The sequence below is a fragment of the Mustelus asterias genome, chromosome 5, assembly GCF_964213995.1.
Source record: "Mustelus asterias chromosome 5, sMusAst1.hap1.1, whole genome shotgun sequence".
NCBI classification, from domain to species: Eukaryota; Metazoa; Chordata; class Chondrichthyes; order Carcharhiniformes; family Triakidae; genus Mustelus; species Mustelus asterias.
In genome coordinates, this window is record NC_135805.1 from 59,435,421 (window position 1) to 59,507,509 (window position 72,089).

Consider the following 72,089-nt stretch of genomic DNA (forward strand, 5'->3'; position numbering starts at 1 on the left):
TCCCCTTAATAAATCCATGCTTATTCGGTCTGATCCTGCCACTACTTTCTAAATGCTCTGCTATAAAGTCCTTTATAATGGATTCGAGAATTTTCTCCACTACCAATGTTAAGCTTACTGGTCTATAATTCCCTGTTTCTCATGGAAGTCTGGAGCCCCATGTCATCCCTTTAAGTAACTCTCCCCAATCTATCAAGGCCAACTCATGCCTCATATCCTCAGTTTCCTTTAAGATTCATCACCCTAGTCTCCAAATCAACTACTTCGGTCTCCATTCTAATAAAAAAATTCTATGTTAAGGTGACTCATTCCCAAGGGGTCTCGTACAGCTAGATTGGCAATAATTCCCTTCACATTACACAGTACCCAGTCTAAGATGGCCTGCTCTCTAGTTGGTTCCACCACATATTGGTCAAGAAAACCATCCCGTATACACTCCAGGAATTCCTCCTCTGTGGCATTGTGGCTAATTTGATTTGCCCAATCTATGTGCAGATTAAAATCACTGATGATCACCGATATTCCCTTATCACATGCATCTCTAATTTCATGTTTAATGCCATTCCCAACATCACCACTGCAATTTGGGGGGTCTATATATGATACCCACTAATGTTTTTTTGCCCTTGGTATTTCTCAACTCCACCCATACAGACTCCACGTTGTCAGAGCTAATATCCTTTCTCACTATTGTGTTAATTTCCTCTTTAACCAGCAGTGCCACTCCACCACCTTTTCCTTTATGTCCTTCCTAAATATTGAATACCCTGGGACATTCAATTCCCACCCTTGGTCACCCTGCAGCCATGTCTCCGTAATCCCAATTATATTGTACCCGTTTAAATCTATTAGCGCGATTCGATCATCCACTTTATTGCAAATGCTCCGTGCATTAAGGCATAGAGCCTTTAAATGTGTCTTTTTAACATTGTTTGCCTTGCTCCCAATATTTTGCTCTAAAGCCCTGTTTGAACTTTGTCCTTGGTTTCTCTGCCTATCACTATTTTTATTGCCTTTTCTACCTTGCTCCCTCCTTCTGATTCCTTACATAGGTTCCCCTCCCCCTGGCATATTAGTTTAAACCCTCCCCAACTGCTCTAGCAAACGTTCCCCCTAGGACATCAGTCCCAGTCCTGCCCAGGTGTAACCCGTCCAATTTGTACAGGTCCCACCTCCCCCAGAACAGGTCCCAATGTCCCAGGAATCTGAAACCCTCCCCCTGACACCATCTCTTCAGCCACATATTTATCTGATATATCCTGTCATTTCTACTCTGACTAGCATGTGGCACCGGCAGTAATCCTGAGATCACTACCTTTGAGGTCCAATTTCTTAGCAGCTCCCTGTATTCGGTTTTTAGGACCCCACCCCTTTGTTTTTACCTATGTCGTTTGTACCAATGTGTACCACAACCACTGGCTGTTTACCCTCCCCCTCCAGAATGTCCTGTACTTGCTCCGAGACATCCTTGATCCTAGCACCAGGGAGGCAACATACTATCCTGGAGTCTCATTTGTGGCCACAGAAATGCCTGTTTATTCTCCTTAAAATTGCATCCTCTACAACTATTGCACTGGTACACTTTTTACCCCTCCCCTCTGCAGCAGAACCAACTGCGGTGCAATGAGTTTGGCTGCTGCTGCTTTCCCTGGAGAGGACATTCCCCTCACCAGAATCCAAAGCGGTATTCCTCTGTTTTGCAGGGGAATGGCCACAGGAGATTCCTGCACTACCTGCCTATCTCTTTTTCTCTGTCTGGTGGTCACCCATTCCCTTCCTGCGTGCAGAGTCTGAGCCTGCGGTGTGACCACTTCTCTATACGTGCTATCCACGATACACTCTGACTCGCGGGTGCTCCATAGTGTCTCCAGCCGCCGCTCCAGCTCTGAAACTCAAGCTTCCAGGAGCTGTAGCTGGAGACACTTCCTGCACACATGCTGATCCAGGGGACTGGAACTGTCCCCAGCCTGCCACATGGAGCAAGAGGAGCAAACCACGGCTTGGAGCTCTCCTGTCATGTCTTACCCCTTTAAATTAAACTTTTGCAAGATGTTTTGTTTCAGATTATATCCAATTTTCTGGAGCCATTCTTTCCTGCTCCTTGTTACGACCGAATACAAGCTTCACAAACTATAAACCACAGAAATATTATTGTAGTGTACAACAACAACTATAATGCCAAGAAAAAGAAAAGAAACTAAATACCAGTCACCAACCAATCATTCACTTGCTGGCTGTGATGGCACGGTTCTATTTCCATGCTACCTCTCACTTGCCCACGGGTCTCCTTCACAGGTCCACCTTTCCCAAAGATGAGCACCTCTTTCTCCTCAGCTCCAAATTCCCGATACCCTCACTCTGGCTGCACTCTCTCGCTGCACTCTCTCTCTCTCTCTCCTCCCCCCCCTCCCCCCCCTCCCCCCCTCCCCCCCCTCCCCCCCCTCCCCTCCCCACCTCCCTCCCCCCCTCCCCCCCTCCCACCCCCCCCTCCCCCCCCCCACCTCCCTCCCCCCCTCCCCCCCTCCCACCCCCCCCTCCCTCCCCTCCCCTCCCCCCTCCCACCCCCCCTCCCTCCCCTCCCCCTCCCCCCCTCCCCCTCCCCTCCCCCCCCTCCCCCCTCCCCCCTCCCCCCCTCCCCCCCTTCCCCCTCCCCCCCTCCCCTCCCCTCCCCCCTCCCCCCCTCCCCCTCCCCTCCCCCCCCTCCCCCCTCCCCCCCTTCCCCCTCCCCCCCTCCCCCCCTCCTTCCCCCCTCCCCCCCTCCCCCCTCCCCCCCTCCCCCCCTTCCACCTCCCCCTTCCCCTCCCCCCCTCCCCCCCTCCCCCCCTCCCCCCCTTCCCCCCTCCCCCCTCCCCCCCTCCCCCCCTCCTTCCCCCCTCCCCCCCTCCCCCCCTCCCCCCCCTTCCACCTCCCCCTCCCCTCCCCCCTTCCCCTCCCCCCCTCCCCCTCCCCCCCCTCCCCCCCCTCCCCCCCCTCCCCCCCCCCTTACTCTTAAGAGCTGAGTAAGAGGTAAGAAACACTTACCTCTTACTCAGCTCCAAACTCCTGATGCCCTCACTCTGGCTGAAACTCACTCCGGCTGCAGTCTCTCTCCCACTGGCGTGCGCAGGCCCACAGCAAGAAACAGATAGTTTCTACAAAAAGTTTAATTCCAGATAGAAGTGCTAATCAGTTAGTTGTGATCCTACCTTTCTTTCATCTTCGAACTAAAGGAACAGTTTACAAAACCACTCTTTACAATTTAAGAGCTACAGCATTGTCCTTGACTGCAGAAGAATTAAGGTCTATTCACATTGTACTCAGTATTTGCTGACTTTGTCTAGAAGCAGAAATGAAACTACATCTATAAAAAAAACTTTGAATATCCTTCTGATCTCTCGTGATTATACTCTCCAGGCTTAGTGTTTGGCAGACTCCAACACATGTTACATAACCTCATTCATCTCTACATTTCAAGCTACAGTCCAAAAATACAGGCCAAAATTTTCTGGCCATTCCTGCCAGTGGGATTTTCTGGTTCCGCTGATGGCGACTTCCTGCAGCGGATAGTGTGAACAATGGGATCCCGCCGCTGGCTGATGGAAGGCCACCTTTGCTGCCGCTACCACAGGGGGAAGGGGGAATGGTGCAGGGGGCCAAGTTCCCACTGAAAGTAATTTTGTAAACTAAAAGATATCAGCATAAAACATAATCTTATAGCTCTCACAATCGTAACAAAGCTTTGTGGCATGAAGGCCACAAAATTATTTAAGTAAGGGAAAGTGTCTAATTGAATCCTTTCTACCTTGAATTGTTTCCAGGATAAGTGTAGTACTTTTGCATTATTCAGTTGTGAACCAACAGCACTAGGTTTGGCCCCAATGTGGTTATTCATTAGCTCCAACCTCAGGGCCACACTACCAAGATCAGTTCCACGATACTAACATAGCGCTATCCTTTAAAACATGATTTCCATTTACAGCTTGATAAATGTGTCTGTGCGGTAGAGATGCCAGAGATAGATATCTTCTGCTATCCTGATAGATTTAGTCTGAAAATTCAGGTTCTGGATTATTGATGTGAGAAGTGTATATAAGGTAAGCAGCTCTGTTGGAATGTATAAAATGACTCATGTTACCTCCTCCTCCTTGTTTAACTTTCTTTACTGCAACACTAATTTACAAGTCTGCATTTGTGGTATTTTGGTTTTGTGCAAGCAATTGATGATGTTAAAATATCACAAAAAACGATCAAAATTAGAGTCCTCTACAAGACTTCATTGTCTCAAAATTGAATTTGAGCGTGAGATGGGGCACGTAAAGCTATGTAAGGAATCCATTACATGAGGCTGCAGATTCAAAGATCATAAACATATCAGAAATATCCATGGCATTGGTGGTTAGGATTCATTCCACCAAAACGCATTTCTCGTGGACAGCAACAAAAAGTTTAACAAGCGCGGGGTCTCGAGGGTATTCCATGGCTACAATATCTATCTGGGCATACACGGTATTATTAGAACTGAACTCGACTATGCGAATTGCTCAATTTGTAAGTTCAGTGAATACAGACTCAGAAAATGAAGTCGCGTCTACATTGATGTGGCATCAATGTCAATGGATTCTTTCTGCGGCAGCTTTGTAAATGAGTTCACAATGTCAAACGAGCACAGAGCTTTGCTGTCAATGTGTAGGTCGCATGTAGACCTTGCCAAAGTGATGGCAGGTGAAGGTGAAGAGATATGCGAGTGATATTTTCCACTACCAGGTCAGCGGAAAATATTACTGTTAGTCTAAAAAGATATTCTGCCTACCACACAATTGAACAATGTTGTGTCTGAATTTCCATGCTGTTGTCATGCCAGGTAGATGAATCGTTCGGAAATTTGTTGCACCTCGGGCACAGGGTCAACTGACGTTATGGACAGAGACACTCAAACTCTCAAATTATTGTGCAACAATCTCCTTTAATGTACCTGACCAAGTTGCCACTAAAGTATCAAAATTCCACTGCAAAAGGTATCCAAAGTTTGTTACACACAAAGTATCTAACCTCTGACGTACTTCGTTATACACCAAGTATTCAAAAGCTGTCAAAAGCTTCACAAAAATATCCAAACTCTCGACTTGGACTTAGGCACTACCCTTGGTGAGGTGAGATGATCAGTTTCCCTCCCTTGTAGGCATTGCACACTGTTCCTAATGTGTGTTAGTGGTGGAGGGAGTGAATGTCTGTTGACAGGGTTCCAATCAAGTGGGCTGCTTCATCCTGGATGGTGTCAAGCTACTTGAGTGTTGTTGGAACTGCATTCATCCAGGCGAGGGGGGAGTATTCATTCACACTGCTGACTTGTGCCTTGTAAGATGTGGAAAGGATTTGGGGGAATCAGGAGTTAAGTTATTTACCACAAATTTCTAACCTCTGACCTGCTCTTGTAGCTGCTATACTTATATTACAAATTCAGTTCAGGTTCTGATCAATGGTAGTCCCCAGGATGTTGATAGTTGGGGACTTGGTGATGTTAATGCCACTGAATGTCAAGGGGTGATGGTTAGAGTCTGTCTTGTTGGAAATGGTCATTGCTTGGCACTTCTGTGAAGTGAATGTTACTTTCCAATTGTCAGCTCAAGGTTCAGGTCTTGCTGCATTTGGGCATCGACTGCTTTAGTATCTGAGGAGTTGGGAGTGGTGCTGAACATTGTTTGATTGTTTGAAATGTGGAATTCTTGTCCCGATGAGTGCAAGATGAAAAGCTTCAGCAACATGTCTCTCTTTCCAGCAATATTCAGGTTCAGCACTACCAAGTGACTGTTTCTATCTTTCTACAAAAACTCACCTATACTGAGTTTGAGCCCAAGGAGCAGTTTTAGAAGTGTTGGCTTTGAGCTAAGTTTATGATGAGCTACCATGTGACAAATGCCCCTAACACCAGGATTGCTGCCCTTCTTATAATTTCTAGGTTTAGTTCAGATCACTTTATGCCAGCTGGTTTTGAGGTGTGAACTACAAGTACAGATCTGACTGAAGCTTCCTGTTCCAAATTGTCACCTTCACACAATTCTTGAGTCTAAACCTGAAAGACGTGCTGGCTAGGTGCATTGACCCGAACTCCGGCGCCGGAGTGTGTTGACTAGGGGAATTTCACAGTAACTTCATTGCAGTGGTAATGTAATAAATAAACTTTACTTTACTTAAACCTGAGTCCTCAGAGATAAAGAGAGATATGCAATCAGAATTGCAGGCATCAAATACATGGTCAGCCATCCTCTGGTCAAAACCTCACACCAATAAACCTCCAGGAATACTTTCCAACCAGCGTTGGCAACCTGAGGATCAGTGAAGCAGCCAGAAGCCTGGTCCTACCACCATTATAAATAATCCAATGCTTTAAATCACAATGCTCAGTTGTCAGAGCTGAAAGTGCCTTTGACCAGGATTGTTTCCATAAACAGGCTTGAAATTAGAGCACAGCTAAACCATATATCATTGTCGCGCAATTGGTTGCCGATCAAGATTGCTGACGCTGTATCATTATGGCCCTTGGGCAGTCTGGAAGGAAAATCAAACTGTTTCACTTACTGAGTGTGCCCAGGTTATCATTATTACTCGAGCCCGTACAACCCAGCATTCAATAAGATTGTAATTCTCCCCTAAAGGTGAAAGGTTAACAGTTCATTAACAGTGGTGATTATTTTAACTGGGAAAGTTTGAGATTTTGCTTTGAACCCAACGTCGCAGTATTTCAAATTAATTTCTTTCATTTTCACTAGACACAAAGTGAAGCTTTTTGAAAAGTGTGATTTGAGAAGAGCAACGATTTCAGAGATCGAAACATACTGTGAGAAGATCAGTGAATCTTCATGCTTTCTCTAATCTCCCCTCAGAGAGCCCTTTATTCTCATTGACTGAGTTTACCCTTATTGCTTTCACAAAATTTATGTCCATCTGTCTAATAATACTTGCCATTTTACTATTTCTACTTTATAAGGTGCTTGACAAGTGTGCCTGTGTTATATTAATTAGCAACAAAGAGAAAATATATTGATGAACTGAACAATTTTAGTTGTAACTGATGTGATATAGGTTATTTTTGAATTAACTCAAACACAAAGCTCTCCAGAATATAGCCTTTGGGAGTTTACCAGAATGTGGCATGATTCTCCCAGGCACTGCTGCTTACAACTTCTAGGCACCTTGCTCTTTAGATTGCCTACTGCAACAGCACTAGGACCCCCTGACTGCTCCTAACTACATGACCACACCCTGACCCCCTGACTACAGTCTGACTCCCTGATTTCATCTCAACCAGCTGACGACACCCCACCACCCCAGCTACCCTCCTGATCCCTCTGACACACCCGACCCACTCATCCACCCACCTGTCACCTACCCCCTCACCCATCCACTCGCCACTCTGCCTCTTCACCCACTTACCTTACACAATTAGCTTCTCAAAAGTGGTTTTGGGACATTTAAACTTATTGGAACGTGCCAGCTTGTTCCAGAAAAAGGAAACAAGGCTTTGTTTCCCCTGACAATCCTGTCCTACAAAAGAGGATTCCATGCTCTGAATTTCTGAGAAGGCCTAGCTCCGAAGTTCGGGTAAGAAATATGTGCTCTGGTTGAAGCTAAGTAAAGATGAGTGGTGTAGCATTCTGATGGTGGCTGCCACTCCTTGGAAGAGGTGGTCCTTTGTTTAAAGGGTAACTGAATCTTCTGATCACAGCACAACTGATGCGCGTTATCACACACGAGGCTTGAGATGCTCAAGGAAATAAAGGCTTTTATTTACTATTACAACGAAGCTACCATGTATAGTACACGATCCCAGACTGAGGGGTCCCAGACAGAGCAGTGACCTTTATACCTCTCCCAGGAGGCGGAGCCCGACTGGGATGTACCATAATAACTATAATACAGGTGTAACAGCCCAACCCTAACCCCAACAGCAACAAGTAGAACAACCCATCCCTAACCCCAACAGCAACATATATACATACTCGTAGTACTGGCCAGACCCTGGCTCAGTACTACCTAGTGGGAACAAACGATGGTTCACCACATTCACCCCTCCTTTGAAGACAAAGGCCGGCGGGGTACAAAAAAACAGAATAATTTGTCATCAGTCTATAAGTTCAGACGGTCAGGGGGACCGCACCATCGTTGTGACCTCCTCAACACCGGTGATGACACCGGAGTAGGCATTCGCGGTGGCGTTCTCCCCAAGGCGATGTCCAACGGTTCCTCCACAGTCTCACGGGCCGGCTGACCCCGAGGTGATGATAATCCGTTGAGTTCCGACACGCCCTGAAGTGGTGACCATCTCCTGGACTCAGGCAAGCTGTACACGGGAGTAAAAGGGTTAAGTAATGGTCCCGATGCTGCCCGCGCCGTGTCAGGAGGGGAAACAATAGTTGGGGGGTCTCTAACAGGAGATATGGGAGCGACAGGGGTTTCTACGTCCCCTGTTGGCGCCAGGTCTCGAATCGAGACCGTGTCCTCTCGCCCGTCAGGGTATGCCACATAGGCATACTGAGGGTTGGCGTGGAGGAGATGGACCTGTTCGACCAATGGGTCGGACTTGCGGGCCCTTACATGTGGCCGCAGGAGGACAGGTCCTGAGTACGTCAACCAAGACGGTAATGAGGTCCCAGAGGAAGACTTCCGAGGGAATGAAAACAGCTTCTCATGAGGAGTAGCGTTGGTTGCCGTACACAGGAGTGAGCGTATGGAATGGAGCGCATCAGGGAGCACCTCTTGCCAACGGGAGACTGGAAGGCTTTTTGACTTCAACGCCAGTAAGACAGCCTTCCAGACTGTAGTATTCTCACGTTCCACCTGTCCGTTACCCCTAGGGTTGTAGCTCGTGGTTCTACTAGAGGCAATCCCGTATGCGAGCAGGTATTGCCTCAAGTCATCGCTCATTACGCAGAGAGTGGTTTGGGTGTGGAATGGACTGCCTGCAGTGATAGTGGAGTCAGACACTTTAGGAACATTTAAGCGGTTATTGGATAGGCACATGGAGCACACCAGGATGATAGGGAGTGGGATAGCTTGATCTTGGTTTCAGATAAAGATTGGCACAACATCGTGGGCCGAAGGGCCTGTTCTGTTCTATGTTCTATGTTCATGAACGACGAGCCCCTATCGCTGTGAATGTAGCTGGGGTACCCGAACAGGGTAAAAAGATCACGGAATGCCTTGATAACCGTGGCAGCGGATGTATCAGAGCAGGGAATAACAAAAGGGAATCTCGAGTACTCATCAATGATGTTGAGGAAGTACACATTCCGATCTGTCGAGGGAAGGGGGCCCTTAAAGTCGACACTCAGTCTTTCGAAGGGACGAGTGGCCTTGACTAGTTGTGCCCGGTCAGGTCGGTAAAAGTGCGGTTTGCATTCCGCGCATACCCGACAACTTCTCGTTATGGACCTGACATCCTCCACCGAGTAGGGCAGATTGCGGGCTTTTACGAAGTGGTAGAGCCGAGTGACCCCAGGATGGCATAGGTCATTATTGAGAGCCTGCAAATGGTCCTCCTGTATACTGGCGCATGTTCCACGTGACAGGGCATCCGAGGGCTCGTTGAGTTTCCCTGGACGATACATAATGTCATAATTATAGGTGGAGAGTTCGATTCTCCACCTCAAGATCTTGTCGTTCTTGATCTTGCCCCGCAGCGTGTTATTGAACATGAACGCCACGGACCGCTGGTTCGTGATCAGGGTGAACCGTTTTCCCGCCAAGTAATGGCGCCAATGCCTGACGGCTTCCACAATGGCCTGGGCCTCCTTTTCCACCGCTGAATGTCGAATTTCGGGGCCTTGGAGGGTGCGGGAAAAAAAGACGACGGGCCTGCCCGCCTGGTTAAGTGTGGCGGCCAGGGCGAAATCAGATGCATCGCTCTCCACCTGAAAGGGGGTGGACTCATCAACAGCGTGCATCGTGGCTTTCGCGATATCGGCTTTTAGTTTATCAAAGGCCAATCGAGCCTCTGGTGTTAGGGGAAAAGAGGTGGACTTGATGAGCGGATGGGCTTTGTCCGCGTAATTGGGAACCCACTGTGCATAATAAGAGAAGAAGCCTAAGCATCTTCTCAGTGCTTTTGCGCTAGTGGGCAGGGGAAGTTCAAGGAGGGGACGCATACGGTCTGGATCAGGGCCAATGACCCCGTTTTCCACCACGTATCCGAGGATGGCTAAACGGCGCGTACGAAATACACACTTCTCCCTGTTGTAGGTCAGATTCAGGCGAGATGCAGTGCGTAGGAACTTAAGGAGATTTGTGTCATGGTCCTGCTGGTCATGGCCGCAGATCGTGACGTTATCCAGGTACGGGAAGGTAGCCCGCAGTCCGTTATGGTCCACCATTCGGTCCATAGTACGCTGGAAGACCGAGACCCCATTGGTGACACCAAAAGGAACCCTGAGAAAGTGATACAAGCGACCATCCGCCTCAAAAGCCGTGTAGTGTCGGTCCTCTGGGCGAATGGGGAGTTGGTGGTAGGCAGACTTGAGGTCTATGGTGGAGAACACCCGGTACTGCGCAATCTGGTTGACCATGTCAGATATGCGCGGGAGGGGATACGCATCCAGCTGCGTGTATCTATTAATGGTGTGACTATAGTCAATGACCATCTGGGGTTTGTTCCCACTCTTGACCACCACGACCTGCGCTCTCCATGGACTAGCGCTAGATTGTATGATCCCTTCCTTGAGGAGCCGCTGAACTTCAGATCGAATGAAGATCCGATCCTCAGCGCTGTAATGCCTACTCTTAGTCGCGATGGGCTTGCAGCCTGGCACAAGATTCTGGAACAGGGAGGGTGTGGTAATCTTCAGCGTTGAGAGGCTACAGGCGGGGCGCGTTGGGCAATTTGGAAGCTGCTGTTCTCCCACTGAAAGCGGAGGGAGTGGCCCACCGTACTGTAGGGTTACACTCTTCAAGTGGACCATCAAATTTAGTCCGAGGATTATTGGCGCGCAAAGGTGCGGTAACACCAGGAGCTTGAAGCGCTCGTAAACCGTGCCCTGCACCGTTAAATTTACCACGCAACTCCCTAGCACGGTGATAGACCGGGACCTTGATGCCATCGAAATCGTCTGTTTGACAGGTTAGATCTGGAGGCCACACCGCTTCACAGCGTCTGGGTGAATAAAACTCTCAGTGCTCCCGCTGTCAAACAGACAATAAATCAAGTGTTTGTTTACCTGAATGTCCATCATAGACTTTTCGAGTCTGTGAGGCTTGGCCTGGTCCAGGATGATCGACACCACCATTGGTTCGTGAGCGCCACTGCAGGCAGCTGAGATAGATGAAGATGACCCCTGCTGGTCGTTCGCGGTCGGTGCCGACCAATATGGCTACTCCCATAGGTCGCACGTGGGTGATGGCGCCAAAATCAGCGACCCCTGGTGGTCGCGCATCTCTTACGACTCTGTCGACTGTAATGGCGGCGTCCTGGCCTCGCACGTGGACGAAACCCTCGACGAAGCCGACGACGAAGAACCGGGCTCCGGGGAGTCGCAGGCCGCATTGCTGTTCCTGGAAGTAAGTTTGGATCGGCATACCTTCAAATAGTGCCCCTTCTTACCGCAGGCGGAGCACAACACAGCTTTAGCGGGACATCGCTGCCGAGTGTGCTTCACTGCCGTCGTCAGGCCCGAGTGTGGGCACGCCATCACGCAGCTTTTCGAACCCGTGGGACGAGGAGGGATCAGCGACTGCTCCTGCCACGTTGTCTCCACGTGGTCTTCGGGATACAATACTAAGCTTTTGGAGGCCGTCTCCAACGTATCCGCTAGTTCTATCGACTTAGTGAGGTCAAGTTTACCTTGCTCCAACAGTCTGAGTCAGATATAAGATGATCCGATTCCCGCCACAAACGCATCTCGAGTGAGGTCGTTCATGTTCTGGTCTGCCGACACTGCTTTGCAGTTACAGCCCCTGGCTAGCTGTAGGAGCTCGTTCGCGTACTCTTCCGTCGTTTCGCCGAGCTGCCGTCGTCGAGTGGCTAAGAGGTATCGAGCATGCATCTTGTTTGGCGGTTTAATGTAACGCTTCTTAAGAAGCTCGAGGGCCCTTGTGTAGTCGGTGGCCGCACGGATCGCGAGATATATGGTGTCGCTTACCCTCGCGTGGAGGACCCGGAGTCTGTCGTCGTCTGTGGTGACCGCTGCGGAGGCTGCAAGGTAGTCCTCAAAACATTTCAACCAGTGGTCGAAGGTGTTAGAGGCGCCCGCCGCACATGGATCCAGTGTAAGACGTTCGGGTTTTAACATTTGCTCCATACTCTCTGTATCGTTTTCTTTTTTTTTAACGACGAGAGTTTAATTAATAGTAAATAAAATTGATGCGCGTTATCACACACGAGGCTTGAGATGCTCAAGGAAATAAAGGCTTTTATTTACTATTACAACGAAGCTACCATGTATAGAACACGATCCCAGACTGAGGGGTCCCAGACAGAGCAGTGACCTTTATACCTCTCCCAGGAGGCGGAGCCCGACTGGGATGTACCATAATAACTATAATACAGGTGCAACAGCCCAACCCTAATCCCAACAGCAACAAGTAGAACAACCCATCCCTAACCCCAACAGCAACATATATACATACTCGTAGTACTGGCCAGACCCTGGCTCAGTACTACCCAGTGGGAACCAACGATGGTTCACCACAACAACATTAACTCACATTACTAAACACAGAAACAACTCACATACAGCATTTATTGATGAACTGTGAAGGCGGCAAAGATATTTTATTTATCTTTTAAACTCTTTCCTTTTCTAATGCATGTTTTACTCCTCCATGTAGATAGTATAAAGCCTGATAGCTACTAAAGTCCAGGTTCCACCATGAAAATTAAAAATACTTACCTGGGATGGAGTCCCAGTGAAAACATAATGCTGTAAGTTGCTCTTTCACGGGAAGGGACTGGTTCTGGGGCCTGCTCCTTCCCCCACTCTCATTAATATGCTCAAGGGCGGAATTCATAGAATCCCCACAGTGCAAAAGGAGGCCATTTGGCCCATCTGCATCTTACCCAGCAGATATAGCATCTTATCCAGGCAAACCCTCACCCTATCCATGTAAGCACATGCATTTAACCTGTTAATCCCCCTAACCTACAAATTGTGGGATACAAAGGGGCAATTTAGCATGGCCAATCCACCTAACTGCATATCTTTGGAGTGTGGGAGGAAACCGGAGCACCCGGAGGAAACCCACGCAGACACGGAGAGAACGTGCAAACTCCACAGGCAGTCACCCAAGGCTGGAATTGAATCCCGATCCCTGGCGCTGTGAGACAGCAGTGCTAATTACTGTGCCACCGTGTTACCTGGAAGCAGGAATTCTGGCTGCCCTACGCGGTGGCCTTTTCCCCCCCCTCCCTAATTTTGGTCCCAATAGGGGCCATGAAAATCCAGCCCTAGGTCTTTGAAACTTTGCTTTATATTGGTTTCTCTCACCATCAGTGCACTCCACATCTTAAGTGGCACTGGGTGAATGTGGGCTGCGAATACCCATTGTTACAGACAGGAGGGAGTTTTAATTTATACAACTCTGATTTCTTCTCTTCCCACCTCTCCATTAACAGAAAGGGGTTTTGATTTTGATTTCCCCCTTTATAAGCAGTGGGTTATTTCTCAACCTCTCTGTTTTGGTGCGAATCAATTTCTATTAACAACTCGGCACGGTAGTACAGTGGTTAGCACTGCTGTGGCACGGTAGTACAGTGGTTAGCACTGCTGCTTCACAGCTCCAGGGTCCCGGGTTCGATTCCCGGCTCGGGTCACTGTCTGTGTGGAGTTTGCACATTCTCCTCGTGTCTGCGTGGGTTTCCTCCGGGTGCTCCGGTTTCCTCCCACAGTCCAAAGATGTGCGGGTTAGGTTGATTGGCCAGGTTAAAAATTGCCCCTTAGAGTCCTGAGATGCGTAGGTTAGAGGGATTAGCGGGTAAATATGGGGGGGTAGGGCCTGGGTGGGATTGTGGTCGGTGCAGACTCGATGGGCCGAATGGCCTCATTCTGCACTGTAGGGTTTCTATGATTTCTATGAACTCCACAGCAAACTCGAGATAGGATAATCCCAACAAGGTAGTTTATCCACAAACACTCACACTCAAGAGGAGTGGTTGCAACACAATCAAGTAAGGGAATAATAGAGAAAGAAAGGGATCTACAGGGCAAAATTCATAGGACAAAGAATTATTGTTCGCATGAGTCCAGAATCAAGTTCTCCTGGTGTATTCTTTCACACAATTGGTAAGTTGAAGACTGATTGAATTTTCCAGTAGAAATGGGATGAGGAAGTTGAAGTAGATTAGTTTTGTCAGCACTGGTACAGAAATCCAGAGGTTCCAGTAGAAACAGTGTAGATGGGGCAAGGCAGTAAAACATGGACAGAGCTCAGGTTCTGAGCTGTTGCTTGCTGAATGGAAGATGGCACACTACTTTGCAGCTCCACAAGGCAATACTGCATTCAAAATACTATCTTGAGTTTCACGAGCTTTGGCAGTTGAAGGGGACTGGGGGTGTTGGTGGGGAGCTTATGTGCCTCCCACTTCTCCACTTTGACCTGGATGTAATATTTAAATTCCTTAGTCTGGAATCTTGAGATTGAGTGGGTGGGATTTTCCGTGCCCCCTGCGGCATGTTTCATGGCGGTGGATCGCCATTGACCAGTGGCAGGATCATCTGATCCCATCACCGTCAATGGGATTTCCCATTCTATGCACCCCCTGCTGCCAGAAATCCCACTGCGAGGGGTTTTCTGTCAGCGGGACCAGAAGATTCCATCGGTGAGAATGGCCGGAAAATTCCGGCAATAATGTTCCAAATGCTAAGGATTTCTACATGCTGTTGTCCCTAGCAGGCTGGTTATCTCCACTGACTGAGTCTGGCATAAGAAGTGTAAATGGTTGTTGTACAATTCCTTTGGATTTGATCTCTCCAATCACGTGGTTCATGATCAAACTCTTTAGAGATAATGAGGTGTCAGCTTCTCTGAATGCCAGAATGTTCCTTTAATTTGAGGCATAGCCAGCCATGGCCTCTGTAATGTTAGTGTACCTTTAAGAGATTTTTAAAAAAAATCATGCTCACAGGCTTATCTGATGTTGTGGTTGCCGGCTTGTCTGGAGATGCTTTATTGCTGCTTTAACAGGGGTTTGTTTATTTTTACTGAGATGTTTATGACTCTGCCTTGTGAGAAGGAAAACTGGTTGGCAGGTCAGATGAGAGGAGCTCTTTCATCTTCAGTTCTGAGCTGTAGGTTTTAGTTTAGAATGGAGAAGGGACATCAGACTGAAAGCAGTGTCTCTCACTCTCTCCCTGGTTTTGGGAAATTCTGCTGTTTAGCCAAAGATCTTCCTGGAGTAGAAAATCTGCTGTTGGTGGCTTAACCAGAGTCTCTCCCTGCTGTTCTGGGAAGCTGCTCTGACTTCAAATTGTCCCGTGTCTATCAAAAGAACTGTAGAATTCATCCAAAGGTCTCAAGTCCAGTATCACGTGAGCATTAGTCTTTGCTGTGTTAAACATGTGAAAAGCATCTTTTGTCTCTGGGATTGGTTTGATTGGAACACATTATATATATATATATTTATTAAGGTTTATACATTATAGTGGTTGTTTTGCTTCTTGTTTGTAATTGATAAAAGCTTTTACTAATTTTCTTACCATACATGTTAACTATATTCTTAAATAAACTTTGTTTGATAAAAGCTTCATAGTGGGTCATTTGAATCATACCTGAGGTGAATTCAAGCCAAATTCAAGGTGCAAAACTTATGATCCAGGTGGGCTTCATAAAACACTTTGGAGTTTCTTAACTGAACCATAACACTTCTGTTTTTTCAAATCCTTTGTTCATATTTTTAAAAATATTTTATAAATTAGCCGTGATGTATATATATATATAAATGAAAACGTAGAGTGCGGTCTTAGCCCCTGACACTATCTAGGAAAACTGTCTGTAATGCTTGAATGCTAAACTTTCAGTGGTTGCTTTCAAAGTCTGCAGGCACATTTACATCATGCTAAGTATTAATTAGACTGTAAATTGAGCGCTAAATCTTAACTTTCAAAAAGGCATTTTTATTATTAGTGCAACACCCATTTGGCATCTCTTTCATCCTTTGACCAGAATTACATTCAGAAAATCTTCCAGATGTTGTCTTGGTAACGTTTTTCATGTTTGTCAGCATTAGAAAACAGTTTATGATTCAGCTCAGTAGCTCTTTTGTCTTCTTTGTTTCATTTATCTATGTCCTCCAGTGTGTAAACTTGAGAATATCTGGGTGTACCCCTTTGGATTGGGTGAAGAACATGAACATAATTAAATTTGTCTTTTGTAAGAATCAGGTGAGGTGAGAAGGGGCCAAATGGCTGCTGTCTCCTTGTTTGACTGCACTAGTTCTTCTTTGTTTGAAAAGGATGCGCTTGCCAGTTCAGTGAGTACTTAACTGTTTATGTGCTATGATCATAAAAGAACGAATAGCACCAGTTTTCTGCAGTTTAGCAAAGTTCGAGGTTACCTTTATTGTACTTAAAGCAACCTAAGTAAACTAATAAAACATGCTCTGACTTTCATGTAGACATTTGAAGTCCACATACAAAAACAGATTTCAGAATGGGGAAGGATAGGTAGGTCAAACTAGAGTCCATAAAAGTTAAAATAAATTCACAGTCTGTAGTATGGTGATCTTGCTGGCTTCAGGCTGAATCCACTGGTCTTGCTGCTTTCAGTCAATGGTTTTCTGCTTTCTATGTTGAGGTGGTTTAAAACTACAGATGGATGATCTACCTGTTCTCCTGGAGACACAGCTGCGAAGTTAAGTTCTTACTTTAAATTCTCTGTTTACTGCACATGCAGAGTCAAACAGTAGCAGATAGGGCAGAAAAGCTTGCAAGTTGGGTGGAGTGTGAGAGAGAGAGTGGGAGTTGAATATCCAGAGGTACCCAGTGTTTCGGATGATAGCCAGAAAGGAAAAGGAGGTGGCAGAGCTTTGTTAGTAATGGGATCAGCGCTGTATTGTGAAATTATATTGGCACTGGAGATCAAGATGTGGAAGTAGTTAAGGTAGAAATAAGAAATAACAAGGGAAAGAAGTCCCTGGTGGGAGTAATCCATAGGTCTCTTAATATTAGTTCCAAAGGAGGATATGGTATAAACCAGTAAATATTGAAGGCTTGTAAGAAAGGTACAATAATAATCATGGGTGATTTTGATATGCATATAGACTGGATTAATCAAATTGGCAAGTGCAGCCTCAAAGGAGAGTTCATAGAATGTATTAGAGGTTGTTTCTTGGAACAATATGCTGTTGATCCAACCAGGGAGCAGGCTGTTTTGGATTTAATATTGTGTAATGAGATGGGATTAATTAATGATCTGGTAGTAAATGATTCTCTATGGAAGAGTGATCAATTCATCCTGGGATTTCAAGTTCCGTTTGAGGGCAATTAATTTGAGTCCAAACCAGTGTTCTGGTGTTAAACCAAGGTAATTACGTAGGCATGAGGACAGATTTGGCCCTAATGGACCGGGCAGAAAGACTGAAAGTTAACGAACAGTGGCAAATATTTTAGGAGATATTCAATAATCAAGAGGTCAGTGAGAACATACCCTCCACACCGGAAGCCTCGGATGAACCTGTATCCGAGGTCACCATTGCAGATGTCAGAGCAGCCTTCTTGAAGGTCAACCCACGGGAAGCGACTTTCCTTTTTACAATCCTCATCTAACAGTTTATTTAGTCCTAAATTCTAATTATACACTATATGCATGGATCCGATATTTATAAATCGAGTCTTTGAGGGGGCTTTCTGTTTCTTGTGGAGTCGTATAACTCTGTAATCTGAGATGCATTCACAGGATCAACTTTAACAGAAGCTGCAATAAAAGGTAACGCTTCTTCAGCTCTTGGGACTAAAGGTATGAAGGGATATGGGCAGAAGGGGGGAATCAGGATATTGATTTAGATGATCAGCCATGATCACAATGAATGGCGGAGCAGGTTTGAAGGGCCAACAGACCTACTCCTGCTTGTAGTTTCTATGTTTCTATGTAATTGATGTTTCTAACTGGTGGAGTGGATTAAAAATCATCATTAGGCAAAAGGCACAAGTCCATGACACTTCTTACAGAACCATTTGGTGATAAATAATTGAGGTGTTAAGGCTCCTGGTTAGACTGGCCACATGATCTTTAATGCAGTTTGAGTTGATGGAGTGAATTTTGTTATATATAACATGCAAAGCAATCTGTAGATTAAAGGGTTAAAACTAATAAGGACATACTGAACATTTGCAAAAGAGGCTATATCAGCGTGAAGTCGCACAGTGAGAGAGGATGTCTGAGTAGCATCTCAGAGGGCAGCTCTAGCTATATGCTAGCCTTAATTAACCTTTTTAATTAGTTAGCGTTTAAATGAATATTTTTGAAGAAAGAATGCAGCAAGATCTCTTCCAAGCACAAAGCTAATGAATCCAGAGACAAAGCCATCAGAGTAATCTAAATTTAGTTTCTTTTAGGTTTCTGGGATTGTATTTGCCCTTTCAAGAGTTGAGTTTCAGCATGTTCCAAATTAATTTTGTTCTGTGCAGGTGGAGAAAGGACAAACTTTTTCTGCTATCTTCACCCACCAGATATATTGATGCTAATCTGATATCGACTTATTTTCGGATCTAAACTTGAACTAGTCCAAATCACATTATCTTCATCATGCTGCTGAGTTACTGAAATTGAACGTATTTAGTGATTTGTCTGAAGCTATTTCTATCTGCTTCTAGATATTATGGGGAGATTTGAATATTGTCATGTTTTGTTAGAGTTAAATCAAAGTTGGTGGTGCTGGTGGCGGGGGTGTAGTGTTTGGGGGGATTGGAGGGTGCGATGGTGCGGTGGCAAAGTTTGGGTCAGAGTGTCTCATTCCTCCTCCTCCCTGGGCATGCTTCCAAGTGTGCTGAGTGACTATTTGGTACACTGCATATGTAAATCAGTGCCCCAATGCACATTTTAGGACTGGGAACAATGCTGAGAAATGTATTTGCGATTCTTTAGATAGTGGGTGGAATTTTACAATCTCATCGCACCTGTTTTGCGGCGGGAAAGTATCATAAAATTGGGCATGATGCAATTAGAGGGAATGATGCCCCTTTTCGCGCCCATTCCCATTTTACCAAAAAAAATAATTTTGGCGCGACCGGGACCCTGCCCAAAACGGGCGAAACGTCAATTTGCATTTTTTTGTATTCATCACAATGTAATTAGTGAGCTTCACTCCCAATCGTCCCAGCTCACCTGCCTTTGGGACCTCGTTCACTGCAGCTGGATCAGTCAGGAAAATACCACATATAAAAGTCGCATTCACGTGCTTGATCAGTGAGGGTGAGCGAGGAAGTAAGCCTCTGAGTTCAAACTGCTCCATGCTGCTTGGTGGGGGGGGAGGGGGGGTGGTGTGGGGGTGGGGGGGATAAGCAGGGTAAAGTCCAACCTTACCACAAATTAAAGGGCTGTGACCTGCAAAACTCAAGCAGTGGAAGCCAACTAAGTGGAGGTAGGCTTGTCACCAACACATAAACACCTGTCTTGAGTACTCATGAAATCTTTGGCACTTAACTTGCCCTGGATGCACTGAATTATACTTTGTTTTTTCAGCAGCTATCCATCTTGTGAGTTGATGGTTTGTGCCTTGATGGTTATCGTATTAAGAATCACCTGGTGTGCTTCTGAAACCCGAAAACAGCACGGCAGCCTCTGTCGCATTCTCCCCAGAAGATGACTGTGGGCTGAGGATGTGCATGATTTACTGGCCTCGGTTTCCTCCAGAAACTCCACTTGGCCAAATGAGCTTTCTGTTTCTCCTCACCTCTTCCAAAGCCCTTTTAAACAGTCAGCCTTCAGAGGTCACAGCCATTAATGTCTGTCTGCCAATTCTCTATTACAATATCCCAGAGAGGATTTACATGGTGGCACAGTGGTTAGTACTGCTAAGTCGTAGCGCCAGGGACCTGGGTTCGATTCCTGGCTTGGAGTGCGGAGTCTGCACGTTCTCCCCGTGTCTGCGTGGGTTTCCTCCTGGTGCCCTAATTTCCTCCCACAGTCCAAAGACGTGCTGGTTAGGTGAATTGGCTGTGCTAAATTCTCCCTCAGTGTACCCAAACAGGTGCTGGAATGTGGCGACTAGAGGATTTTCACAGTAACTTCATTGCAGTGTTCATGTAAGTCTACTTGTGACACTAATAAATAAACTTTAAAACCATCTTCATTTCTCCTTTCCCAGTGTTTGTCATGCAGAAGACTTGTGTTGAGGTACCAAAGTGAATCCTTTGAAGTCTGGATTTAAAAAAAGATCTGGCCAACTTGTGCAGGTATTGGACACTGCATCCATTCTGTTTAAAATACAAACAGAAAATGCTGAAAATCCTCAGCAGGCCTCGCAGCGTCTATAGAGAGAGAAACAGAATTAATACATTTTGAGTGCATATGAAATGTTAACTCTATTTCTTTCTCCACAGATGCAGCCATAGCTCCTGAGTTTTCTGTTTTTATTTCAGGTTTTCAGCATCTGCAACATTTTGCTTCTATCCTTTCTGCCGCTTCTTCTGCTTCTGCTTTAGTTGTGTCAGGATCACTGACTAATATCTGTATTCTGCCAATAGTCTCCTCCATTCCCTGTGATACCATGCTCTTCTGGGGGAACGAAGGATTGGTCATCAGTTCTGTTAAGAATGTTTCGCATCTTCATAACTCTTCACATTGGGCTTTCACAGACAAATGTAAATTTGATTAATAACAACACAACAATCTTATTTCTGAAACTCTGTCAGGAGAAACTAATATGATCCTCAAATGATGACATATTTTCCCAAAATATGTTTTTTGCACTGTGTCGATTCTGCAGTATTTGGGGGCAATAATATGTCCCAGATAGCTGTAACTGTAGCACTATATTCTGCACCCTCTCCTTTCCTTCTCCCCATGTACTTTATGAATGGTATGTTTTGTCTGTATGGCCACAAGAAACAATACTTTTCACTGTATCGCAATACATGTGACAATAATAAATCAAATCAGTAATTTATCATTATAAATATTATATAAAATGACAGTCTGGATTCTTTCCCAGTGATTAGTTTTATTATTTCAGATTATGATCTAAATCTCAACCACAAAATGCACTTGCACCAAGCAATGTGCTGCAGAGTGGGTCATGTGACTGTGTGATTGAGTTATGAATACTCCAGCAGTTTCAGTAACATAGCATTGTGGACACAAAGGTAGTCTGGACAGAATAGACTCAATAGCTGGAACTCTACCATCTCACCCACCATGGAATCGGAGCGGGTGAAGATCCAACAACGGAACTCTCCATTGACCTCGGGCAGGATTTTCCGGTCTCGCCCCAGCGAGGCTGTAAAATCCCACCCAATGTCTATCACCAAGAGGGGCTTGATAACAGCTAGAGCCAGAAAGAGAAATCATGGTGGGGCGATGGGGAGAAATCGGGGCGGCACGGTGACACAGTGGTTAGCACTGCTGCCTCACAGCACCAGGAATCCAGGCTCAATTCCAGCCTCAGGTCACTGTCTGTGTGGAGTTTGCACATTCTCCCCGTGTCTGCATGGGTTTCGTTCGGGTGCTCTGGTTTCCTCCCACTCTCCAAAGATGGGCAGGTTAGGTTGATTGGCCTTGCCAAATTGCCCCTTAGTGTCAGGAGTCTAGCTGGGTAAATACATGAGGTTACGGAGATAAGGCCTGGGTGGGATTGTTGTTGGTGAAGTCTCGATGGGCTGAGTGGCCTTCTTCTGTACTGTAGGGATTCTACGATTCTATGGTCCCTGGTGCTTTGTCTAATTTTTGGGCCCCTGTCAACCCACCACCCTCTCACCACAAACACACTGTTAAACCTCCCACTCAATCATGCACGTTCCTTTTTCCCCTCCGAACATCCTTCAATCAAATCACCAAACAGTCACAGGAAAGTCCTCAGAAAATGATAACATCCATTACTGGCATCTGGTTACAAATATTATCTAATATATTTGCAACATGGGCTGTTAATATTAGGAGCAGGAATGATATCATGTAGTGGTGGTTTGTGTGCACCCTATAGGAATCCCACAGCACCTACTAAACCAGCCAGAAGAAACGTTATTTTAACAGCATTGTGCAATGTTGTTAATTTGCCTGAAACTATCACATTATTATTTATAGCAGGTAAAGGGAAGGCAGTGGTGCAGTGGTGCTGTCACTGGGCTAGCAATCCAGAGGCCCAAGGTAATGCTCTGGGGATCGAGGTTTGAATCCCACCATGGCAGATGGTGAAATTTGAATTGGATGATGAGAACCCAGTTTACATAATTGAGCCAGGGCTCCCCTAGTGTTCAGGCCCTGGAAATTTGCACCATTGGCACCTACTCTCCCGGGCCCTGATAACATAACTACTGACCAAGCTGGTCGAATTCTGAAGGCCGTATCTGCCAGAGTGGGCCTGCAGAAGTGGAATCCAGAGAGGGAAAACCTGACTTTGCCTCATACTCACCAGGCAGGCAACTTTCCATAATCCCGCTGAGGATACCCTCCATCGTGTTGTGTGGCACTCCCACCAGCCTAAAATGGGATAGATTTCGAATAGATCTAGCTTAAACCGGGGTCTCCAGGTGTTGCCTTGGCCATCAGCAGCAGCAGAATTGTATTCAAACACAAGCTGCAACTTCATGTACCAGCATATCCATCACTCGACCATTAAGATCAAGCCAGGGGTTCAATGAACAGTGCAGGAGGGCATGCCAGGAGCAGCACCAGGCATATCTAAAAATGAGGTGTCAACCTGGTGAAGCTACAACGTAGAACAACTTGCATGCCAAACATCAGAAGCAGCATGAGAACTAAATGATTCCACAACCAACAGATCAGATTAGAGCTGCTCATTTGTGTCACATTCAGTTGTGAATGATGTGGACAATTAAATAACGAACTGGTTTAGGAGCCTGCACAAGCATCCCCTTGGTCTTGGTTCAGCAGAAAGATCCAGTTTAAAAATAAGAAATAACAATGAGTATACATTTTCATAAAAACACACAGAATTAGGTTCTGCTCCATCTCACTATATATACAATGACTCAACCTCCAATGCTCTTGGGGGAAAAGAAATCCAAACACTAATAACCCTCTGAGGAAGAAATTCCTCCTCGTCTCCAAAATGGAAGACCCCTTATTTTGAAAATATCTAGGGGGGCACAGGTTTAAGGCTTTGGACAAGTGATGCAGCTGAAATACGAGCAACTTTTTTATACAGCAAGTGGCAATGACCTGAAACCCACAGTTTATGGTGTTGGGGAAAGCAGAGACGTTTCTCACGGTGGAATTTTCCATTTTGCGCACTATGTGCTATGGGAATGCAAAAGGCATCTTCCCTCTGGCTGCAATGGTGCGTTTTCATGCCTTATCATCTGCTGCAGAGCTGTGTCGCTGGTGGGTGGCCTCCGATTCGCCGTGACCTCACCACTGCCTCGCCCCAGGCACTATATTTAAAGTGAACTTGCACACACCAGGACTGCTGCTTCACAGCAAGCTGGTGGCCCCAAACGCAAAGAAGAGTGCTGGCCTCAAGTTCCACAATGCTCCCAGGACCCACTGCTGGACATGGTTGATGTCTTCTACCTCCATTCCAACCACGGGTCCAATATCCTCCCAACTCACTGCAGAAGAGGTCTGTCACCCACTGCAGAAAGAAGATAAATGATCTGACCCATGCCAGCAAGGTAAGTCCATCATGTCATTACCCTTACCTCACAGGCTCACCAGGTCTTCACACATTCACTCTGATAGTGTCATAGAGCAGTACAGTACAGAAACAGGCCCTTCAGCCTAACTGGTCCATGCCGACCATGGTGCCCTCCCAGCTAATCCCAGTTGCCTGCATTTGGCCCATATTCCTCTAATCCATTCCCATCCATGTACTTATACAAATGCTTTTTAAATGTTGCTATTGTACCTGCCTCAACCACTTTCTCTGGCAGCTCATGCCATATACACACCACCTTCTTTGTGAAGCAGTTGCCCCTCATGTTCCTTTTAAACCGTTCCCCTCTCACCTTAAACCTATGCTGTCTAGTTTTCAACTCCCTTTCCCTGAGAAAAAGACTATAGCTGGAATTCTACCACCCCACCCGCCATGGGAATCAGAACAGGCAAGGGGCGGACAATGGGAAGGTCCTTTGACCTTGGGTGGGATCTTCCAGTCTCGGGTTGAGCGTGGCCGTAAAATCCCACCCCATGTGTGTTCATCCTATCTATGCCCCTCATGATTTTATACACCTCAATAAGATCACCCCTCATTCTCCCATGTTCCAAGGAATAAAGCCCTAGCCTGGCCAACCTCTCCCTGTAACTCAGGCCCACTAGTCCTGGCAACATCCTCATAAATATTCTTTGCACTCTTTCCAGTTTATCAATGTCTTTCCAATAACAGGGTGACCAAAACTACACAATACTCCAAGTGTGGTCTCACCAACAACTTGTACAACGGTAACATAACGTCCCAACTCAATGCCCTGACTGATGAAGGCCACTGTGCTAAATGCCTTCTTCATCACCCTGTCTACCTGTGATGCCACTTTCAATGTACTGTGTACTTATACTCCTAGGTTCCTCTGTTCCTGGACACTCCCCGGGCCCTACCATTCACTGTATAGGTCCTCCCTTGGTTTGCCTTTCCAAAATGCAATACACTTATGTGTATTGAAATCCATTTGCCAATCCTGGCCCACTTCCCCAACTGGCCAAGGTCCCGCTGTATTTTTTGAGACCTTCTTCGCTATCAACGATACCTCCTAATTTAATATCATCTGCAAACTTACTAACCATGTCTTGTACATTCACATACAAATCATTTATATAAATAACAAATAACAAGGTCCCAACACCTACCCCTGAGGCACACCACAAGTCACAGACCTCCAGTCCGAGAAACAAACTTCATTCATCATCATCTGCTTCCTACCATCGGCCAATTTTGAATCCAATTAGCTAGCTCTCCATGGATCCCATGCAACCTAACCTTCCAGGCTAGCCTGCCATGCGGGACCTTGTCAAAGGCCTTGCTAAAGTCCATATAGACCAGCTACTGCCCTACCCTCATCCATCCTCTTGGTTACCTCTTTGAAAAACTCTAAAAGATTCATCAGACATGACTTCCCATGCACAAATCTGTGCTGACTATCCATAATCAGACCTTGGCTATTCAAATGTTGGTAGACCCTGTCCCTCAGAATCCCCTCCAGTAACTTACCCACCACTGATGTCAGGCTCACCATCCTCTAATTCTCTGGCTTGCCTTTGCTATCCTTCTTAAACAACGGAACAACATTAGCCACCCTCCAGTCTTCCAGAACTTCACCAGTGGAAAGTGATAAAGCAAATAGCTCTGCAAGGGCCTCTGCAATTTCTTCCCTAGCCTCCCACAAGATCCGAGGATGCACTTAATCAGGCGCAGGGGATTTATCCACCTTAATGCGTTTGATAAGGTTCACCATGGTAGGCTTCTGCAGAAAATGCTGATGTATGGGATTGGGGGTGATCTAGGAAATTGGATCAGGAATTGGCTAGCGGATAGGAAACAGAGGGTGGTGGTTGATAGTAAATATTCATCATGGAGTGCGGTTACAAGTGGTGTACCTCAGGGATCTGTTTTGGGGCCACTGCTGTTTGTAATATTTATTAATGATCTGGATGAGGGTATAGTTGGGTGGATTAGCAAATTTGCTGATGACACCAAAGTCGGTGGTGTGGTAGACAGTGAGGAAGGGTGTCGTAGTTTGCAGGAAGACTTAGACAGGTTGCAAAGTTGGGCCGAGAGGTGGCGGATGGAGTTTAATGCGGAGAAGTGTGAGGTAATTCACTTTGGTAGGAATAACAGATGTGTTGAGTATAGGGCTAACGGGAGGACGTTGAATAGTGTGGAGGAGCAGAGGGATCTAGGTGTATGTGTGCATAGATCCCTGAAAGTTGGGAATCAAGTAGATAAGGTTGTTAAGAAGGCATATGGTGTCTTGGCGTTTATTGGTAGGGGGATTGAATTTAGGAGTCGTAGCGTTATGTTGCAACTGTACACAACTCTGGTGCGGCCGCACTTGGAGTACTGTGTGCAGTTCTGGTCCCCACATTACAGGAAGGATGTGGAGGCTTTGGAGAGGGTGCAGAGGAGGTTTACCAGGATGTTGCCTGGTATGGAGGGGAGATCCTATGAGGAGAGGCTGAGGGATTTGGGATTGTTTTCGCTGGAAAGGCGGCGGCTAAGAGGGGATCTTATTGAAACATATAAGATGATTAGAGGTTTAGATAGGGTGGATAGTGATAGCCTTTTTCCTCTGATGGAGAAATCCAGCACGAGGGGGCATGGCTTTAAATTGAGGGGGGGTAGTTATAGAACCGATGTCAGGGGTAGGTTCTTTACCCAGAGGGTGGTGAGGGATTGGAATGCCCTGCCAGCATCAGTAGTAAATGCGCCTAGTTTGGGGGCGTTTAAGAGATCCGTAGATAGGTTCATGGACGAAAAGAAATTGGTTTAGGTTGGAGGGTCACAGTTTTTTTTTTAACTGGTCGGTGCAACATCGTGGGCCGAAGGGCCTGTTCTGCGCTGTAATGTTCTATGTTCTATGTTCTATGTTTAAGCTGCAAATACCTCCTCCCTAGTAATATACACATGGCCCAAGACATCACCACTTGTTTCACGATTTATTTAGCACCCACGATTTTCTCCTCAGTAAACACCGAGGAGAAATATTCATTAAAAATCTTACCCACCTCCTGTGGCTCCACACACAGACCATCATGCTGCTCTTTAAGGGGGCCTATTCTCCTCGCCACCCCTTTACACTTAATATAGCTCTTGGGATTTTCTTTAACCTTACCTGCCAGATCCATCTCTCAAACATTGCTCAGCTCAAGGGACATTACCGCTCAGTCTCACGTTCACCTTCATATCTCCATCAGTCTGATACCCTCTCGAGCGCATATCCTCATCTTGTCCCTGACTCGAGCCACCACCCACCCACACGCACGCACACACACACACATGTGTCAGGTATCCTTATCATGTGTATTGGTATGCGTCCTGCTCACTCTCTCCATCTGTGTATATGTAGGAGAAATTGACACACAACAGACTGGGAGAGGAACAGTCGACATCAAGATCCTCACTCCCTTTGAGAAGTGTGCCAGCGCACTGGCTGGTGATGTGGTGTGTGCTTGTGGTGATGGGGACTGGGTGGCGCACACCCAGGCGAGGATGCTGCACCACCTCCTCCCATGGACAGCGATACTGCGAGTGCATTGCCCTCTTCTCAAGTCCTCCTCCGCCATGCACTCATTTTCTCCACTCTCATAGGTACATCTGGAAAACGCCTGAGGACACCCACAAACTAGGCCATCAGATTCAGGTCTGGGGATGCCAAGGATGAGGAAATTAAAATAAACAGCCTTGAAGACCAATCGCAACACTCACCCATACCCTCCACAGTGCAGAAACATACACATTTTGGGACCTAGATCTAGAACAAGTTTGGGGTCACAGTCTGGCGAGTAACATGCACAATCTGGTCCACAGTAGGCAGAAGCCGGGACATCAGAGGTCACTGGCAATTGGAGGATTGCTGAAAACCATGATTCTGCTAAGTCTGAGTCAAATGAACCTGCAGATGAACCTGGTTCATAGAATCATAGAATCCCTACAGTATAGAAGGAGGCCATTCAGCCCACCGAGTCTATATTAACCACAATCCCACCCAGGCCCTATTCCCGTAACCCCACATATTTGCCCTGCTAGTACCCTTGACATTGAGGGTCAATTTAGCATGGCCAATCAACCTAACCTGCACATCTTTGGACTGTGAGAGGAAACCAGAGCACCCAGAGGAAACCCACGCAGACATGGGGAGAACATGGAAACTCCATAGACAATTACCCGAGGCCGGAATTGAACCCGGGTCCCCGGCGCTGTGAGGCAACAATGCTAACCACTGTGCCACCGTGCCACTGTCCAAAGCCAGTTGCTGGAACAGCAGTGACAGTCAAGGGAATATCAGAAATCGATGTCAGCTGCACTCATTAGATTACAGTGAACAATGGAGGAAGACGTCTGTGTCCAATCTGCGATGATAACACTGGCAGGCCATTGGTACTGCACAATTACAGGAGCATTACTGTCTTGCTATAGCCTTTGGTGGCTACTTGGGGTGGAGTGGGCCAGGTCAATCTCACTCCGGGGGTAGTCGAGCACCCATAGGGAGGAGGATCAGCAGGTGCACAACCCTGGGGACGTCCATGTGACTCCTGAAGTATCCATCCAATCCTAATTCCTTCTTCCTGTGCCCCCATCAGCTCCAGTTCTGCAAGCCAATGTGGGTGCACCTGCTCCACAAATCAAGGCACCTAATACAGGCCAGGGCTCCCCAGCCCATTGAAATCATCACAGACAACAGGGTGTAGCAGTCAGCAGGCTGCCTGCACCTCCACAGTGGATGTTGGGGAAGCACCCAGACGTAACAGTATGGTTAGGAAATTTAAGCAATATTAGGAGCACTACGGTGGTATGGGTGTTAACCACATGCTTATAATGTTCACCAATGTAAACACAATACGACATATTTCACATCTACGTTTGTGTGTGTCTCCACCTTATGATGAGCTGTGTCGCTGTCAAACAGGTGCATCAACATGGTCGCTCCCTCCGCTTATTGCAGATGCCGCTTTCTGGTGCCTCCCATCTCTGTGTCTGCATCACACAACAGTGAGTTTTGTTCACACATCATTCCTGACATCAGTGATGTATCATCCTTCATACAAGATCTTATCATGGGACAACCTGGCTCACTTGCTCTGCAAGCTCATACATTGCTAATTCTTTTCTGTATAAGATTGAGGCTGGTGTGTACTCGTAACTCGTCTGCTTTCAGTATAGGTCAAGGTCGAGTGTCGAAGGAGAGATGTTGAAACAGATGGAGAAGGGTCGTATGTACTGGAACATCTCTCTGTAATGTACAAGTATGAGTCCCTCCTCAGAGATTCACCATAATTGTGAGAACCTTCTCACCTCAATGTGCTGTGGCTATGTCTCTTTCAGCCACCTTATGGTTGTGCTGCTAATGCCTACATCCTCGAGAATATATTACCTTTCAGTTGTCTGTCCAGCGACTGCAAGAGTCTATTCACAATGCGGGATACAGGCTGTGTGGAGCCTGACTTCAACATTTACCGAGGTCAGTGATGATGATTGTAAATGGTGATATATTCTGCTCGTGGAGCCCCAGAGCAAGCTCCAGAGGTGCAAATGGTGGATTGAACCTATGCTTAGGGAAACTTTTGGATTGGAGTGAGTCTGTAGTGAGTCTGACCTGTGCTCTTTATAATCAAATGAAGGCAACCTTGAGGGCTTCATAGTGACTGAGTCTTCTGCAGCTACCCAGGAACAGCCATGATGGCGGACTGTCTTTGATCAAGAGGAGGTATTGTAATGTGTGGCAGGCAACTTTTACAAACTCGCCATCCTCAGGTGGTTCACATTCATCGAAACGTGAGGGTAAATACAGGTCAGCATCCCTAATTGTGAGGACTTTGACAAGGTACCGCATGGTAGGTTGTTGCATAAGGTTAAATCTCATGGGATCCAGGGTGAGGTAGCCAAATGGATACAAAATTGGCTTGATGACCTGGTGATTGTAGAAGGTTGTTTTTCAAACTGGAGGCCTGTGACCAGCGGTGTGCCTCAGGGATCGGTGCTGGGTCCACTCTTATTTGACATTTATATTAATGATTTGGATGAGAATTTAGGAGACATGGTTAGTAAATTTGCAGATGACACCAAGATTGGTGGCATAGTGGACAGTGAAGAAGGTTATCTAGGATTGCAATGGGATCTTGATAAATTGGGCCAGTGGGCTGACAAATGGCAGATGGAGTTTAATTTAGATAAATGTAAGGTGATGCATTTTGGTCAATCGAACCAGGGCAGCACTTACACAGTTAATGGTAGGGTGTTGGGGAGAACAAAAGGGTCTAGGGGTACAGGTTCATACCTCCTTGAAAGTGGAGTTACAGGTGAATAGAGTGGTGAAGAAGGCATTTGGCATGCCTGGTTTCTTTGGTCAGAACATTGAATTGAGAAGTTGTAGAGGACATTAATAAGGCCACACTTGGAATACTGTGTATAGTTCTGGTCATTATATTATAGAAAATATATTATTAAACTAGAAAGAGTGCTGAAGAGATTGACTTGGATGCTACCAGGACTTGATGGTTTAAGTTATAAGGAGAGGCTGGATAAACTGGGACTTTTTTCTCTGGAACGTAGAAGGCTTTGGGGTGATCTTGCAGAGGTCTATAAAATAATGTAGGGCATAGATCAGCTAGATAGTTAATATCTTTTCCCAAAAGTAGGAGAGTCTAAAACTAGAGGGCATAGGTTTAAGGTGAGAAGGGTGCGATACAAAAGGGTCCAGAGGGGCAATTTTTTCACACAAAGGATGGTGAGTGTCTGGAACAAGCTGTCAGAGGTAGTAGTAGAGACGGGTACAATTTTGTCTTTTAAAAAGCATTTAGACTGTTACTTGGGTAGGATGGATATAGAGGGATATGGGCCAAACGTGGGCAGTTGGGACTAGCTTAGGGGTTAAAAAAAGGGCACCATGGACAAGTTGGGCTGAAGGGCCTGTTTCCATGCTGTAAACCTCTATGACTCTAAGACTCTATGTCAATGTAATTGAGAAAAAGGAGACACAGAGAATGTAAACATGTCTAAATGGTTCTCTGGAAACTTGTATTCCATCCTTGGCACCTGGGCTGGAGTCGTGCCTCTTAGTAGGATCCTCGATGTGATGTAGAGACCGTTCCACAGTTGCTGCTGTCGGATCTCAAGTGACGAGTCCAGCGATGATAATAGAGCAGCTTCTGCCTCTTGTAGGCTGCTGTTGTGACTGGGATGTCTGAGAGATGCTGGAAAAGGCAACACTTTCAGACATCTATCTCTGGAACAACCTAGTCCAGCTGGCACCCCATTTCTCCCAAGGTGTCACCATTCTTCAAAGGATCAAGACAATGTGAGCCTCATGTGTAAGTATTCACACTCAGAGTGAAATGGATGGCTGAAGTGAGAGGAAAGCCACACTGGTGTTCATGTGGGCCCTTGATGGGGGATAATCATTACTACTCATCATCCTCTTCTTGGATTCTGGTGGCTATGAGGGACTTATGAGCATACCTGCCTCGTCTGGCCTATGCTGTGGCTTCTTTGCCTCTAGCCTCATCTTCCTCGACATCCCTGCCCTCATGCCCTTCAATGTCTTCCTCATTATTCCAGTAGCGGCATGAGCATCATTATACTTTCTCTCCTATATAGGTCATGGTCTGCAGACAGGTGACATCAACATTGTCCTTTGTGGGTGTAACTCGTATCTCTGAAGTGCTGATTCTGGATGCTGTGAAGGTGTCAGGGATCTGTGATCTGCTTAAGATAGAGGAATTGTGGATGCTTCAGGGAAACCTTGGCCAAAGCTGCAGGACTTGCTTGTTGTGGTTGTATACCAGCTGCACATTTAGTGAGTGGAAGCCTTTCCTATTGATGAATTGGTGTTTGCCGCCAATTGTTGCTTCCAATGCATTTGTACCCTTCCTTAACTAAGGTGACCAAAACCATGCACAATACTCCAGATGTGGTCTCACCAATGCCCTGCAGAATTGCAGCGTAACATCCCAACTTTTGTATTTTATTCCCCTCACAATAAGAGATAACATTTTATTTGGATCTCTAATCACTTGCTTTACCTGCATACTTTTTGTGATTCATGCTATAACACAGGACTACTTACATGCTATTTAAATTATTTTGTGCTTTTCTATTCTTTCTGCCAAAGTGGACAAGTTCACATTTTTCCACATTATTTGCCAAACTTTTGCCCACTCTCTTTACCTATATATGTCCCTTTGCAAATTTCCTGTGTCCTCTTCACAACTTGCTCTTCTACCTATCTTAAGTTAAAGTTACAGCTTATTTATTAGTGTCACAAGTAGACCTACATTAACATCGCAATGAAGTTACTGTGAAAATCCCCTAGTTGTCACACTCTGGTGCCTGTTCGGGTACACTGAGGGAGTGTTTGGCATGGCCAATGCATCTAACCTTTGTGACATCAGCAAATTTTACAACAATTTGGCCCTTTCACCCAAGTCTTCGATAGCGATTGTAAATAACCTATGGCACAACAATGGTAATGTCTTGCCATCCCAAAAATGACCTTAAAAATATTCAGTAATCCTCCTCTGCTCTCTCTATTCTCTACTATTTATCCCTACTCTCTGTTTCCTGTCAGCTAATCAATCCTTTATCCACGTTAATATTTATCCCCTCCATCTTGAGATCTTATTTTGTACAGTAACCATTGATCTGGCACCTTGTCAAATGCCTCCAGAAATCCATGTACATTATATCCATAGGTTCTCCTATAAACACGTTGCTTGTTACTTCCTCAAAGAACCGGAATAAATCAGTCAACCACGATTTCCCTTTCACAAAACCACGTTGACTTTTCTTGATTGCACTAAGATTTTCTAATTGACCTGTGATAATTTAAAGATGCACTTTTCACAGACTTCATTCGTGAACACAGAAGGTATTTATAAATAAAAATTGTACAGCAACCTCATGGCTGTAGCGAGCTCCCAAAATGTCTCCTTGCATCAGAGCCTCTCTCACCATGGTGTTGATTCCACATTCTGAATCCTGATTGGTCACCCAGGCCATGTGACCCTTACTCTGCAGTATTGCCCTAAAGGGACAATCACCACGGATAAACTCCTGACTAACAGATTCTGGCATTTTCCCTCTGGCAGATGTTAAACTAATTGACCTGCAATTTCCTGTTTCTGTCTCCTTCCTTTTTGAATAACGGATTTACATTGCTAACCTCCAAGATGATGGGAGAATTTTACAATCTGGGGAATTTTGGAAAATTAAAAAACAATGCAATTACTATCTCAGCAGCGACTTATTTTAAGACCCTAGGATGAAATCCATCAGGACCAGGGGACCTGTCAGCTTTTAGTTTAAATAATTTTCTCAGTATCCTTTCTCTGGTGACTGCAAATATTTTAAGTTTCTCCCTTTCTTTGATTTACAATTATTTCTGGGATTTTATTCGTTTCTTCTACAAAGAAGACAGAAACAAAACATCTGTTCAATGCTTCCGCCATTGCCATATTTCCCACTGGCAGTGTCCAGGCTCACTCTTTAGAGGACAAACACTCTCCTGAGTGACCTTTATTCTTTTCAAATACCTGTAGAAACTCTTACTAACTGTTTTTATCACCACAATATTGCTGCCATTCTTGCTGGTGGGATCTTATGATCCCGCCAATGGCACACTCCCACCACAGGTTTCCCGGTGGTGAGGGGTGCATTCGACAGGAAACAGCATTGATGACGGCGGAATCATAAGATCCCTCCACCAGTGAGTGGCGCACTGCCTCTCGTCTTCCTACGAGCGGGGTTTTTCTCCCGCTCACTAGTGGTGAGACCTTATGGTTCTGCCGTTGTCAACAGGATTTTCAATTAAATGCATTCCTCACCATTGGGAAACCCACGCTATCGGTAGGACCGTAAGATCTCACCAACGCAAATGGCGGAAAGATTTTGACGTATATTTCTAGCTAGCTTTCTCTCTCACTCAAAATGCTGTACATTCTTTATTTATACTCTGTCCAATCCTCTGACCCGCCACTAATTTTTGTGAAATTGTGCGCTTTTTCTTTCAATTCCCTGCTATCTTTAATTTGCTCAGTTAACCATGGATGTGCATCCTTCCCCTAGAATCTTCCTTTCTAACTTTCTTTTCTGAGTGTTACGGAATATCGCCTTAAATGTCTGCCACTGCCTATCTACTTATCTATCCCTCAACCAAAATTCCCAGTTCACATCGGCTAGCTCTGTCTTCATACATTTGTAGTTACATTTATTCAAGTTCAAAATACTAATCTTAGATCTGCACTTTCCTCATTCCAACTGAGTGTGAAATTCAATCATGTTGTGCTCACTGTGACCCATCAGGTCATTAATTAATCCTGCCTCATTGAACATTAACAGGTAGCAGAATTTCCACCCCAGGGAGCCTTGGTCACAGGGGAAGCTGCTGTTGTCCAGTTGACCGGCAAGAACCCCATTGCCTACATTAAATTCTGTCCTGTAGTTCTGTATGAAATACTTTATAAAACAAAGTCTTTCTTTCCTTCTATTCCTTAGTATGCTTTAATTTTAACAATATTATCATACTCTATGTTGTCTGTATTTGATTAAATCCTTCCACTGTTTGTTTTCTTCATTCTGTTTGTTCACTTCTTTCCTACATTTAACTCTTATTTTCAGCTCGTTCCTCTTCCACTATCTTTACCTTCTCTCTTATATCTCCAACACAAATCTTCCTCATTCCATTTAGGAATCTGTGTTCAAATCTTCTGAGTCTGGATACAGTTTAAATTGAAGAGGAGCTGCGCTCTCAGTATCCTAATAATCTTCATTTTTTTCTTCACAGGAGACATTATGGCATCAGCAGGTAATATTGGGATTTTCCGCATCCCTTTATTTTCCATCATCATTTTGGGCTGTTTTTTAGCCAGCTTGTTGCTGTATGTCAAACCATCTAACTCTTGGATTTATGCTCCATTGGAATCTGCCACATCAGCATTCAATGTGAAAAATCCCTTGGTGAAAGGTGTTGAAGAGAATGAAATTATTGTACTCATTTGGCTTTGGCCTTTTGGTCAGAGGTTTGAGCTCAGTTCTTGTGAATCTGAGTTTAACATCCATAACTGTCGCTTGACTGCAGACAGGAGCCTCTATAACAAATCCCACGCTGTCCTTTTCCATCACCGAGATATAAGAGGGGACTTGTCCAATTTGCCCAAACTGCCTCGGCCAATTTTTCAGAAATGGGTTTGGATGAATATGGAGTCACCTACCAACTCTCCAAAAAACGCTAGACTCGACCAACTTTTCAACCTGACCTTGACATATCGGCAGGATTCAGATATTGAAGCACCTTATGGCTCTCTGAGAATAAACAAAGTTCCGTTAGATTTTAAACTGCCTAGTAAAAGCACCCTTGTGTGTTGGGTTGTGAGTCACTGGAACACTAATCATACCAGAGTGAAGTACTACAATGAATTCCGCAAATACATTAAAATCAACACTTACGGCCAAGCCTTTGGATCCTGCCTGAGCGATAACAAATTGATACCTATCATATCTAGTTGTAAGTTCTACCTTTCCTTTGAGAATTCAATACATAAGGATTACATAACTGAAAAGCTCTACAATGCTTTACGTCTGGGCACTGTGCCTGTGGTCTTGGGGCCACCTAGAAAAAACTATGAAAATTACATCCCGGGCGATTCTTTCATTCATGTGGATGATTTCCACTCAGCTAAAGAGCTTGCGGATTACCTGCACAAGCTGGATGGTAATGAAGATTTGTACATGCACTACTTCAAATGGAGGAAATATTACACAGTGAGGAATCCTCCTTCCTGGACTGAATACGCATGTAACGTGTGTGAGAATGTAAAACGGTTTCAGAAATATAGATCATGTTCCAGTTTGGAGAAATGGTTCTGGGACTGAACTCTAAAACATTTCTCTGGTAAATATCATGGATCATCAGCAATATCTGTCAAATTCAATTGAATTCTTTCTCCAAATGAAATTATTTTTCATTCAAAAAATTAATTTTCTTCAACCAAAAAGAACCCCACAGCCTTACATCTTCCCCGGTGATGTGAGAATTCATCATGTTTCTGAAACTGCAACAGTTGAAATCCGAGCATCAAATTCTCATCTTAAATTGACTTGTGCTGGAAAATGTAATTGTTTCCAAGATGAATGATTTTATTTAGAGAAAAAAAAATCATGTTGTCTTTCTCTTGTAATTGTCATTTGTAGAAAGGATTCAGAAAAGATAATCTTGCTTATAAATGATAGAGCCCTGAAACAGATAGTCAAGCCAATTTTAAAAAAAAACATTCTTGGGATGTGGGCGTCACAGGCTGGGCCAGCATTTATTGCCCATCTCTAAGGCATTATAAGAATCAACCACATTGCTGTGGATCTGGAGTCACACGTAGGTCAAACTGGGTTAGGATGGCAAATTTCCTTCCCTAAAAGACATTAGTGAGCCAGATAGGTTTTTACAACAATCAACAATGATTTCATGGTCATCATTAGACTTTTAATTCCAGATTGAATTCAAATTTTACCATCTGCTGTGGTGGGATTCGAACCCCGGTCCCCAGAGCATAACAGTGGGTCTCCAGATTATTAGTCCAGCGACAATATCACTATGTCACCACCTCTCCAGTCTGATATTTTAACTGGAGAAACATGATTTGACTTCTTTTACAGTTCAAAGAAAATAAATTTAAATAAATTTGAATCACTGTAAATTTTCATCTACTTGTTTCGGGGCGGCACGGTAGCACAGTGGTTAGCACTGCTGCTTCACAGCTCTAGGGACCTGGGTTCGATTCCCAGCTTAGGTCACTGTCTGTGTGGAGTTTGCACATTCTCCTCGTGTCTGCGTGGGTTTCCTCCGGGTACTCCGGTTTCCTCCCACATTCCAAAGATGTGCGGGTTAGGTTGATCGGCCATGCTTAAATTGCCCCTTAGTGTCCTGAGATGTGTAGGTTAGAGGGATTAGTGGGTAAAATATGTAGGGATATGGGGATAGGGCCTGGGTGGGGTTGTGGTCGGTGCAGACTCGATGGGCCGAATGGCCTCTTTCTGTACTGTAGGGTTTCTATGATTTTATGTTTAGAATTTATAACCTTTCTTGATCCTTGACTTCCAACTTTGCTGTTGTGATGACCTTTTGTACATAGTGTATCAGCTGACTTGTGATCCAGTTGCACAGCCTCTAACAACACTGTCATTCTGTGCTGTGATTGGTAGTAAGATTCAAACACCAGCTGAAAATGAACTTTTTTTTCACCATTTTAAATCTATACTCTTTCTTTCTCGATCCTTTCATGATTCAGAACTGTTTCTCCCAGTGTACTCTGTTCACACGCCTCATAATTTTGAATATTTTCATCAAATGTCCTTTCAGCTTTCTTCTCTCCAAGGAAAAGAGTCCCAACTTCTCCAATCTATCCTCATTACTGAAGTTTCTCATCGCTGGGACCATTCCTGCAAACCTCTTCTGTGCTCTCTCCAAGGTTTAAATAGTTGTACCCTGAACTGTATGCAATATTCCAGCTGAGGTCTAACTAGGGTCTTATACAATTCAAAATAACCACCATGCTCTTGCACTCAGCGCCTCTACTAATAAAGTGCAGAATTCTATGCTTTATTAACTACTCTCTCTACCTGTCCAGCTACCTTTGATGATTTATTTATTGCATATTCTCTAGATGGTCTGGTTTCCTCCTCCTACAGTCCAAAAATGTGCAGATTAGGTTGATTGGCCATGCTAAATTGCCCCTTAGTGGCAGGAGGATTAGTGGCGTAAATATGTGGGGTTACAGGAATGTGGCCTGGGGTGGGATTGTTGTCAGTGAGGCTCAATGGGCCGAATGGTCTCCTTCTACACTGTAGGGATTCTATGGTTCTATGATTCTATCATTCACAGGTCCCTCTGCTCCTGCACCCCAGTTAGGATAGTGCCCTTTGTTTTGTACTGACTCTCCATGTTCATCCTACCAAAATGTATTGCCTCACATTTCTCTGGATTGAACTTCATCTGCTACCTACCCACCCATTCCACCTATTTGTCTCCATCCTTTTGAAGTTCTACACTGTCCTCCTCATAGTTTACAATGTTTCTAAGTTTTGTATCTTCCGCAATTTTTGAAATTGTTCCCTGTACTCCAAGGTCTATGTCATTAATGTGTATCAGGAAAAATAAGGGTCCCAATGTCAAACACTGGAGAACTGGAGAACGAAAGCTAACGGCATTTGCTACCAAATAAACCTGTTGGACTTTAACCTGGTGTTGTTAAAACTCTTACTGTGTTTACCCCAGTCCAACGCCGGCATCTCCACATCAACACTGGAGAAAGCAGGCAATTATAGACATCTGTAATTGGGAAAATGCTGAAGTCTATTATAAATGATGTGATAACAAGACACGTAGAAAATATCACCAGGATAAGACAAAATTAACATGGATTTATGAAAGGGAAATCATCTTTGACAAACCTACTGGTGTTTTTAAAGATGTAACTAGATAGAATAAATAAAGGTGAACCAGTGAATGTGGTGTATTTGTATTTTCAAAAAGCTTTTGATCTGGGTGATGGGGGGGGGGCAGAGATCAGTCTGTCGGGGGGGCGAGGAACGTCAAGGCTGGTCAGCGGGATGGGGTCGGGATTGTCCATGGGGAAGGTGGCCAGGACTGTCAGTGGGGTGGGGTTGGGACTGTCGGGGGGGAGGGTCAGGGAGATCGGGACTCGCCGGGGCGGTGGGGGGAGAGGGAGGTTGGGAAGGTTGGGGCAGGGCAGAGGGGGGAGACATAGGGGCTGGCCCGGGGATGTCCGGGAGATCAGCAATCCGGGGGTGGAGGGGGTCAGCAGGCCAGTGATGGGGGGGTTGGGAGGCTGGCCAGCGATTGGGAGGCTGGCAATCTGGGGCCACTTTCATGCTCCGACCTCTGCTCTGATAGATCAACGCATGCGCAGTGGCCCACTCAGCACTATGCTGCCGGCCTCTCAGACGGGAATAGGCTCTGCCCAATGATTTTCAGAGTGAATCACGCTAGGGCACTCTGCGATGCAGAGAGTCAGCGATTCATTTTGGAAATCACACTAAAAATACCAGCAGGATTTACTCCCATTTTCCCGCACGTTGGGAACTTAGAGATTTTTGGGAGAATCCCTGCCTTAACCTTACACATAGAATTATCATCAACTTCAAATGGTAAAATCGAAAGAAATATTTACACTTTGGAAGAGAGGGTGCGCATAGCTCTCACGGTCAATATTGTGCGCAATCAGCATGTGTCTCACTTCACTTGCCATTGCTTTACATATGTATCACTTCAATCATACCAGCAGGAAAGAAAACTAATGAGGCTGGAAATCGGCAGGATGTGGCAAACCTGCATGTGGGCAATGATCAACAAAATGTCTTGTGGGCCACACTCAGAACCCAGATGGATCGCATGTGTACTCACCACTTCTGTCGACCCTGAACCTAGGGAAGCGCCCCCACAACAGCGCGCCAGGGTTCATCCTCTGCGTGCAGAGCAGGCCCAGCCTCCCCTTGTCACGGTCCTGTTCATGCATCTTCTTAATCTCCCCTGTTTATGAGCAAAAAGGATGACAGTAAGTTCACCAGGCTCCATGTTTCATTTATTCTCCTCACTGCAGTATCAAAGAGAGAGACTTGACAGTCAGCATTTGTCTTGTAAGGAGAACTTTTTGTTCATTCATTGTCTGAGGCTGCCTCTCAAAGTCCACTAACTCATGTCCTAGCCCACCACATTGATGCCCAATCCTTACCTCACATTTTGCTTTGGCAAGAATTCACACCACCCTTGCCCACATCACATGGCCAAGTGGCCACAGCTTTGCTCACTCTACTGCATCCTGAGCTTACATCTCAGATACAGCATTGTCCAAAGTTTCGCTCCAAGGCTTTGCACTTAACCTGGTCTATAGGGGACACTTGTCAATATACAACTCAGCACACAGCCAAGGATTAGGAGTGCTCTCCTTGGGCAGTGTGCTATTGCCAACTCTCTGAGGAGATATAGTTGCTTGCCCAGTCGACCAGTGATACAGGCGCATCATGGCAGTCTTCGATATTGGAAGTCAGTGCGTCAAAGGTTAAATGTGGAGCATCAATCAGTGACACGCATACACATAAGTGGTGTTTGTATGGGCATAATTGTGTGACTTGTTTGACTCCGGTCATGTCAATTGAGTTGTTGCTGAATTGTCCCAGTTGCAATGGGGTATTGATCACTAACACGTTTTCCCATTCGCCTTGTGCTTGTCAACATCCTGTCTCCAAAAGCATCCAGATTTGACTTGAACCTTCAGTCTGTGATGAACCCCCCCCCCCCCACCCCAAACTGCCCCAGACTTCTCCTTCCTCTGCAAGGCCCTTCCAAGAGGTCTGCGGCCAAGCAGCAGAAAGCATGATGCTTATCTCACTTGACAGTCAAATTCCCGGTATCCCACGAGTCATCCCTCAGGTACCCTGGTGTCAAACCCCTGGTCTCCTCCAACTAGGCCCCTGGTACCCTGGAGACTTCCCCCAGTACCTGGCAGTTAAACCCCGGTACTCTTCTTGGGTTACCCCAGTATCCTTCAAGGCTCACACCATCCACCCTCGAGCATTAACCCGGTCTCCCTCGAATCTTATCCCGATCTCCCTTCGAGTTAACTCTGGTACCACTGAGTCAAGCCTGTTGTTCCTTGAGTTATACCCAGTACCCCTGATTCAAACCACTGAATAAGCGGAGCTGCTCCATCGGTTCCGTGCTCATGATCACAGCAAGCTTTCATGCTGATGTAAATCATGACTTTGGACTTCTCACGATAATTTCCGCTCCAGTCACTGAACCCATCCAATGAGAACAGGAGCGGAAAATACCTGCCAGAGAGTAGAAATAAATGTGTCATTTTTGAACTGTAACTCGTGAGGCTCTGTGTTTCAGCTCCAGTTATTCACAATATACATCAATGATTTGGGTGAGGGGACAAAATGTAATATTTCCAAGTTGGATGACAACATAAAATCTGGTGGGAACGTAAGTAATGAGGAGGATGTTAAGAAGCTTAGACAGGTTGAGCGAATGGGTAAATACACAGCAGATGCAATATAACATGGATAAGTACGAAGTTATCTACTTTGGTAGGAAAAATGGAATGGCAGAATAGTATTTTAATGGTGATAGATTGGGAAATGTTGAAATACAAAGAGGCCTAGTTGTCCTTGTACACTAAGCATTGAAAGTAAGCATACAGGCACAACATTCAGTTAAGAAGGCAATGATATGTTGGATTTCATTTGCAATAGGAGTGAGTACAGAAGTAAGCACGTCTTCCTGCAGCTGTGCAGGGCCTGAGGGAGACTACACCTGAAGTATTGTCTGCAGTTTTGGTCTCCTTACCTGAGAAAGGTTATACTTGCCATAAAGGGAGTGCGGTGAATGTTCACTGGATTGATACCTTGGATGGCAGGATTGTCATGTGAGCAGAGATTGGATTGAGTAGGCCTATATTTATTGGAGTTTAGAAGAACGAGAGGAGATCTCTTTGAAATGCACAGAAGTCTGACAGGGCTGGACAGGCTGGTTGATGTTTCCTCTGGCAAGGGTGGTCACACAGACTCAGGATACAGGTTCTAGGACTGAGATGAGGAGAAACTTCCTCACTCAGAGTGTGGTGAACCTGTGGAATTCTCTATTGCAGCAGGTGGAGGTCATGTCTTAAATATATTTAAGGAGGAAATCGATTTCTAGACTCTGAAGGCATCAAGGGGTATGGGGAGAGCACAGGAGTATGACGTTGAGATAGAGGATCAGCCATGATCTTATTGAATGGCAGAACAGACTCAACTGGCCAAATGACCTACTGTTATTCCTATTTTCTAAGTTTCTAACTCGCTACAAACTTACTTCTTGTCTGAAAAATAGCCATTAATCATTATCTCTGTTTCCTATCTCCAATTTTGTATCCATTAAATACAGAATGTAAAATTAGCCATCAATTTATAATAGATAATTGTGATGTATGGATAGGTTTAAACAACAAAAAACAAAGGAAATTACAGCACAGAAACAGGCCCTTCGGCCCTCCAAGCCTGCACCGACCATGCTACCCGACTGAACTAAAACCCCTACCCTTCCATGGATCGTATCCCTCTATTCCCATCCTATTTATGTATTTGTCAAGACGCCCCTTAAAACTCACTATCGTATCTGCTTCCATTACCTCCCCCAGTAGTGAATTCCAGGCTTTGTGTAAAAAAATTGCCTCGTGCATCTTCTTTAAACCTTGCTCTTCGCACCTTAAACCTATGCCCCCAGTAATTGACTCTTCCACCCTGGGAAAAAGCTTCTGACGATCCTCTCTGTCCATGCCCCTCATAATCTTGTAGACTTCTATCAGGTCGCCCCTCAACCTCCGTCGTTCCAGTGAGAACAAACCAAATTTCTCCAACCTCTCCTCATAGCTAATGCCCTCCATACCAGGCAACATCCTGGTAAATCTTTTCTGTACCCTCTCCAAAGCCTCCACATCCTTCTGGTAGTGTGGCGACCAGAATTGAACACTATATTCCAAGTGCGGCCTAACTAATGTTCTATAAAGCTGCAACATGACTTGTCAATTCTTAAACTCAATGCCCCGGCTAATGAAGGCAAGCATGCCATATGCCTTCTTGACTATCTTCTCCACCTGCGTTGCCACTTTCAGTGACCTGTGTACCTGTACACCCAGATCCCTTTGCCTATCAATACTCTGAAGGATTCTGCCATGTACTGTATATTTCCTATCTGTATTAGACCTTACAAAATGCATTACCTCACATTTGTCTGGATTAAACTCCATCTGCAATCTCTTTGCCCAAGTCTCCAACTGATCTATATCTTGCTGTATCCTCTGATGGTCCTCATCGCTATCCACAAATCCACCAATCTTTGTATCGTCCGCAAACTTACTAATCAATCCAGTTACACTTTCCTCCAAATCATTTATATATATTACAAACAGCAAAGGTCCCAGCACTGATCCCTAGGGAACGCCTCTTGTCACAGTCCTCCATTCAGAAACTCACCCTTCCACTGCTACCCTCTGTCTTCTATGACCGAGCCAGTTTTGTATCCACCTTGCCAGCTCACCTCTGATCCCATGCGACTTCACCTTCTGCACCAGTCTGCCATGAGGGACCTTGTCCAAGACCTTACTGAAGTAGACAACATCCACTGCCCTACCCTCATCAATCATCTTCGTCACTTCCTCAAAAAACTCGATCAAGTTAGTGAGACACGACCTCCCCTTCACAAAACCATGTTGCCTCTCACTAATACGTCCACTTATTTCCAAGTGGGAGTAAATCCTGGCTCGAAGAATCCTCTCAAATAATTTCCCTACCATTGATGTAAGGCTCATCGGCATGTAATTACCTGGATTATTCTTGCTACCCTTCTTAAACAAAGGAACAACATTGACTATTCTCCAATCCTCTGGGACCTCCCCTGTAGCCAGTGAGGATACAAAGATTTCTCTCAAGGCCCCAGCAATTTCCTCCCTTGCCTCTCTCAGTATTCTTGGGTATATCCCATCAGGCCCTGGGGACTTGTCCACCTTAATGTTTCTCAGGAACCCCAATACCTCCTCCTTTTTGATCTCAACATGACTCAAACTATCTACACATCCTTTCCCAGACTCATTATCCACCAAGTCCATCTCGTTGGTGAATACTTACGCAAAGTACTCATTTAATACCTCACCCATTTCCTCTGGCTCCATGCATAGATTCTCTCCCCTGTCCTTGAGTGGGCCAACCCTCTCCCTGGCTACCCTCTTGCTCTTTATCTGTGTATAAAAAGCCTTGGGATTTTCCTTAATCCTGCTGGCCAATGCTTTTTCGTGACCCCTTTTAGTCCTCCTTACACCTTGCTTAAGTTTCTTTCTACTTTCCTTGTATTCCACACTTGCTTCATGTGTTTTTAGCCCCCTAGCGTTGACAAATGCTTCCTTTTTCTCTTTGATTAGGCTCACAATATCTCTCGTTATCCAAGGTTCCCAAAACTTGCCATACTTATTCTTCATCCTTACAGGAATGTATCAGTCATGAATCCCTATCAACTTTCACTTGAAAGTCTCCCACATGCCAGATGTTGATTTGCCCTCAAACATCTGCCCCCAATCTACATTCTTCAGTTCCTGCCTAATATTTTTGTAATTAGCCTTCCCCCAATTTAGCACCTTAACTTGAGGACTACACTTATCTTTATCCATCAGTACCTTAAAGCTTACTGAATTGTGGTCACTGTTCCCGAACTGCTCCCCTACCGAAACCTCGACCACCTGGCCGGGCTCATTCACCAATACCAGGTCCAGTATGGCCCCTTCCCTAGTTGGACTATCTACATACTGTTTCAAGAAGCCCTCCTGGATGTTCCTTACAAACTCTGCCCCACCCATGCCCCTAGCACTAAGTGAGTCCCAGTCAATACAGGGGAAGTTAAAATCTCGCACCACAACAACCCTGCTACTTTTACACCTTGCCAAAATCTGCCTACATATCTGTTCCTCTATCTCCTGCTGGCTGTTGGGTGGCCTATAGTAAACCCCCAACATTGTGACTACACCCTTCCTATTCCTGACTACCCATACTGCCTCACTGTATGAGCCCTCCGAGGTGTCCTCCCGCCGTACAGCTGTGATACACTCCTTAACCAGGAGTGCAACTCCCCCACCCCTTTTACATCCCCCTCTATCCCACCTGAAATATCTGTATCCTGGAATGTTAAGCTGCCAATCCTGTCCTTCCCTTAACCAAGTCTCTGTAATAGCAACTACATCATAGTTTCTAGTACTAATCCAAGCTCTAAGTTAATCTGCCTTACCTGTTACACTTCTAGCATTGAAACAAATGCACTTCAGTCTACCAGCCCCTCTTGGATCCCTCTTTGACTAGAAACCACACCCTGCCTGCTCTTTCTCGGATGAGTCTTACTGGCCCTACTCTCTGGTTCCCCTTCAGCTAATTCACCTTTGCTTTGGTTCCCACCCCTCTGCCAAACTAGTTTAAAATCCTCCCGTGTGACACGAGCAAATCTCCCGGTCAGATTATTTATGCCCTTCCAGTTTAGATGCAATCCGTCCTTCTTGTAAAGGTCTCATCTGCCCCTGAAGAGACCCCAATGGTCCAGATATCTGAAACCCTCCTTCCTACACCAGCCGTTTAGCCACGTGTTGAGCTGTACTATTTTCCTACTCCTAGCCTCACTAGCACGTGACACAGGGAGTAATTCTGAGATTACAACCCTAGAGGTCCTGCTTTTTAACTCTCTACATAACTCTCTAATCTGCTGCTGCAGGACCTCATCACTCTTTCTACCCATGTTGTTCGTACCAATATGTAACACGACCTCTGGCTGTTCACCCTCTCCTTTCAGAATGCTTTCTGCCTGTTCAGAGACATCCTGGACCCTGGCACCAGGGAGGCAACATACCATCCTGGAGTCTCTTTCATGTCCACAGAAGCATCTATCTGCATCCCTAACTATAGAGTCACCCATAACTATTGCTTTAGTGTTCTTTGTCCCTCCCTGCTTAACAACAGAGCCAGCCGTGATGCCACTGCTTTGGCTGCTGCTGCTGCTCTTATCCCCTGATAGGCCATTCTCCCCCAACAGTATCCAAAACGGTATACTTGTTAGAGAGGAGGACAACCACAGGGGATTCCTGCACTGACTGCCTGCCTGCAGTCACCCATCTATCTGCCTGCACCTTGGGTGTGCTCCTATCTATGACGCTTTCCGCCACCTTCATGCTCTTAAGTGCATTCAACTGCAGCTCCAACCTATCCATGCAGTCTGTAAGGAGCTGCAATTGGGTGCACTTCCTGCAGATGTAGTCGTCCGAGACACTGGAAGCATCACGGATCTCCCACATCTCACAAGTGCAGCACTTAATCCCACTGACCTACATTTCTGGCACCAATTAAATTATTTAAGAAAATTTATAAAACTCTTACCTTCACTTTTATCTTCTCACAGTGGCCTTTTTTTTGGTTAGAGGAGGAGGGAGAGAGGGAAACACTAACGTAGTATTTCGGGCTTACTGCTTCTTGACACCAGATCTTCCGCTTCCCACTTCTTAGTAGATGTTGTTGGGCCGACTTCTCCCAGGAGCATAAACATCACATATACTAATGAAAAGAAGCAAAAAACAACTTTTAGTGAAGACAAATGTCTGTCTTATTCAAGACAATTGGTTACTTGGAACTATCTATGAAGAGAGTCTGAAACACATAGGCCGGAATTTTACCAGCCCGCCCGCCACGGGAATTGGAGCAGGTGAGGGGTGGAGCATGGAAAGGTCCGTTGACTTCGGGATTTTACGGTTTCGGGATGAGCAAGGCTGTTAAGTCCCGCCCTTATTGTCATCCCGTGTGGCTTCTCTATCCTACAATGCAGTGTCACTTCAAGAAACCCCAAAGGCTCCACTTCAGATCCCTTCCTTCTCCTCAAATACATATTCTCCTTTTGGAACATAAAGTGAAGAGATGCAGCAGAATTTTCTCCTTGAAATGGGAGCAAAAATGCATGCAGACGGACGAGTGCATCATGTTGTGCCACCAGCCAGTGTGCTGGTTGCTGGACACCAGCCCAATTTCATGGTCTCCTCTCCACAACGCTATTCCCACACCTGTGACCATTTTTATTTTTGAGTTTATAAAGTTGCTGAGATGAAGCCTCAGGATGGAGACACTGCACACTCTCCTTCACCTGCAATGGCAGAATATTAATATCCCTACCCTAGCATTTAAAACCCAACATAGCCTCACAGCTCCTACTTCTATAAACTTTTCGAGTGTTATACCTCTTTGCTGGACTTCTTCTCTTTTCACCTGAGTCTTTTCATGGATCCTTTAACCATCATTTGTCTCGTGCTGTGGACAATCTATAGGTTCAATTCCCTGGAAATCCTTGCCTAAGTGCCTTCCCCCACAACCTCAGGACACTCCCAACTCTTCCACCATAGTTTTGGTCGCTCCTCTTAGTATAACAACCTGACTCAGAATCATTTTTTTAACGTTCATGCAAATAACCTTTTTTCTACATTTTGTTTTACACAATTTTCGATGGATGTATTTTTACATCTCTGAAAATTTGAGTTTTGAAACAAACATGCTGAAGTAACTGAAACAATCAGCTATTCCAATGTGCAGTTATCACTTTTTAAAAAAAAAACAAGATTTCATTTTGAAAAGCTGATTGGACTAGGGGAATAAAATTTCCTCCTTAGAAATAATAATATGAACAAATGATTTAAATTTTGTAAAGAATACATAGGAAGAGATATAAATATATGTATTTTGATTACAAAATAAAGGTTCAGGAACTACAATATGGTGACATGGTCACAATTTGAATTCATAAATTGTACTCACTCCTCCTCCTGTTTTGAGTTCATGAAATCTTGCTATAGTTGTAAGCTGGCTTATTGGATTTTACAGCAATACCAATTCCTTTTAGACAATGACTTTATAAATATCTTGTACTGTTCCTATATTTTTGAATTTTGGTTCTTTTATTACATTAGGCTATTTTTCTCTGAATATTGTTGAAGGTATTTGTACTGTTTATTAAACCCTGGTTTATAATGAAACTTTAGCTAAAGAAAATGGCATTTTTGTGAATTTTACACACTGTGGAACATCAACACTCATCATATATTAAATCTGCACCATAGAAGTTATTTTATTAGTGGGATGGAATTAACCTTATAAAGTGGCTTGTGAACAAGTAAGGTGTCTAATTCTTGAATCTGTCTTGGCTTTAAATGCACGATTGTGAAACTATTTTGGCTTTTTGGCTGATGAAACCTTCAGAAGCAAAATGAACTCTGACCATATTTTTTCCTTCCATCATAGACAGATGATATAACTTTTATTCATTATTGTTATCATTTACAAGCTACTAATGAAATCTTAAGAACATCAGTTTTGAAATGTGCACTTTCTGAGGTCACCGTATTTGTTAGCAGAGCAATCTTGATGATTTAAAGGCTGGGATTTCCTGGCTGTGCTTGCCCCAAGACCGGAAAATCCTGCCCGAGGCCAACGGACTTTTGAATGGGCCTGTCCCGTCTGCTACGATTCCCGTGGCGGGTGTGGTGGAAAAATTCTGCAAAAGTCTTTTTTTTGTTTTGGAATTTTCCAACAATTTTAATTTAAAATGTAAATAACATGTAAAAATTTAAATTTATTATTGAGAACATTGAGGCTGAGATTTTTTATGTCCAATCGGGGAGGGTGGCACAACCGGAAAATATTGCGAGAGGATCCTTGGCATGTCTCCCAGTGGCATAAAACCTGGACATGATCATCCCCACCCCTTGTCAATGGCAGGCTATGTTTCCCACTGTTGAGTGTTAGGAAAGTAATTCTAATAAATCTGCGTCTCATTGTTGTGACCATATGCTGGACTCATTCCCCTACGTCAAATTTAAATGCCATGCTGGCGTGCTTTCAGGATGGCATGATTCACAACTGTCATTGAAAGGCATGCACCTGATGGCCTGGACTTTGAGGGAAACTCAGAAGTGAGTGCCCAGAGCTTAGTTCAACACTCACAAAGATCTCAATGCAAGGAAGCGGTTCTCACAGATTCAGGGTGGGGGGGCATGAGGGTGGAGGTCAGGGGAAATTACCTACAGCAGCTTCTTCCTGGCTGGCTTGTGGTGCCATGGAAGGGCAGCAGTGCAGGGTTTGGGGGATGGGTAAATATGTGGGGTTGCGGTGATAAGGCCTGGGTGGGATTGTTGTCGGTGCAGACGCAATGGGCTGAATGGCTTCCTTCTGCCTGTAGGGATTCTATGATTCTATGATGCATTGGGCCATCCAATGACAGTTCAACATTAGCTGTATTGTCATGCTTGGAGTCTGGCTTCTGAAACAATTATGCCCACTTATCAACAGCATAGAGTGCAAATGTTTGCTCCTACAGTGCTAACACCTTGTTTGTAGGCTTCAAAATCAACTGAGTGTTATAAACCATTGGGAGACTGGGATGTTTCCTCTTGTGGGCCAGTCCAGAACTAGGGGACACTGAAAATTTTAAAATTAGGAGTCTCACTTATAGGTCATGTACCCTTCAATGTTTGGGTCCCAATCGATGTCATCCTACAACCATGTCTCTGTAATGGCTATCGGTTGTTCTTGTTTATTTCTTTTTACACTCTCACTTCATCTGTTTTGCCCGCCAAAGCAAGCAGGCATTGGTAAATCCCTTTGTCCCCAAATGAATGATGGCACCATCTTGAATTTTAGCAACTCCTTAAAACAGAATCTGTACTTATAAAAGTTTAACCATGGATCAGTATTCCACACTTCCAGATCAATTCGGAATAATCTTAGGCTCAGGTCAATCACATGATTGGGACCTTTGGAGGAAAAGGTTCCTAAGATACATCATTGCTTCAGATCTAGGCATGAAGTCAGAAGCAGAGCAGGTTAACACACTGCTTAACTCAGTAGGTATGATTGCGAACAACATTATTGCTAGACAGGGCATCAAGGAATCGTCTGCTGAATTTGGAGAAGTACTAAGATTACTCAACATTTATTTTAATCTAAGAAATGATAAAATCCTCGAAAGAGGTCAATTTAACAAGTGAATCCAGTAACCAAGAGAACCATTTGACTCATTCCGCAATGATCTTGACAGAATGGCAGAAAGTTACGAATATGGAGGATTACAATCTGGGTGGGATTCTCTGGCTGCACTCGCCCCAAAACCAGAAAATCCCACCCGAGGTCACTGGATCTTTGCATGGTCCTTCCCCTACCCGCCATGATTCCCGTAGCGGGGGGATGGGAGACGTCCCCCCCTGAAATCTGACTTCACACGAGCAAAGGAAGATCTAACCCTGGAAAAGGCGATCTTGATAATTAAACAGTCTGAACGCCTTGTGCAGCACTGAACCAGTTTAAGGGGAGAAAATTATCTGTGGTCAACCTACATTTCAGCGAGTTAAGTAACAGTTGAAGAGGCTGGCATATATTGGGTTAATATGGGATTGAGTTCAATACTGCCCACAGAGTTATGTAAGAGAGCACAGATTCCACACCCAGAGTCAGTCTTGCGTTGGACACATTTGTGTGTACCAGTAAGCATGGGGATCGCTCCGAGAGTGTACCTTTTACTATATATTTGTAAGTAGTTCTAGGAGTCAATAAAAGCTTAGTTAAACTATGTATGACTACGAAGATATCTTAAGATCTACTTTACTATAATCAACATCATTTAATACCAATCCATACTCCAACCTTGCTGACTACCCTCCTGAATCCCCCTGCTCCACAACTCCTTACCCTCCTGAGTAACAATCCAACCCCCCCAATCCGAACCCCATGACCCATCCTGCACCCCTTGAAACCATCCTATCCATCACTCCCATGACCATCCCACCCACTGACCTTTTACATTTACACTTTTACGCTTTCGCCCTGGCTTCTCCAAGTGGCATTTAAACGCAGGGACCTTTAATTTTACTGAGTGTGGCATTAAGGAGCCCTTGCAAAACTGGAGTTAATGGGAATCAAGGTGAAAACTCTCTGCTGATTGGACTCATACCTAGCACGAAGGAAGATGGTTGCGGTTATTGGGAGTCAGTCATCTCAATTCCAGGACATCACTGCAGGAGTTCCTCAGGGTAATGTCCAAGGCCCAACCATCTTCAGCTGCTTCATCAATGACCTTCCTTAACCCATCATAAGGTCAGAAGTAGAGAGGTACACTAATGAGTGCAAAATGTTCAACATCATTCACAACTCCTCAGATATTGAAGCAGTCCATGTCCAAATGCACCAAGACCTAGACAATTTCCAGGCTTGGACATACAAGTAGCAAGTAACACTCAGGCCACACAGGTTTAGGCAGAGATAATCTGCCCACTATCACTTGACATTCAATGGCATTACCATCGCAGAATCCCCTACTATCAACATCCTGGGGTTACCATTGACCAGAAACTGAACTGGACCAGCCATTTAAGTACTGTGGCTACCAGAGCAGGTTAGATGCTAGGAATCCTGTAGTGAGTAATTCACCTCTAGACTCACCAAAACCTATCCACCATCTGCAACACACAAGTCAGGAATTTGACAGTATACTCTCCCTTTGCCTGGATGAGTGCAACTCCAACAACACTCAAGAAGCTTGACGCCATTCAGGACAAAGCAGCCCCTTGATTGGCACCCCTTCCACAAGCATTCACTCCCTCCTATCACACAGTGACAGCAATGTGTATCATCTACAAGACAGAGTAAATTCAGAGAGAATGTTCCCAATGGTGGGGGAAATACAGAACTCTGGGTCATAGTTTGAGGATAAGGGGTAAACCTTTTAGAACTGAGGTGAGAAAAAATTTCTTCATCCAGAGGGTGGTAAGTGTGTGGAATTCATTACCACAGAAAGTAGTTGAGGCCAAGACATTGTCTGATTTCAAGAAGAAATTAGATATAGCTCTTGGAGCTAAAGGGATGAAGGGATATGGGGGAAAGGGGAGGTCAGAATATTGAATTCGATAATCAACCATGATCAAAATGAATAACAGGGCAGTCTCGAAGAGCTGAATGGCCGACTCCTGCTTCTAGTTTCTATGTATGATGCACTACAGGAACTTACCAACAGCACCTCTCAAATTGCTAAGCAGATTATGGATATGTGTGGGGGTCACAGGGTAGTTGTCATGGGGGACTTTAACTTTCCAAATATTGATTGGAACCTTTGTGGGTCAAATAGTTCGGATGGGGCAGTTTTTGTGCAGTGTCTGCAGGACACAATATGTGGATAGGCTGACAAGAGGTGAGGCCACATTGGATTTGGTACTGGGAAATGAACCGGGCCAAGTGTTAGATTTGGTTGTGGGAGAGCACTTTGGAGATAGTGACCACAATTCGGTGTCTTTTGTTATTGCAATGGAGAAGGATAGGGCCGTACGGCAGGGCAAGGTTTACAATTGGGGGAGAGGTAATTATGATGCGATTAGGCAAGAATTAGGGGGCATAAAATGGAAACAGAAACTGTCAGGGAAAGGCACTAATGAAAAGTGGAACTTTTTCAAGGAACAAATACTGGGTGTCCTTGATAGGTATGTCCCTGTCAGGCAGGGAGGAAATGGCCGAGTGAGGGAACCATGGTTCATAAAAGAGATGGAATGTCTTGTGAAAAGGAAGAGGGAAGCTTATGTAGGGATGAGGAAACAAGGTTCAGATGGCTCGACTGAGGGTTACAAGTTAGCAAGGAATGAGCTGAAAAAGGGGCTTAGGAGAGCTAGGAGGGGACATGAGAAGTCCTTGGCAGGTCGGATCAAGGAAAAACCCAAGGCTTTTTACTCTTATGTGAGGAATAAAAGAATGACCAGGGTGAGGTTAGGGCCGGTCAAGGACAGTAGTGGGAACTTGTGTATGGAATCAGTAGAGATAGGCGAGGTGATGAATGAATACTTTTCTTCAGTGTTCACCGAGGAGAGGGGCCATGTTTTTGAGGAAGAGAAGGTGTTACAGGCCAATAGGCCGGAGGAAATAGATGTTCGGAGGAAGGATGTACTGGCAGTTTTGAATAAACTGAAGATCGATAAGTCCCCTGGGCCTGATAAAATATATCCTAGGATTCTTTGGGAGGCAAGGGATGAGATTGCAGAGCCTTTGACTTTGATCTTTGGGTCCTCACTGTCCACGGGGATGGTGCCAGAGGACTGGAGAGTGGCGAATGTTGTTCCTCTGTTTAAGAAAGGGAATAGAAATGACCCTGGTAATTATAGACTGGTTAGTCTTACTTCGGTGGTTGGTAAATTGATGGAAAAGGTCCTTAGGGATGGGATTTACGACCATTTAGAAAGATGCGGATTAATCCGGGACAGTCAGCACGGATTCGTGAAGGGCAAGTCGTGCCTCACAAATTTGATTGAATTTTTTGAGGAGGTAACTAAGTGTGTTGATGAAGGTAGGGCAGTTGATGTCATATACATGGATTTTAGTAAGGCGTTTGATAAGGTCCCCCATGGTCGGCTTATGATGAAAGTAAGGAGGTGTGGGATAGAGGGAAAGTTGGCCAATTGGATAGGTAACTGGCTATCTGATCGAAGACAGAGGGTGGTGGTGGATGGAAAATTTTCGGACTGGAGGCAGGTTGCTAGCGGAGTGCCACAGGGATCAGTGCTTGGTCCTCTGCTCTTTGTGATATTTATTAATGACTTAGAGGAGGGGGCTGAAGGGTGGATCAGTAAATTTGCTGATGACACCAAGATTGGTGGAGTAGTGGATGAGGTGGAGGGCTGTTGTAGGCTGCAAAGAGACATAGATAGGATGCAAAGCTGGGCTGAAAAATGGCAAATGGAGTTTAACCCTGATAAATGTGAGGTGATTCATTTTGGTAGGACTAACTTAAATGTGGATTACAGGGTCAAAGGTAGGGTTCTGAAGACTGTGGAGGAACAGAGAGATCTTGGGGTCCATATCTACAGATCTCTAAAGGTTGCCACTCAAGTGGATAGAGCTGTAAAGAAGGCCTATAGTGTGTTAGCTTTTATTAACAGGGGGTTGGAGTTTAAGAGCCGTGGGGTTATGCTGCAACTGTACAGGACCTTGGTGAGACCACATTTGGAATATTGTGTGCAGTTCTGGTCACCTCACTATAAGAAGGATGTGGAAGCACTGGAAAGAGTGCAGAGGAGATTTACCAGGATGCCGCCTGGTTTGGAGGGTAGGTCTTATGAGGAAAGGTTGAGGGAGCTAGGGCTGTTCTCTCTGGAGTGGAGGAGGCTGAGGGGAGACTTAATAGAGGTTTATAAAATGATGAAGGGGATAGATAGAGTGAATGTTCAAAGACTATTTCCTCGGGTGGATGGAGCTATTACAAGGGGGCATAACTATAGGGTTCATGGTGGGAGATATAGGAAGGATATCAGAGGTAGGTTCTTTACGCAGAGAGTGGTTGGGGTGTGGAATGGACTGCCTGCAGTGATAGTGGAGTCAGACACTTTAGGAACATTTAAGCGGTTATTGGATAGGCACATGGAGCACACCAGGATGATAGGGAGTGGGATAGCTTGATCTTGGTTTCAGATAAAGCTCAGCACAACATCGTAGGCCGAAGGACCTGTTCTGTGCTGTACTGTTCTATGTCTATGTCTATAAACCCATGACCACTACCATCCAGAAGGTCAAGGGCAGCAGATACCTGGGAACACCACCATCTGGAGGTTTCCCTCCGAGTCACTCACCATCCTGATTTCAATATATATCACCATTCCTTCACTGTCGCTGGGTCAAAATCCTGGAACTCCCTCCCTAATTGCACTGTGTGTGTACCTGATCAGACTGCTGTGGTCCAAGAAGGCAGCTCAACACCATTTTCTTAAGGGCAAATAAGGATGGGCAATAAATGTTGGCCTTGCCAGCAACACTCACATCCTGTAAATTAATTTTTAAAAATATATTGGCCATTAAGGTTCCCTCACCCACTTTATACATTGGGTTTGTAGCCTATTTAAATATTCCAATGAGGCTATGTGATTTTATATCCATTTTACCTTTAATCCTTGACATCTGGTTTCCCAGTTCGCAAGAAGCTTTGCAGCTAAAGGGAGGCAAAGCCTGCTGCCTAGAAGTGTTTTTCCAGCACTGCTTGTGGTCCAGAACAAGCAGCATTGCTTAGTGACCCCATTTGACTTTGTGGCAACCTGCTTTTGGCTAAAGTATACAGATTTCTTTAACGTACAGCTAAAATACATTTTTAAAGATACAAAATACATGTTCAAATCAGAAATACCTGTTCAAATCTCATGCTTAGTTAAATTTCTTACCGTGTCTATACATGTCTTTATGTAGACCGTTCCCCCGTTAGCTTGTAAGTCTAATCTAAGGTCATTTCACTCATTGTTAGTATCTTATTCGTAACTGAAATCCCAGCTTACTTGAAATTTCTCTAACCTACTAGGAATTTCCCAACAACCACCTGCTGTGGTGGGATTCGAACTCGGGTACCCCGAGCCTTACACTGGGTTGCTGGATTACTAGTCCAATGACAATACCACCATGTCACTGCCTCCCCTAGCATCACCAAAACAGATTGCCTTGTCATCATCATATTGCTGTTCATGGGACCTTTCTGTTTGTAAAGTTGCATTTCCTACATTTGTTGCATGTAAAACATTGAGACATCCTAAAGTGATGAAAAGGCTGCAACTGGAGTATTGTGTCCAGTTATGTTCACCACAGTTTCTGAAGGATGTGAGGGTGCTTGAGAAGGTGTAGAGGAAAATTAATGGGATAATTGAGGAAAAGAAACATTGTGGCCTTTACGGGGGGGTGGTGGGGGAGGGGGGGGGGGAGGGAGTGGGGGGGGAGCGGTCAGCTGGAGAATGGGACAGGCTGGATTGCTCGACAGAGAGTCAACATGAGCTTGGGGGCCAAATGGTCTCCTTGTGACTTCATTGCTGGAAATTAGTGCCCTCCCCAAGACATGTTTAATGCTGAAAAGCATCTAATTTTGGTAGGGGGGGGGGAATTTGAGGACCCTGCTCCCTTCCTGCTACTGTTGTAATAAAGTGCAGGGCAGGAATGTTTGTGGATGATCTTACCGCCCCCATTGTCAACTGAGGCCCTTCAATGGGAAATTAAGATACACATCCACTGCCACCGGTATTCACCCAATGGCAGGTGGGAGACTTGTCAAGTGGAAGGCTGGAAAAGTAAACCCACAGGCTTTCCTACATTTGTTGTGTGTAAAACATTGAGACATCCTAAAGTCATGAAAAGACTGCAACCAGAGTATTGTGTCCAGTTATGTTCACCACAGTTTCTGAAGGATGTGAGGGTGCTTGAGAAGGTGTAGAGGAAAATTAAATGGATAATTGAGGAAAAGAAACGTTGTGGTCTTTGATGTCAAACACGATGAGAGTCACTCCTCTACCCTTGCTTCCACATCCTCACTTAGTGAACCCCCACCTGCTTACACTCACTTGTGGCCAGGATCCCTTGGCAACACTGGGACACGGGTGGGTGAATTACCAGCAGCAGTCACCGCCTCCTTGGTGGCAATGCCAAGTAAGCAAGCACCGCTGCTGGCGTCTGATTGACTGGCAATTTGTGGGGTACCTTTGACCCTGGGGAAGGCTCGCTACGGCCCAGCCGGTGGGAGAGACAAGCATCACCTATGTTAAATCCTGCCAATTACCCTATGAAAGCTTTGGTATAAATGCAAATCAATTCCCTGGTATATTTTAATTTTCATAATCTCATCACAATATTGTGTAATAAAAATACTGTGGATGCTGAGATAAAAAGAGAAAATGCTGGAAAAGCTCCACAGAACTCTGAAGAAGAGTCACATGGACTCAAACCTGCTGGGTTTTTCCATCATTTTCTGTTTTTATTTCATCACATTCTTTGTTGCCTGTATTTGATTATATCCTTCCATTGTTTGTTTTCTTCATTCTGTTTGTTGCCTAAATTTAACTCTCATCTTACGGTTGTTCCTCTTCCACTTTCTTTACCTTTTCTCTTGTATCTCCAATGTAAATCTTCCTCATTCCATTAGGGAATCTGTGTTCAAATGATCTGGGTCTGGATACAGTTTAAATTGAAGAAGAGCTGTGCTTCCAGGATCCTAATAGTCTTCATCTTTTTCTTCACAGGAGACAATATGACATCAGCAACTAATATAGGGATTTATCGCACCCAGTTTATTTCCATCATCATTTTGGCCTTCTTTTTGTCAGCTTCTTGCTTCATTTCAAACCATCTAACAGCTGGATTTATGCTCCATTGGAATCTGCCCACAACAGCACTCGTTGTGGAAACCCCCTTTGTGAAAGGTGCTGAAGAGAATGAAATTATTGTGCTCGTTTGTCTTTGGCCTTTTGGTCAGAGATTTGAGCTCAGTTCTTGCAAATCAAAGTTTAATAAACACCCATAACTCTCACTTGACAGCAGATAGGAGCCTCTATAACAAATCCCACGCTGTCCTTTTCCATCACGCAGCCAAAAGTGGAGACTTGTCCAATCGGCCCAAACAAAATTGGACAACTTTTCAGAGAGAGGTTTGGATGAATCTGGAGTTATTCACCCATTCTTCAAAAACGACTGGACCCAATTCTTCAAAATGACTGTAACATATTGGGAGGGGGTTGAGAGGGGGGGTGGGGGGAGGGGAGATTCAGATATTGAAACACCTTATAGGTCTCTGACAATGAACAAGGTTTAAACTGCCTAGTAATCTTTTGTGTTGGTTTGTAAGCAACTCAGAACACTAATCATGCCAGAGTGAAGTTCTACTTCAATTCCACAAATACATTAACACTAGCACTTATGGTCAAGCCGTTGGAAAACATCAGAGTGATAATAAATTTATTTCTACCATATCTAATTGTAAGTTCGACCTGTCCTTTGAGAATTCAATACATGAAGATTACATAACTGAAAAGCTCTGCAATGCTTTGCTTGCTGGCATCGTGCCTGTGGTCTTGGGGCCACCTAGAAAAAAACTATGAAAATTACATTGTGGTCAAGTCTTTCATTCATGTGGATGATTTCCACTCAGCTAAAGAGTTTGCCGATTACCTGCACAAGTTGGATGGTAATGAAGATTTGTACATGCACTATTTCAAATGGAGGAACTATCACAGAGTATGGATGGTTCATTTCCAGGATAAACATGCATGTAACATGTGTGAAAATGAAAAGCGACATAAAGAATAGAGACCATGTTTGGAGAAATGGTTCTGGGACTGAACTCTAAAACATTTCCTTGGTAAATATCATGGATCATCAGCAATATCTATCAAATTCAATTGACTTCTTTCTCCAAATGAAAATGTGTTTGATCAATTTTTTGATTTAACCAAAAAGAACTCCACAGCCTTGCATCTTCCCCGGTGATGTGAGAATCCATCATGATTCTGAAACTGCAGCAGTTGAAATCCGAGCATCAAATTCTCATCTTAAATTGACTTGTGCTGGAAAATGTAATTGTTTCCAAGGTGAACCATTTTATTTGAGGAAACTTCAAACTGTCAATAGAAAAATATTTGAAAAGATAATTTTTATTAGAAATTAAGTGAATGTATCCTGCAACAGCTTGTAAAGCCAATTAGATATTTTAACTGAAGTAATATGATTCAGCTTACATTACAGTTCAAAGAAAATAATTTTAATGAATTATAAGTGCTATAAATTTCCATCTCTTTTGCGTAGACTTGAAATGCTTTGTTTAGAATTTATAATCTTTCTTGGCCCTGAGCTCCAAAGTTGCTGCTGTCTTTACCTTTTATACGAAGTGTATGAGCTGACTTGGGATCCAGCCATACAGCCTCGAGCAGCAATGTTACTCTGTGATGCGACTGGTAGTAAGATTCAACCACAAGTTGAAAATGGACATTTAAAAAAATATATTGCAGGCACGTCGATCTCCTGTCTGCTTATCAAATAACCAGTGCATATGCAATGGGCTCAGATTTAATACCAGGGGCAGGGGAGTAATTCGAATGGAGCGGGAGACTTGTAATTTCTTGTCCACCCCAATCTGGCAGGCTGCACTTATATATTTCAGACTATTGTCTTTAAATGCGCAGACTGAGCTCTGATGACTTCATAGGGGCTCCATGTAAACTGCCATTTTAGGCTGAGGCCTGAAGGCCCCAGTGGTGGCTTCCATGCCTGGCAAAACCTACTGGGAACCATTCCTAGCGCCAAGAGAGGACCCACAGAGTAAAGCTTTTTTTTTTAGTTTACTTGTGGGTTAAGAGGAGCAGGAATGCTTTTGCGACCCCTGATGAGGAACTCTTGAAGCAAATCTGCCCCCTTCCTCAGAAAAAGTTCCCTTTCCTGAGCACTTCCCTAGTGCTGGGTTCCATACCGCAGATTTCTCAGCGATGGCCTCCTGACACCAAAAGGCAGGATTTTACGGCCTCGCTTGAGCGAGACTGGAAATTCCAGTCCGAAGTCAATTGACATTTCCGTTATCCGCCCCTCGCCCACTCCGATTCCATGGTGGGCGAGGTGGTAGAATTCTGGTGCAAATTTCAGTCATTGGGCAGCAGTTTCATGTCATCTTCACTCTCATTTCGATTGGGAAGCCAGCAAATTGAATGCTAATAAGATCCTGCCATTAAAATTGCCTGAGGTTGTCTGCTGCTAATCACAGTAGATCCACAGATCACATTGCCGTATCCCTGCCTGACTATTGAAATTAAGCTCAATGGGCTTTACATTGTTTATGGCTCAAATCTTTCATTGCAGCTTTAGTCAACAGTTTGGCTACTTTCTTGATAATTGCTGTATTAGTTATTGATATCACTGAAGCAAATTAAACGTTAGCCGATAATTTAATGTTATGTTATTAAATACTGAATGCAAAGTCAGCCATCTTTTATATATGTTATTACGATTATTATGATAGGAACATAGGAAGAAAAGAGCAGGTGTAGGCCACCTGGCTCGTCGAGCCTGCTCCAAGATTCAATTAATCAGGGTAATCGGCTACCTCAACACCACTTTCCCACACTATCCTCATACCCGTTGATGTGGGCAACACTGCTGCCTCATACAGCCAGGGACCTGGGTTCGACTCCAGCCTCGGGTGGCTGTTGTGTGGAGTTTGCATGTTCTCTCCGTGTCTCCGTGGGTTTCCTCCAGGCTACTGTTTCTTCACACAATCCAAAGATGCGCAGATTAGGTGGATTGACCCGATTTCAATTTTGCAAACCCACTGAGATGAAGGAAAGCCACTCGTGCAGCCCACTCACTAGCCTAGGTTGTCCATCTTAAATAGTTGGGTTACATTTGCTACTTTCCAGCCTGCTGGAATCTTTGCAGAATCTACAGAATATCACTGAAAAAAGACACATGTTGAAGTTTTTGTCTTGCACTCGATGGGAAGGCGATGGCCTCTGGTATTATCGCTAGACTATTAATCAGGCAACTCAGCTAATGTTCTGGGGACCCGGGTTCAAATCTCACCACGGCAGATGGTGAAATTTGAATTCAATAAAAAATATCTGGAATTAAGAATCTATTGATGACCATGAAACCATTGTCGATTGTCGGAAAAACCCATCTGGTTCGCTAATGTCCTTTTTAGGGAAGGAAATCTGTCGTCCTTACCTGGTCTGGCCTATATGTGACTCCAGAGCCACAGCAATGTGGTTGACTCTCAACTGCCCTCCAAGGGATGGGCAATAAATGCTGCCAGCTACGCAACACTCATGTCCCACGAATGAATATAAAAAAAGAACATTCACACAAATACCAAATATAAAGAGAACAACAATTTATACTTCAAGAGAAGAGAGCGCTGATTAGTTGCCAAGCGGACTCTGATTGGAGAAGATTGGAGAATTATGAATGCCAGTTAACTGACAAACTTTGTTTAAACTCAAACCAGGCAGGTTGGCTCTCATTGTTCTGGGGCATTGCCCTGGGCATGCACAGAGAATAGCTGTCACCTATTTTGTTAAGTTGAAACAGGCGCAATATCTGTGCATTTTCCTTCCGTCTGCATGTTTCCATGGCAACATCTCTACCAACCAGAGGATACTTTCCACGCAATCCGCACTCATTCTTACAACAATGTGTAAATTGTTGTTCCCTTTACATTCGATATTTTAGCAAATGTCCATATGAGTGCAAGGTGAAAAGCATTGACATGAATCTTTTTCAGTAGTACTCAAGTTCTGTTCTACCACATGTTCAAATCTGTAGAATCTTGAAAGATAACACCAATGCATCCATGATCTCTATAGTCATCTCATTCCACACTCTGTGATGTAACTTATCAGGTCCTGAGGATTTATCGACCTTTCGTCAAATTAATTTTTCCAATACTATCTCTTTATTAAAACTTGGTTCCTTGGTATGTCTGGGAGATTGTCAGTATCTTCCTCCATGAGAATAGACATTAAGGGCGGGATTTTTCGACTGTGCTCGCCCCTAAACCAGAAAACCCAAAACCAGAAAAACCAGAAAACCCAAAACCAGAAAATCCCACCCGAGGTCAACAGACCTTTGATGATCCACCCAGCGCTGCCCACTACAATTCCCGTGGCGAGTGGGACAGGAAAACTTCCCCCTAAGTGTTTGTTTAATTTCTCCATCATTTCCCTATGCTTCATTATAAATTCGGTTGTCTCCACCTGTAATGGATCCACATTTGTCTTTGCGATTCTTTTCTTTTTCACATACCTAAGGAAGCTTTTACAGTCAGCCTTTAAGTTTCCCGCTAGCCAGCACTCATATTCTCTTTTCCCATTCTGCATTAGGTTTTTTTTTGCTCCTCCTATGCTCAATTCTAAATTGCTCCCAATCTTCGGGCTTACCAGTTTTTCTGGTAATCCTATAGGCCACTTCCTTTGACCTAATGCAATTTTTAACTTATTTTGTCAACCGTGGTTGTTTTAACTTTCTTGATTGGTTTCTGTGCTTTGTAGGCCAATTAAAACCTCTTTAAATACTAGTCATTGCCTGTGTACTGTGAAACCTTTTAGTGGAATACACCATAGCCAACTTGTCCCTCATACCTTCATAGTTTCCTCGATTCAGATTTAAGATCCTAGTTTCAGAATGAACTACATCACTTACAAACTTAATGAAAAACCCTATCATATCATGGTCACTATTTCGACAAGGCTTCTTTACAATAAGGTTATTAATCAGCCCTTTTTCGTTCCACCATACTAAATCTAAAAGAGCCCAATCCCTGGATCTTCAATGTACGGCTCCAGAAACCCACCTCATACACACTCCAGATATTCATCCTCCACAGCAATAATGCTAATTAGGTTTACCCAGTCGAGTCCCTATTTTTATATCCCATTCCCTTTGAAATAAATGCCAACATTCCATTTGCCTTCCCAATTACCGGCTGAACTTGCATGCTAGCTTTTTGTGATTTATGCACAAGGACCCCACAAATCCCTCTGTGCTGCAACTTTCTGCAGTCTTTCTCTATTTTAATAATATTCAGATCATCTATTCTTCCTACCAAAGTACACAATTTCACATTCCTACATTATATTCCACGTGCCAAGTTGTGTTCACTCACTTAACCTGTCAATATCCTTCTATAGATTATTTGTATCAACCTCACCACTTGTCTTCCCACCTATCTTTGTGCCATGTGCAACTTGACAACAGTACATTCATTCCCTTGTCCAAGGCGTTAATATACATTGTACAAAACCCAGAATGTCCAGTCGGAATGTCTGTATTCAACTGTTTTTTGCAATTTGGTATAATGTGAGGAAAGATGTAAAGACTAGTGAAGGAGGTCCCACACTCTGTTGTGCTGATTTTAAACAAAATACATGCTAATTAAACAGTAAAACACACAAGAAAGTCAACTAAAATCAAAGTTAACTACATTAATGGCTATCCGCAATATCTTTAAATTTACTCAGTTATAAGTCCCTCTATTTTCTTTACCTCAGAACTAAACCTCCCCAAACAACATCCCATAGGTTTTAAACCTAAAAGCAAAATGCAGCTATAGTCATCATACCAGGCACCTTGGGGTTGCTTCTGATTTAGAACAGAGACAGTTGGCTTCTCAAAATGGCTTTCTCTGGACACAACTTGTTAGGAATTGACACATCTTCCTGTTGCATGTCTCTCATCTCAGTTTCCTGACTGGGGTAAATTTGCCTCTGATATACTGTCTTTCGTTTTGATTTTCCTTTACTTGAACGAACCTTCTCAGAAGTTACATAGAACATAGAACATAGAACAGTACAGCACAGAACAGGCCCTTCGGCCCACGATGTTGTGCCGAGCTTTATCTGAAACCAAGATCAAGCTATCCCACTCCCTATCATCCTGGTGTGCTCCATGTGCCTATCCAATAACCGCTTAAATGTTTCTAAAGTGTCTGACTTCACTATCACTGCAGGCAGTCCATTCCACACCCCAACCACTCTCTGCGTAAAGAACCTACCTCTGATATCCGTCCTATATCTCCCACCACGAACCCTATAGTTATGCCCCCTTGTAATAGCTCCATCCACCCGAGGAAATAGTCTTTGAACGTTCACTCTATCTATCCCCTTCATCATTTTATACACCTCTATTAAGTCTCCCCTCAGCCTCCTCCGCTCCAGAGAGAACAGCCCTAGCTCCCTTAACCTTTCCTCATATGACCTACCCTCCAAACCAGGCAGCATCCTGGTAAATCTCCTCTGCACTCCTTCCAGCGCTTCCACATCCTTCCTATAGTGAGGTGACCAGAACTGCACACAATATTCCAAATGTGGTCTCACCAAGGTCCTGTACAGTTGCAGCATAACCCCACGGCTCTTAAACTCCAACCCCCTGTTAATAAAAGCTAACACACTATAGGCCTTCTTCACAGCTCTATCCACTTGACTGGCAACCTTTAGAGATCTGTGGATATGGACCCCAAGATCTCTCTGTTCCTCCACAGTCTTCAGAACCCTACCTTTGACCCTGTAATCCACATTTAAATTTGTCCTACCAAAATGAATCACCTCACATTTATCAGGGTTAAACTCCATTTGCCATTTTTCAGCCCAGCTTTGCATCCTATCTATGTCTCTTTGCAGCCTACAACAGCCCTCCACCTCATCCACTACTCCACCAATCTTGGTGTCATCAGCAAATTTACTGATCCACCCTTCAGCCCCCTCCTCTAAGTCATTAATAAAAATCACAAAGAGCAGAGGACCAAGCACTGATCCCTGCGGCACACCGCTAGCAACCTGCCTCCAATCCGAAAATTTTCCATCGACCACCACCCTCTGTCTTCGGTCAGACAGCCAGTTGCCTATCCAATCGGCCAACTTTCCCTCTATCCCACACCTCCTCACTTTCATCATAAGCCGACCATGGGGGACCTTATCAAACGCCTTACTAAAATCCATGTATATGACATCAACTGCCCTACCTTCATCAACACACTTAGTTACCTCCTCAAAAAATTCAATCAAATTTGTGAGGCACGACTTGCCCTTCACGAATCCGTGCTGACTATCTCGGATTAATCCGCATCTTTCTAAATGGTCGTAAATCCCATCCCTAAGGACCCTTTCCATCAATTTACCAACCACCGAAGTAAGACTAACCGGTCTACTCTAAATTTCCTTTATTACATGAGCTCCATTTTAGAATGTAAATATGAAATTCACCCCCATTTTCCATTGTCATCAACTTCCCTTCGGTAAATATTTTTCCCAGTATTGCTAGGCTAATCAACATATCAACACCTGTGTTCCATCCACTCAACCAATCCATTCTTCTTCCAAAATTCATTTTTAAAAATAGCTTGTTTTTTCTTTAACACAAAATCCCCGGAACACGTTTCCGATTACTGGATTTTTTATTTTTCCCGTTTTTTAAATGACAGCAGTCTGGTGGGACCCATTCCCGAATCTGAGGAATTTGAGGAAATCATAACCAGCACGTCCACTATCTATGCAAACACCCCCGTTAGAAGCCTAGGGTGTAATCTGTCAGGTCCCTGGCATTTGTCTGATTATAATCCCTCAAATTTCACCAATTTCTTTTCTGCTGATATTAATTTCCTTAGTTTCATTGCTCTTTTTAGCCCCTAGATTACCATGTATTTCTGGTATGAAACTTGTATCCAAGGCAATTTGTTTGATGCCTCTGCTATTTCTTAATTGTCCATGATAATTTCTCCTGTCTCTGCTTCTAAAGAGCCAATGTTTACTCTCTTCCTCCTTATAAAAGCTCTTATACATTCATGTCCAGTTCACTCCCACATTCTGTTTTTTCACTTTTTATCAACTTTTTGGTGGCCCTCTGCTGGCTTCTAAAACACAAGAAATCCTCAGACTTGCTCAGGTTTGCAGCATCGTAAACCTCTATGTTTAATCTGATATATCCTTAACTTCCTGAGTGAGCCACGGATGGACCTTTCTCATTGAGATTTTGCTTTTCAATGGAGTGTACTTCTTTCAGAGATTTTGAATAGTTTCTTTAAATGTTTTCCACTGTTTATTGTTGTCTATTTACCCAATTAACCGTAGCCACTTCTCCCCTCATATTGGCCTTTTTAAGTTTAAGATTCAATGCTGTGATTGGAAAATGTCATTTGCAATCTTATCATGGAATTCAATGGTATTTTGAATAATATTTCGGAGAATCCCAACAGTGCAGAAGGAGGCCATTTGGCCCATTGAGTCTGCACCGACTCTCCGACAGAGCATCTTACACAGGCCATATCCCCGTAACCCTGCATATATACCACTTATCTTGTGGCACTAAAGGACAATTTAGCATGACCAATCAACCCTCATTCCTCTTCACTCCCCCCCCCCATTTGAAAGGCAGCCTTCACCATAGTCAGTCTGCTCACCTGCCTTGCAGCCCTTCTCCTCATCCATTTAGGTAGCCAGCACCTCATACCTGTCAGACAAAGTTGGGAGCTGAAATTCCCCATCACAATATTCTGGTCCTCCTTACAGCAAATCACACCCTCCTGTCCCTGACCATTGACCAACTCTAAAGTTCTGCCTAACCTCAGAGGTGTGACTGCCTCCTGCCACAAATTGTCCAGGTAACTCTCACAGTTCCTGATACCTTGCAATATCCACAACTCAAAAATTTAAACTTAACTTAAATATTAATTTTTAGTTAAATATTAAATGCAAACAAAACCCAGAATAAGATTTCCTCACTGGCCAAATCCTAACTGCTCATTCTGTAAAGTTGCACTCAGTTTTTTTGAAATACCCTTTGCTAAAATAATGATAATGGTGCTGCCATTGACCTCAGTTCAACTGTGCTGGGAGAGCGATCCAACTCCCCTCACGTGGTCAATCTGAGATGACCGTAACAAAAACAGGAAATGCAGGAAAATCTCAGCATCTGTGGGGAGAGAATGGAGCCAACGTTTTGAGTCTAGATGACCCTTCGTTGGCTCTATTCTCTCCCCACAGATGCTGTCAGACCTGCTGAGATTTTCCAGTATTTTCTATTTTTGGTTCAGATTCCAACATCTGCAGTATTTTGCTTTTATCTGAGATGACCATAGGTCACTTCGGAGTGATCTTGGACCGAGATGTTCCTGCTTGGTTTGCCAGACTCTTCCTTGCGACACAACTCTTGCCTTCTTTCTGCAACCCAGAGTAGATCAAAGTAAGATAGCTACAACAACCTGTTGTGGGAATTGTCTGTGCAGATGGAAAACACATATTGTCATCCTGTCTGGTTTCTCTATCCATCACTGCAGTGTCACTTCAAGAAGACCCAAGGATCCATCCGAGACCCCTTCCTTCTCCTTATCAACATTTTATCCTTTTGGAACATAAATGGAAGAGATGTGGCAGGATTGTCGTCCTGATATTGGAGCCAAAACACAGGTTTGTGAGTGCATAGTTTTGCAGCACCAGCTGTCCTGACAGTTTGTGGACACCACATCCCATTTCACAGTCTCCCTCCACAACGCTAGTGCAGCACCCCTGATCACTTTTTATTTTAGATTTTTTAAAGTTACTGAGAGGGACCCTCAAACCTAAAACAGCAGAATCTTTATATCCTTATCCTAAAGTTTAAATGCCTCCATGGCCTTGCCTCTTCTACCTTCTCGAGTGCTACCCCTCTTTTCTGGACCCCTCTTTTCATCTGACTCCTGTCATGGACTTTTATCTCCACCATTCTGACCATGCGTTCAACCATTTGCTCCAACTCCCTGGAATTCCTTCCCTGAACGCCATCCCTTCTCCACTACACCTACCTTTTCTTTAAGGTCATCCTTAAGAACCATCTCTTCTATCATAGCTTTGGTCATGCCTTTTATTATAACTCTCTAATTTGTCACCATTTTGTATGCTAATATGAAGAACCTTGAGATTTTGGTTCTACATTTTAGACACTATGGGGGGGGGCAATTCTCCCACCCACGGCGCTGATGTTTTAGCACAGTGGGCCGGGAGATTCTAGTGGTGGCCAAATCGTGGGGTTCGCGGTGGGCGTTCGGGCCTCCAGGCGTCTCCCAGCCTAAGTTTTTTGGTGTCGACGGATCCATGCTGAAAATCAGTGTAATGGATATTTGCATATGTTTACATACCTTACCATCTGATTAGCGGGTTCGCGACTAGAATCCCCGCTCCCGCTAGCGTCTCCTCCCCCCCCACTCTGGAGTGATATCACGCTAGCGGGGATTACAACTGCTGTATGAAAGTCAGGACTTGGCGTGGCAGCGTTGAACAGGAGTGAGGAGGTGAGTGCTATGAAGCTGCAGCCCCTGGAGTGCTGGGGACATTGGAGGCAGGGCCTGGAAAATTGCTGCTTGCTGTGGGGAAGTTCCTTCTGTGGGGGCGGCACGGTAGCACAGTGGTTAGCACTGCTGCTTCACAGTTCCAGGGACCTGGGTTCGAATCTCGGTTCGGGTCCCTGTGTCTGCGTGGGTTTCCTCCGGGTGCTCCGGTTTCCTCCCACAGTCCAAAGATGTGCGGGCTAGGTTGATTGGACATTCTAAATTGCTCCTTAGTGTCCCGGGATGCATAGTTTAGAGGGGTTAGTGGGTAAATATGTAGGGATATGTGGATAGGGCCTGGGTGGGATTGTGGTTGAAAGAGGCCGAATGGCCTCTTTCTGCACAACAGGATTCTATGATTCTATGATCCTGGAGAGCTTTAGGTGCTGTCCCAGGCCTGGGAATGTTACATATACTATCTGGGGGGCGGGGTGGGGTCCTTTACTGAGTGCTGGTCAGGCAGCTCTCTGCAGCCACTGGGCTGTTACGTTGTTCTGGCTGTGGGCTGTGGTGAGGGACTGGAGTGCGGGGGTTTTAGGGTGGGGGTGTTGGGGGGGTAAGTGCACCATGTGCTGCTTGAGGGCTAATCATTGCAGGCAGTTGGTGCTCCAAGCAGGGGTGCTCAGGTTAACACAGACACTCATACTGCATGTACGCTGCAGTGAATGGGAACCCATCTTGTGATAATTAGGGGTCTATCCCTGCCCTGTGTCCCTGACCTGCAACACATGCCGAGAAGGGAGTGTTGTAATTGCACTCATGGCAACGACTCAAGGGAGTGCAATGGCCACACCCGCACACCAACCTGCACACTCTCCCTGCCAACCGTGTTCATGATGCCAATGGCAGGCAGTCTAATCAGGTGACGCATGGCACCAAAGATTGTGTTGTGTTGCCAGCATCAACAAGTGGGAGCACTGGACCCAGTGAGGGATTGAAGGGTGGGCAGTGCTGGGGTAGATGCAAGCCATGACATGTATCGATCAATCTCTCTCTCTCTCTAATCCTCACCATGCAGAATGGATCTGGGACTGATTGATTTTGAGCTGGCCATCATGGTGGCGACTGAGGGGGAAGAGGCAGCTCAGGAGGTGGAGGGTGCAGGGAGGTCACTGCAAGAGCAGCCAGTGGCAGACCCTCAGGAAGGAGGGGAGAGGGCTGCCACTGATGGCCATGAGGTGGGAGAGCAATGTCCTGAAAGGGTGGCCAGGAGAAGGAGGATGTGGAGGACCAGAATGTACCGGACCAGAATATCATTCGAGGGGCTGTCGAAAGTTATGCGCCTCCTCTTTCTCCTGGCCACCCTTTCAGGAGATTGGTCCTGCAGGAGGAACCCCCCTCCCCGTGCTGCCCTAATCGCTGGCCTCCTTCCAGCCTCCACCGATCCCTATGCAGGGTGGTAGAAGGACCCCCACCCTCACTGATTGCCCCTAGATCCTGCCCTCATAGGCCTCTCCCCTAGGCCCCACCCCCAATATGCCCCCTCCTTGACACTGCCCTGGGCATTGGCACATTGCCCTTTGGACAGTGCCAGGGGCCAGCCTGGCACTACCAGGATGCCCATGCCTAGAGGGCACCCCTCCCCCTGCCGCCATGACCCCCTGGGGGGCCCAACTGCCCTCTCCTTCACTCCAGTGGGGTTGGGCTGCTAGCTCCCTGAAAGTAGGGAGCTACTGTAATCCCCACTGGAGTGAAAGAATCTGGCGGGATGGGAGATGCTAGCAGTCCCGGGCCCACTAATAGCATTTAAATAGTATGTAACTTGCCTTAGGACAAGTTAACATCAGGAATGTAGATAATGGGTGGGATTTTATGGCCTCACTCGTCCCGAAATCGTAAAATCCCACCCGAAGTCAACGGGCCTTCCCATGTTCCGCCCCTCACCTGCTCCAATTCCCGTGGTGGGCGGGCCAGTAAAATTCCGGCCAATAAGCAGTAAGCCACTTTGGACTGAGGTGAGGAGATTTTCTTTGGTTGTGAATCTTTAGAATTCTCCACCCCAGAGGCTGTGGAAGCTCAATCACTGAGTATATTTAAAGCAGAGATTGATAGGTTTCTAAACACCAATGACATAAAAGGGCAAGGGGATAGCATGGGAGAAAGGCATTAAACTTATTAAATGAGTTACTCCAGCTCCGATGTTCCTATCAGAAGAACAATAGCAGGCATTTATATATAGGCCAGGATTCTCCCAAAACAATTCTAAAGGGGCAATTCTCCCTTAGATAAGAAAAAATTAACGCAACGGGCCAGGAGAATTGCACATCGGCTGATTTGCGGGCATCCCGCGAGTGTTTGTGCTGCGCTTGCGTCTTCCAGGCCCGGGTTTCCGGTGGCGTCTGACCACCACCCTCCCCATCCCCCCCATGCTGCCCTGATCACTGGCCTTCCTCCGGCCCCCACTGATCCCTATACAGAGTGGCAGTGGGATCCCTCCCACCCCCACTGATTGCCCCTAGGCCCCGCCCCCATAGGCCCCTCCCCCATAGGCCCCGCCTAAGACACTTTGTGGAGCAGAGTGTTTGTCGAACATTCCATCATAGTTTGTTAAGTGTATGTTGCAGTGCAGTTATTTCAAGTAGTTCAATGAAATTATGAAAACTGCTCTTAACTTTAATATAACAATAGAGAAATTCAGAAATAAACATGGTGCGTTTCCCTGAGTTCTGTTCTCATCTCGTTCTTTCATCAATTGAAAAATATTTCACAATGAAGAAGTCCATAAGATTGAAATTATGAAATGAAAAGAGGACACTGACAACTCTGTATACTCCCAGGATGGAATTCCCCCTTCTGGAATTAAGTGCTGTGGCGGGGGTAGGAATGTGGAGTGATTCCCACTGCGGAGGTTGATGGGAAACCACGCCACATCAACAAGCTCCAACCGCATTCATTATTCAGCACGCATGCTCTGCAGAATCCCATGGCCACACCCACCTATACAGCTTTCAATTTCCCTTTAAATATGTTTTACCCTTTTATCTTTAAATCTATTGTTTTTACATCCTTTTTCCAAAGCATGCAGATCTTTACTGTTATTTTTATGGCTACTATATCTGGGTAAAATTAAACTCAATACTTTGCTTTCGATCTTTGTCAATTGTGCATTTTCCTTTTGAAATATAACAGTTAAACTTCAGGTCATCCCCTATACCTTCCTAATGCAAATTCCATTCATGCTGCTCACTGGTATCCCATTTTAAATGCCATTTTAGCCCAGCTTATCTCCATTACAAAGTACTTGCATTCATACCTAACGCCTTTTTGATGCTTTTAATCTTGCAGTCTAACTGTCTTCAATTTAATTAATTAGTCACACCCATACACACACATAGGATGGAATTTTCCCGTTTCACTTGCCACGGGAATCGTAGCGGGCGGACAGGACCATGCAAAGATCCATTGATCTTGGGCAGGATTTTTCGGTCTTGGGGCGAGCGCAACTGGAAAATCCCACCCGTACATACATAAGTCTGTTTCACGTTGTTCCACAGCGATATTAAGAAGATATTGCAAAATATGATACTTTCATCACAGTTAGCAGACCATTTTTGAAAGTTTACAAATAGTAGCCCTTAGGAATCTAACTCTGATTCCTAGGCCAGAATTTTCCGACCATTCATGCCAGTGGGATTTTCCCATTCCGCTGCAATGAACGGAGATTTAGCTTTTCGCCAAAAAGACTTCAATTGCATATTTCTTAAAAAAACATTTTTTATCTGAATGCAACGCAACCTCTTATCATCTTTTCAAAGTCTGGAAGAGCTGGTGCCTAATTCAGCTGCTTCCCAATTTACATCTTGTTTACACTACACATTTTGCCAATGCTTCAAACTAGGTGATATATTTCGAACCATCTTACGTCAAGTTGTCATTAATGCAAATTTATTTATTTATTAGTCACAAATAGGCTTACATTAACACTGCAATGAAGTTACTGTGAAAGTCTCCGAGTCGCCACACTCTGGTGCCTGTTCGGGTACACTGAGAGAGAATTTAGCATGGCCAATCCACCCAACCAGCACATCTTTCAGACTGCGGGAGGAAACCGGAGCACCCGGAGGAAACCCACGCAGACATGGGGAGGACGTGCAAACTCCGCATAGACAGTGACCCAAGCGGGGAATCGCACTCGGGTCCCTCACGTTGTGAGGCAGCACTGCTAACCACTGTGCCATCGTGTCGCCCTGTGTAATTAATACCTCAACATTTTAAATTCAACACCAATGGGTTTTGTAGCATTTGAAACACTGCAACTCCGGCAACCAGTGAGACCACCATACACTTATCCAAATCCTGGTCCAGTACTGCTCGCCTCTGTCCCGATGTACTGGACTGGGACAGACTGGCCAGCAGTTCTTTGAGGCTGGATTTCCTGTTCTTGTGTGATGGAAATCCCACCTCCAGCCTATTAACAGCCAATTATCAATTAAATGAATGCAGGCAGTTGATATTTCCCTGGGCAGTCTCCAGCTTTAACCATTGGGTTGGGGGAGTGGAATGCGGGGGGAGTGGAATGCGGGGGGAGCAGGGCACAAGGAATCCAGCAGCTTGTGTAATTCAGCCCCAAAATGAGAATTTTAATGTCCAAAATGGTGGTTTTGGGTCAAGTGGTATAAAAGATGCTGCCTGCTAGTGCTTTTCCATCACTATTTAATGGGGCAGAAGGAACAGGAGTGCACACTGCCAGTTCACAAACTAACATGCTTCCCTTCCCACAATCACAATGCTCCCTGTGCAATTGGAGCATCCATAATATCACTGGACCCCCTCCAATATCAGATCCCCAGAAATCATTGGCTCCCATCTACAATCAGAGAACACAAATTCACCAACCAGCCCCCATGATCAAATCTCTCCATCCTGTCTGATCACTGTGACCTCAATTCCATTCCATGATCTGACTCCAAATCGACTGTGATCATCCCTGACTCTGTAAGCTATCCTTCTCTCGCAACTCCCTGCACTCCTCACCAACCCCCTCATGTCAATATCCAAGCATCACAATCTGCTCCTGGGTTGTGACCTCTGCTATAAAGTCCCACACCCTGAACTGGTTCTATCAATCAGGCTGACTTACAG

At 44.9% G+C, this 72,089-nt stretch overlaps 1 protein-coding gene and 1 pseudogene across 1 annotated transcript; both read left to right on the top strand.

The window, feature by feature from the left end:
• The first annotated feature begins 34,573 nt into the window (after window positions 1–34,573).
• LOC144494101 (4-galactosyl-N-acetylglucosaminide 3-alpha-L-fucosyltransferase 9-like) lies at window positions 34,574–35,653 on the top strand. Its single transcript, XM_078213681.1, has one exon. The coding sequence runs from the start codon at window positions 34,574–34,576 to the stop codon at window positions 35,651–35,653; it is 1,080 nt and encodes a 359-aa protein (XP_078069807.1).
• Window positions 35,654–56,423: 20,770 nt separating this feature from the next.
• On the top strand, window positions 56,424–57,511 carry LOC144493559 (4-galactosyl-N-acetylglucosaminide 3-alpha-L-fucosyltransferase 9-like; annotated as a pseudogene).
• Window positions 57,512–72,089: the final 14,578 nt, after the last annotated feature.

Bases quoted from the DNA above. Each gene is read 5' to 3' on its own strand.
- LOC144494101 (XM_078213681.1), top strand. From the start codon at position 34,574: ATGGCATCAGCAGGTAATATTGGGATTTTCCGCATCCCTTTATTTTCC.